The sequence below is a fragment of the Eurytemora carolleeae genome, unplaced genomic scaffold (assembly GCF_000591075.1).
Source record: "Eurytemora carolleeae unplaced genomic scaffold, Eaff_2.0 scaffold274, whole genome shotgun sequence".
Classification (NCBI taxonomy): Eukaryota; Metazoa; Arthropoda; class Copepoda; order Calanoida; family Temoridae; genus Eurytemora; species Eurytemora carolleeae.
In genome coordinates, this window is record NW_019396169.1 from 99,143 (window position 1) to 161,355 (window position 62,213).

Genomic DNA, 62,213 nt, shown 5'->3' on the forward strand with positions numbered 1-62,213 from the left:
GACATATTAGCAATAACAGAAAACCTTGAAGCTTAAAGTTCAGTTATCAAATTTCTTAACTTTAACTAACAAAATTATATGAGATTATACTGGGCCTGAGAGTATAATAAAAATTAGTACAATAGTACTTAAAAGATTTCATCAATGAAAACGGTCAGACTATTTCAAATCGCTTTTACAATTGTAAACAACAAATTTTCGTGTTAAAAGTCATTTAATCAACGGTGTAGTATTCATTCTTCTGTGGACTGTGCGTAGGTGTGACGTCATAGCTCCATACACTAGTTTATACTTAGAGATTTAACTGTAAATATACAAATATAATGTAGAGACAACTTATATCATTCGAGTAAAAATAGAATTGAAAACCATTAGGAGTTAGTTTTAGGAGAACTAGTTGAGTAAGAGAACTAGTGGAGTAGGAGAACTATAAGTTGAGTACTAGAGTACTAGAGAACTAGAGAGCTAGAGAAGTAGGAGAAGTAGGGGAGTAGGAGAACTAGTTGAGTACTAAAGAACTAGAGAACTAGAGAAGTAGGAGAAGTAGGGGAGTAGGAGAACTAGTTGAGTAGGAGAACTAGTGGAGAAGGAGAACTAGTGAAGTAGGAGAACTAGTGAAGTAGGAGAACTAGCGGAGTAGAACTAGTTGAGTAGGAGAACTAGAGGAGTAGGAGAACTAGTGGAGTAGGAGAACTAGGGGAGTAGGAGAACTAGTGGAGTAGGAGAACTAATGGAGTAGAACTAGTTGAGTAAGAGAACTAGTGGAGTAGGAGAACTACAAGAGTGGGAGAACTACAGGAGTAGGAGAACTAGTGGAGTAGTAGAACTAGGAGAACTAGGGAAGTAGGAGAACTAGGGAAGTAGAACTAGAGGAGTAGTAGAACTAGGAGAACTAGTGGAGTAGGAGAACTAGTGGAGTATGAGACTAGAGGAGTAGGAGAACTAGTGGAGTAGGAGAACTAGTGGAGTAGGAGAACTAGTGGAGTAGTAGAACTAGGAGAACTAGGGAAGTAGGAGTAGGAGAACTAGGGAAGTAGGAGAGCTAGAGGAGTAGTAGAACTAGAGGAGTAGGAAAACTAGTGGAGTAGGAGAACTAGAGGAGTAGGAAAACTAGTGGAGTAGGAGAACTAGGGGAGTAAGGATTGACTGAATCAGACCGGATCAGCATGACGGATTGAAAAGATACTCCTGATATACTAATGAGTAGGATTAAATACAAGATAGATGAATACAAAATAAAGATAATATTGAACCTACCGACATGTTTACTGTCACAATATCAGCCTTAACATCATGTTGGCAGACTGTTCCCTCGACCTCCCTCCCTCCGTGGGTTAGATACACCCTCTGACCAGACAACAGAGTTCCAACCGCTGATACTCCGGAGAATCCAGGTCCTATCAGTTCACTTTCTCCGAACTCACTCACTTTTCTACTATTATCAAATCTGACCAAGTATCTGTTTTCACTGACGTAACTATCACCGTAAGTTTTTGCCGATTGTATAATGGCCGGATAGAATCGACCGTCGATTCCAGGAGCAACAACACGAGTTCCCAGGATTGATCGCTTGGCGATCCTTTTTCCCGTTGACATTTTTACAGCTGTTTATGTGTCTTTAGTTTTGTAAAAGTAGTAGATTTCAGTCATGTAAAATGTCTCAGTTTTCGAACAGAATTCCATTTTGTTTCACTAAGTTTAAAGTCTGAATATTTGTAAGTATTATTATAAATTACAGGAGACGTCTAGAGGCTCATTCAACCCTAATTAGAGCTTTAAGTTCAAGACAAATAGAGACGAGCTCCTTCCTATAGTTCGAGTACCAACAAACTGACCGAGACTTGTCAAACTCCGGCCGGTATGTCACGTGACAGCCCGGGCTCCCGGCACCTTATCTGACAGTTCGTACTTTGCCAACTTATCCATAAACTACTTATCTGTAAAAAGACCTTTTTAAACCTAGTTCAGAGGTGTTTACTGTTTGACAGTTCTTTTGGTGAGCTATGTTTTAAAAAAGAAAAATGTTTCTCAAGGCCGACATCAAGACCAGGCAGCCATAGCTGAAAAGCTGCCTTAAAAACAATATTTGATCACGTGAACACATTCTGTCCTCCTATTAGTCCGATATTGACGGTGAATTTTCTGATTGGCCAGATGGCTGTGACGTCAGTCGACCCAGATACCGGATTGAGAGGCAGGACTGCCTGACAGTTGGAGCAGCTATGACAGAGGAACAGCTGCTGGATACGTGAAGCTGTGGCCTGCAGCTGTTTTAACCTTGAAAGAACCAGGTCCGGGTCCAACTATAAACAACTGTAGATGAGGATGGTGTAGCCGGAGCACGATCCAGGCCTATCTCGTAACAGGTGATTTAATCCTGATGTCAAAACCATTTGGCCTTGGAAACCATGCCTAGCTAGGCCTGGCACCGGCAACGCTTTAAAGGGTCTTTAAAATCAGATGTTTTAGCTGCGCTCAGTTGGTTTCCCTTACTAATGTAGACATCTATAAATTTTTCAAATCTATGTTATTTATCATTTAATCTATACTAAGTATCCAAACATCTATACAGAGTATCCAAACATCTATACTAAGTATCCAAACATCTATACTAAGTATCCAAACATCTATCAAATATGTCGATTAAATTCTTAATCTCGAAAAGAACGGTTTATAATCAAGGTTATGAGGTGTCACACTCACGCGCTGTATATAAAAGCTGAGCTGTGAACTTTTATATTTTGGATATCGAGATCAAAGCTTGATCTTTTGTTAATCTAATTTAATCTTGATTCTATATCCCGCATTGTATGGCACCCAGTCAGAAAGGTAACTTTTATAAGGGGAGGATTAACTAAAATAAAGATACGGAAAGGTGTAGTTTTTCTATCAAATTAAAAGTGTCCACAGTGGATATCGAAATCAAGAGATCGGGAGTATGAATACTTAAAACAAAATTTTCCAGCTCAGGTGTCAATTAATATTCTAAACAGGGTTACCCATGTAGAATAAGACATCAGGGACGATTGTACAGAATTTATTCAGTCTTTTCTCTTAAAGTCTTAAATATCCATGTAGTTTAGTAAAATGAAAAGTTGTGCATATACGGGAACAAAATCTACAAAATCTACGAACCAAAATACGGGTAATGATTAATTGATTGTCATAGAGACGTCGTCTTTGTATACACATTTTACATGTTTTAATGCAAAAAACGTAAATTTCTTGCTAACTCAAATATCAAAAGTTTTCATATTTTAGTACATAATCAAACACATAATGAAATTAAAATATAATAAATTTAAATGTTATTGGGCTGCTGTTACTAAAAAAACTTAATATAGTGTCCATAGAGAGGGACCGTCGCTTTCCGCTCAAATTCTGAACGAAAAATCGGCTTTTTTCCGACCACAGTTGTCTTTGAAAAGTAAGACTATTACCAATCAAGAGCGAATAGGCTGTTTAGTTTATCCTGAAATTACCCAAATAAGTGAACGGTCCCTTTAAACAAATTTTCATAACTTTCAAATTCAATTTTAATTAATTAATTAAATCAAATTTAAACAGAAAAATAAATACTTACTGAATTATTTACCAAGTACTAACAAATTCCCCTATCCCGTTTTTGGATATTTTTAAAATATAAATGATTTAAGTTTCTATTGGCAGTGATTCAACATTTATACCTGCAGATCTATTTTCCGATTAAGAATATTTGAATTGATATGAACAATTCATTATGAAACGACACAATCGATATCTTCGAGCGAAGAAAGCCATGAAATTACCATGAAATTAAACTAAGGAAAAATTTCCTCTTTCTTCTCATATTTCTTTAATTATAACTCTTTAATTATCTGCAAGAACCCGTGGTCAAACTTTGTTTTCATATAGGTTTAATTTTCAGTTTTTAAAGAAAACCAGACGAATAATTGTCGTCTTTGTTGTTCCTTTTATGCCATAAAATATAAAATATTGCGAACTGTTGACATAGATTTATTTCTAATAATGGAGTGAAACTAGTAACAAGATACAAAGTCGAAGACGACAATTTTTCCCCTTTTTTCTTTCTGTTTTTTAAATGATATCACGTACTAGTGAATCAAGCATTCCAGATACGTGGGGGAAACTTTTTAAACTCAGATGTTTTAGCTGCGCTCAGTTGGTTTCCCTTCCTCTAGCTCAGTTGGTTTCCCTTCCTCTAGCTCTGATGGTTTCCCTTCCTCTAGCTCTGATGGTTTCCCTTCCTCTAGCTCTGATGGTTTCCCTTCCTCTAGCTCTGATGGTTTAGTTCAAGTATTCAGCGTTAGCCCCCTCTTTTGAACTCATTTTCCAGTTGGCAACTTAATACAATTTATCTAAGGAACTTAGTTATTGCCACAAACTCTGATTTTCTAATCCCTATATCTTTACAACCCGATATGGTTTTGATATTCAAATTCTGTTTTATCAAATCGAAATAGTTGGAGTTAGAATTATCAAAGGTTAACACATTCAGGTTGCAAATTATAGTGGTTAGAAAATTTGAGTTTGTTGCACGAATTTTATTCCTTTTCCATCTATAAATGGAGCGACAATTAATCTTTCAATTTCATGTTTACCCTGTAGTTCTTGAGTTGAGTCGATGATGGGAAGCGCTTTCCAAAAAGAAATTGAGCAATTGCCACAAACTTTGATTTTATAATCTCTATATCTTTGCAACCAAATGTCGTAGACCTTTTTATTTTCACACTATGAATTCTGTTAGATAAAATAATTGAAATATCAAACGTTTACACCATCAGCTTGCAAAGATATAGGGATTATAAAATTACAGCTTGTGGCAAAAACTCAGTTTCTTTAGTCTCTACTCAGCGTTTGTTGATAGATTTTAAAACCATCTTTATCTTTAAACTATAGAAAAGTAAAAATGGTTCAAATCTTCTCTGGCTGGGTGTTGTCACACCTTGTTTCCTAAAATTGAAAAGAACTGGAGGCAATTCATGGAATTCATCAGTCCTTACCAATCATTAAACTTTTATTTATACAAATAGTAATTCAGGGTGCTCGGCGAGCCTTTTTCGAGTTGAAAATTATTTATAAAAATACATACAGGGTGTCCCACAAGACTGTAGAAGAGAAAGACGACTGTTAGACTCCAGTTAAGACTTTAAAAAGTCTATCGAACAAAAAACACATCGTGTGCAAAGACTAAAACTAATTGCTTTTTAACAACATTAAATAAACATAAAATTTCCTAAATGTCATATTCCTATTCCACAGTTGCAAGGGTCCCGCTGTATGCAGCATAGATATTTTAGATATTTCCTAAAAATTTTCCGCATGTTGTAGACCTGGAACAAAGATGGGATGGATCAGGTTTAAGATTAATAGTCGTGGGAACTGAATAGTGAATAGGGATCGTTCCATGAGATGTCACTATACTATACATGATAATAGAAATACACTAATTCACATAAAAACATAAAGACACCTAAAACCTATATCTGGAAGAGGGGGGGGGGTCCGGGGGGATCCCCCCATGTATTTTTTTGCTTAACTCAAAAAGTACTGCTCTCATACTGTTCTATAATTTCTGATTTTTTTCTTTAAAAAATAAACCCTCGATTAAGGCATAAACAAGCTCAATTCCTTTTTTATTCCAAACTAAATCTGTATTTAGACCCGCTTCCGGCTGTTGGAATTTTTCAAAAGGTTTTTGAGAACTATACACAAATAAACTTAGTTTTTGCCACAAACTTTAGTTTTTAACCCTTATCCTTGCAACTTGTTGTCGTAGACCTTTGATATTTCAAACTACAAAATCTGTAAGATAATATGACCTAATTTAAGATATCAAAGGTTTACATCGAAAAGATAAATGGAATAGAAAGTTTGAGCTTGTGACAGAAACTCAGTTTCTTTTAAATGGCATATTTCTATATTTATAAGTGTAATCGATGATTTTAAATTTAGAATAAATCTTCATCTTTGAGCCGATGTATATCCAGGGGTGGATACAGGATTTAAGTGGGGGGGGGGAGGGGGCAAGATTTTTTTGGAACAAAAAAATTCATAATTAGGAGCAAAAAATCGCGGCGCAGGCGAAAATTTTTTTTGACTTAAAAGACTCAAAAAGAGTCAAAATTTATGACTAAAGACTAAAAAACTAGATTTTGAACTTTTCACACATTATAGTTTATTAATACAGATATTTTTCCTGTTTTGCACTAGGGTTTCTTTCCCTTAAGCATGCTATTGAGAAGCTATTCTGAAAATAGGAACAAAAAATTCCAAATTCAGGGGGGGGGCTACGCCCTTCCTTGAATCTGTCAGGGGGGGCTAATTTCCCCCGCCCCCCTGTATCCGCCCCTGTGTATATCACTTCAGAAACCCTACTTTCTCTCCGGCAAAATCTAGCCTGAACTTCTAGCTGTAAAATAATTGTAAATTATTATTCTAACCTTGAACTTTGAAAATACAACTAGATCCATAATCTCTGCTAATTATCCTATATTTTAATTAGAAAAATCTGAGTTTTTAACAGACAGGTTATTTTTGCACAGAATTATTCTGTTATTGCTATATAAGACCGCAAACTCACTCTTCAAACTTAGGAGTCTGGATAATTTTGGGTGTTTACCCGCGAGATTGCATTTTTTTTAATTGTTTAATGATTCTAAACGAAAAGCATAAAAACTTCTGCTGTGAACTAATGTTGCGAAAAAATTTGATCTCTAATCATTGAAAAAAGTAATTTTATTTATTCTTTTGTTTCAGCAAATATTTGATTCTTATCCTAAACGTTTCTCGTGGAGACGACAATCGAAGAAATATAAAGAAATCTACGAATATATTTTAGAAAATAAGAATTTTAAAAAAATTATCAGAGGCCGAATTTTTGAACCGCTTCTCAAATTTGAGACGCGGCTCAAACATGGTTGGTTCCACTTGAAATTGTATTCAGTGTTTCGAGATTTGAGCCGGCGTTCAATTGGATTCGGTTTTTGGCGGTTCAACGACTGGGTTTAAATTCTCTATATTCGGCCTATTTCTTTTAATAAACTGCATTTGCTTTAACAGCAAATTAGCTAATAGCAGAATGATTTTTGTAAAATGATCAAACAGTTTTAAAAATACGCTTCATGGGGTGGAGTCCATTCTGTGAATCCGTCTGGTAACCAGTTAATAAATGTTTTTACCCTCCTACGCAGCAATTATACAACATAAGTACAAGGTAGTAATCTCTGCTTGTTTGTTTGGATATCCGATCATAACTCAGCAACCCTTTCACCGATTTGCCTCAAATTTTGATTGGGGAACTCGGAGAACCACGGAAATGTTATTATCGGGATTTGAGATTCAAAGTTGAGTGGGCTAAAATCATGATTTAAGACCAAATGCGGGTAAACGGCGTTAATGAGTAACGTATGCAACGCTGGGTTCCTAAGCTAGTACACATACATAAGTATCACTGATATTAAATAAATCCTTGGTTGTATAGTACTAAACTTCAAGTTCGACTACCATACCTGGCCAGTCACTCCCTTTAAGAAATAAGTAAGCTCCATGACACACTGTTGACAAAATAATTTTTAGTTTTTAATTGCTTGCTATCGCGTAGCTATAAGGAATACACACCATGGTATCCTACCTTGTCTTTGTTTACAAAATAAGGTACTGCATGTCTGATTTTCTAATTCCTATATCCTTGCACCCCAATGTCGTAGACCTTAGATATTTCAAACTATGATTTCTGTTCGATAAAAAAATCTTGGTTTACAACACAAAGGTTTATGCACAATCAGGTTGCACTGATAAAGGGATCAGAAAATATGAGTTTCCTCCAAAGTACAAACAGTAGAAATATCGATAAACATAATCTTGAAAAATACAAGATTTATTAATATTTATAGTTTACTTCGATAATGGTTAAAATAAATAAACATATTTATAGTTTCATAAAACTTTTTATAGTGATTCAAAATAAATGTCAATTTAGCTAGTCTTTCATTTTTAATATAATGTGAATTCAACCAGAACAACTTCTGAACTGTTAAAAATGTTTTAAAATGTTTAAAAACGAAGTTTTAGCGTGTTTGGACCATTTTTAGACGATGTAAAAATCGAAAAAAAAAGGTCAGGTCAGACAGTATTTTTTAAAGTACAAAAGGAACTAATTTTTGCTAAACCTATATGTTTGCTACCTTATGTCATAGACCTTTGATATTTCAGACTTTAAACCCAACCTTCATAAAATTCAAAGGATTACATGACCAGGTTGCAAAGATAAAAGAAAGTAGATTTTGTGTTAAGTAATTTGTTCCATAGAAGGAAAATGGGTTTCATTATTTTACATAAAACTAGCACCATAGGGCCAAGAATGAATACGTTTGAGATCAAAAGCATGTTTAAATACGCGGCCCTTTCTCAGGGGGTTGGGGCAATACCTCCATATAATTTAAAGGGGGACTGGAGTTAGGGATTATCACAGAATATCACAGAAGCGAGAACGTTTAGTTGAGCTAGGTTCAAGTTTGACATTTCTCCAGGTAGCTATAGAAAGGGTTCTCTCCGAGCTAGATTTAGGTTGGGCGGAGGAGGACGGTATTCTCTCCGGGTCCTTGGATACTGCAGGGACGGGTCTGAAACAGAAAAATGCACTTTTAACATTTAATTGTTAGAATATTACATATACAGGACAATATATATAAGACATATAGATTGAGAGAAACTAAGTTTTTGCCACAAACTCGATTTTTCTAATCCCTAGCTGGCTTAAAAGGTTGGGCCCAAATTTGATGTTTTGGACATTTCTTTCTATAAAATGTCCCATGTCCTCTGTCCAGACATCCTAATAAAGAATTACAGTTTTAAATATAGAATTCCGATTAATTGTTCTGTAAATTTAGCTGACATTAAAACAAACTTAAAGGTTTGAAAATGAATTCATTGGAATTGATTAACAGAAAAGTTCAAATTGACATTCTATAAAACTAAACCTTAAAATTTAAAAATAAAGAACTTGAAATCAGAATTCATGATACTGTTGTCACGGAAATAAGGATTTGCAAATTATTTTTAAGACTTATTGAAAGTATATCACTGTTTGGTGGTTTGGTTTATTACTGTTTGGTGGTTTGGTTTATTACTGTTTAGTGGTTTGGTTTCTTACTGTCTGGTGGTTTGGTTTATTACTGTTTGTTGGTTTGGTTTATTACTGTTTGGTGGTTAGGAATTTATTACTGTTTGGTGGTTTGGTTTATTACTGTTTGGTGGTTGGGTTTATTACTGTTTGGTGGTTTGGTTAATTACTGTTTGGAGGTTGGGTTTATTACTGTTTGGTGGTTTGGTTTATTACTGTTTGGAGGTTTGGTTTATTACTGTTTAGTGGTTTGGTGTATTACTGTTTGGTGGTTTGGTTTATTACTGTTGGGTGTTTTTGGTTTATCACTGTTTTGTGGTTTGGTTTGTTACTGTTTGGTGGTTTGGTTTATTACTGTTTGGTGTTTGGTTTATTACTGTTTAGTGGTTTGGTGTATTACTGTTTGGTGGTTTGGTTTATTACTGTTGGGTGTTTTTGGTTTATCACTGTTTTGTGGTTTGGTTTGTTACTGTTTGGTGGTTTGGTTTATTACTGTTTGGTTGTTGGGAATTTATTACTGTTTGGTCTTTTTGGTTTATCACTGTTTTACTGTTTGGTGGTTTGGTTTGTTACTGTTTGGTGGTTTGGGTTATTACTGTTTGGTGGTTTGGTTTATCACTTTTTTGTGGTTTGGTTAGAAAGTTTGTTGCTAATAATATTATTCAAAATATCTGTTACGATATTACCTGAGTTCTGGTGGAGGGGCGTTTAGATACTTGTTCATGAGCATCCTGTACGATCCTAGAAATAAAAACATTTAAATTTTATAATAATTCAAACTTTCTTGTTTTTTAAATTTTTTTTTCATATCATTACAAAGTGAAATAGAATTTTTTAAGCGGAACATAAATACTGCTTTTGCCCTAATATGAAATTAGTATGTGCTATAATATAAAAATTTAATTTTTAACACCTTTTTCACTTTGTAAAAGTAAAAAGTCGAAAGTTTTTTCTGAATTAGTACGCTGTCATGGATGTTATTAAACAAAGGACAATGCTAGCCCCAGATAAACAGAATTCATAGTCTGAAAAATCTCAGGTCTACAAAGATAAAGAGAAAAGAAAATCAAAGTTTGTGGCGAAAAGATCAATTCCTTTGTTGTACATTTAAAATAACACTGATATTATTTCAGGAGACTGCCTCAACATGAAGTATTTACACATAATAGTAATAATGACATAATAAGTAGCTAAATATCAATTAATACTAAATACTTCCTGGAAAAGGATTAATAAAAAATATTATTTTCATCATTTAGAGTTTCTCTTTCTTTATTATGTCTGTCTGACGAGACGACCTTCAAACATGTAAAGTGTTCCAATAAACATGGGAGTAAAGTGACGACTTCTAGGTCGTCTTTTTTCCGCGCGGCATTATTACGTAAACTTAATTTAGTAGTTTCCCAGTTAAAACAGTTAACATGCAATTGTAAGTTCCAAAGTTTGGAGTTTCATAACAATTTTTTCATTTTCAAAATTGACGGAGAATAAAGAAACTTTTCAATACGTCTCTTTATTCCCATGTTTATTGGGACACCCTGGATCTATGTAAACGGAGTGTTTATCAGGAAACCCTAATTAAATTTAATCCACCTATTAAATAGAAAAAAATAAGGTTTAATCTTCATAACAATTGATGTGAGAAGATTTAAAGGAATATATATACTTTGCTTGTCTGTCTGTATGTTTGTGTCCAATAAGCGTCAAAACAGCTGAACCGATCGGGTCGAATTTTTCTTGGGACCTCACATGACCCCAGGGAAGTTTTATGGATGATCAAAATTTTATCATTTAACCTCCAACAAAATTGGATTTTCATTAAAGGAATAGAGTTTTTACCACAAACATATATTTTCAAATTCTTATATCTTTGCAACCTAATGGTGTAAACCTTTGATATATCAAACCTAGATTTTTAATCTAACATAATTCATAGTTTGAAATATCTAAGGTCTACGACATTGGGCGGCAAAGATATGGGATTAGGAAACCAGAGTTTGGACGCGAAGCGCCTTGAAAGCCTAGTTATTTTAAATGAAACTATATGTAAAGAGTTACATGTCTTATTCTCAACGGAACCCTTAGAACCTTTTCTAAAAAAATGCTAAAGATATTCTTATTTTTTTTCTGAAAACTGATAATTTTAAAAGACGGTCTCTTTATTCTTAAAGCGACTGCGGATTTTTGTAGAGACAAGTAATAAATTACTACGAATATTTGAAGGAAAGAAAGATGAAGATGTTTTCCGGATTATGACACAAATAAAGGTTTAAATGATCCATTATAAAATATTTCTTGAATGAATTCATTGTTTCACTTTATATAAAATTCATATTTTTACAACTTAATTGTTCAGCAAAAAATTAAAACTAAATAAAAAAAAAATATCATGATAACTTAGAACAAAGATATTCATTCAACGTCTGGTGAAATAAAAAATATAAATTTTTTTATCCCGGCATAAAATTTAATCTATTTAATTCATTAATTATTAAGAAAATTAAGATAATGAAGTTCAATACGGGTAAATTAATAATTTAATAATTGAATATTGTCGGCAGATGAGTCAGTAACCAAGTAAAATATTAAATTAATTTATCATTTGATAAATCAACAAATGATTAAAAAGAATTAATTACTCGCCACAAACTTCAATTTTCTAATGATTGTATCTCTGTATAGTCTTAACCTTTAATATTTCAAACTTTGAACATTTGATCTAAAATAATTCATAGTTTAAAATATCATGGCGTGGAAAAATATAAGGATTATAAAATCAGAGTTTGTATATAATAAGTTACTTTTTTTATCGATCTGTAAATGGTGAACTGATATACGATTGAATTAATCAAATTATTTACAAATACGTAAAAGGTAATTGATTAATGATTGAATTCTTTAAAAAAATTACAAATCGGTAAATGGATATATACGATTGAATTTATAAATTTATTTACAAATGGGTAACATTATAAATTGGTAAATTGATTTACAATTGAATCTTAAAATTATTTTCCAACGAGTAAAATAGTAGATTAATAAACTAAATCAAAAATTCGTAGATTTACAGAAATAAAAGAAGAAACGGTAGGTGGGATCTTATTCTTTGGACTTTAATTGACATATTGATGATTAATGATTTGGTAAAAAGAAATTCTTTTTGGGAAAAGGACTGATAGGATATAAAGTAATGAATTGATTTACAGATCAATTGATTGATATATTTGATTGATTTGATTGCTTTATTTGATTACCTATGGCTCGACTGCGTATTCCTAGTCCCATCTCCAGGCTAAATTCTTTCTAGATAAACCATTCATTGAAGAAATAATTCGCAGATTTGATCAAAAAAATTAAAATACAAAAATATTTTTTTTTTCAATTAACCATACTCCAAGAATTTCTAAAAGTGCTACTAAATATCATACAAGTCATTTCTGAAAGACTACATTTCTGAAAGACTACATTTCTGAAAGACTACATTTTTCAAACAAATTTAAGGAACTCTCACTTTTAACCTCCATCCCACTTCCCCCCCCCCACCCCCTCAAAAAAAACACTCCAAAAAACCTTGGAAAGAAAAAAGGACAAAGATGTGCTAAATGTTTTCTGATTCTTATATTTACACATTTTGTTGTTAAAAAGGATGTGATAGATTTACAAATCTCTTCTATAAATATTAATTTAGAAAAAATGATTTTGTAAATCATTTTAAAATATCATTTTTATAGTACAGTCGTCGTCGTATATATCAATACAATGAAGGCGACTTTCGATTTAAATTTTAGATTTATACCAAGCTTTTTAATATCATGGATACACATAAACATGGAAACAAAGAGAAGTTGCCAATTAACAGCTTCTCTTTGTTTACTTGTAATTCAAATAAGCTTGTTAGAGACAAAACCTAAATAGAAAAGTCGTCTTCATTGTATTGATATAAACGCCGACCTCTGTATATACAACTTAAACTAAAAATTATCCAATCCCAGACAGTGGAGGTGTATTTTTATGTTTAAAAAACTGATTTAAATCCAGTAATTAAAGAGATAACAATCTCCACTCCCACAACTAGTTTTCTTAGTTGCCAAATTTTTGTTTTTAAAAAGACTTTAAAAATACTGTTTTCAATGGGATTTTAGATTAAATTCAGAGTTTTTAAGTGTTTATTGTGAGAGGAAAAAGAATTGACAATCCTATATACATAGGTCCAGACAGCTATGAAAAGTTTCAAGACTGGGTCGCCTTTCAAGGCCTTGAATTATACCACACTAACTGACGTATAATTTTCTGTGGCCCAAGACATGTAAATTTTAAAACTATAAGGCACTTGCTTGTAGATTTAGCTTAAAAGAAGTAACTGGCAAAATTCTCTTTTTTTTTTATTGAGAGCTTGCCACTTAGAATCCCTGTGCCAGTGTGCCTAGCTTTTTTTAAAAATTACTTTTCGAATTGTGTAATGTATTCGTTATTTGTTAATTTTAGAAAATAAAAAGTATCTATAAAACTTTGGGGGGCCAGCCAATCAAAACAACCAGAAATGGTTAAGCTGTAGCCCTGGTTAATGATTGTTTAGTAAAAAATTAAAAAATGTAAAATGTATTTATTATATATATTATATATTATATATATTATAATGTTAGCCGAAATATATATCTACCTATCTATCTATCTAGCTCATTTGTACTGATTTTAAAAATTCATACTTAACCGTAAGGCAGCTCTAGACCAATAAAATTTGTTAGAGTGCAAAACCGGTAAACATTCAAGGCTATTTTTAGACTTTCAGTTCAAATTGACTTTTCGGATTTAAGCTTCGCTCATTAGCACTCTTAAAAAAAATAAATTATATGTTATTATTTTGGGTTCAATTGGTTCAATTGCAGCATATATAAAGTTTAAAAGTAATGTTCAGAACAAAGGTAAGTTGGACCATAATTCCAAAACATGCAACGGTGACAGTTGAAACCGGGGTTTAGATTGAATTGTAAGGTTTGCATAGTGTGACCCATAAAACTTTGGAAAAGGAAGACGACCGTTAGACTCAAGTAAAATTTCAAAAAGTACTTAAACACATAAGTTGTGCATTGTGCAGTGTGCACAGACCGATTTTACTTAATTAGCTGATTTTCAATTTACTGGTAAACCTATTTGCTTTACAACAACATCAAATATAACGCATAAGATTGCTTAAATATCGTCTTTATGTCTTATGAGAGTCACTAAATTAAATTTGCTGTTAAGATAGAAAAATAAATACATAATTATTTTTGAGAAGTTTACCTAAAAACAGGAACTAGTAATATACCGCTTAACTTAATATGTTTTGTCTTTAATACATAATAGAACAAAGCGTTTTTTTATTTTGTTTCTCCCATAGATTAAAATGTATATTTCAAATTAGTTTGAAAACTAAACTGGTTCCTTGTCAATTATTGTTTAAATGTCAAATCTTATTATTCAGTTCACTAAGGAAGATCATTACCCCCCCCCCCCCCCTCCTTCGGGCGTTTATTAACTTGTACTTTAAGACTGAAAGAATGAAAAAAGTATAAAACATTAATTCTGAAAGATTAGGACTAAAACCGTACTATGTACGTACATTTTTGAGCCCCTCCCCCATCAATTTTTTTTGTTTCGTCTAAATGCTAAAGAATATTTTTCAGTAAAAAGACATTTTTTATGGTTTTTTTAGGTGAAAGAATTACAGCAAAAAAGTATATAAAAACTTAAATTAAAATCCTATATTTCTACATTCTCCAAGTTTTATCTTCCTAATTAAAAAAGAAAAAATTATATAATCAATGAAAACTAAAATTTTTAAAGTTTCATTAGAAAAATTTATTAATTAATTTCAATTTTTTTTGTTGTTGGCAATTTAAATGTTAATATTTACGCAGTTTTGTGGTGGGGAATTACCCTTGTGTACGAAGTTTCCCCGTGAAAAAGCTTGTATACAGTGTTTAATAACCTTCACTTTTTTATTTTAAATACCCTTATTCAATTGCTTTGGCGAAAATTCAAGAATTCTTTTACAAAAAATGTGTCTTTTTCAAAAGATTTAGATAAGGGTTGAATAAATAGAGATAAGTGTGTTTCTTGAGAACATATTTATACAGTAGTAAACAAGTGTTACTAGCATATAGTTGGATTCAGCTGAACTATGGCCCCGCAAGCAATTAGAAAACCTCCTTTTGTGAACCACCTACTCAACTGGTTTAAACGAGACGAACCGTCAACCGATAATTTTTTATTCCAACTTCATCATCAGTACACAACCTTCATCATCATGTTCGGGTTCCTCTTCATCTTCATCGAGAACTACCTGGACGGAAGAGCAATCACTTGTCAGGGAGGGGATCAGTATACCAAGGCCTACTGCTGGATCCATGGATCATCCTATGTCGGAAAGCATCTACAGGGTGAAGTTACAGGTTGCTTTGTACACCCTGATATTGTAGTATCTGCTAATAATGAGCCTGTAACATCATATTATCTCTGGTTACCCCTCCTACTCACCTTCTGTTTTCTATTCGCCAAATTACCGCGAAATATCTGGCGAAGTGGTTTTGAAGGAGGGAAAATAAAGAATATTCTCCAAGACAACAAGAATCTAAACATTAAAGCTATTCATTCAAACTTTCAAGATGAACGAGGTTTCTTCTTCATGTATCAGATTAAATTCATGATTTGTGAGATCTTAAACCTTGTCATGATTGGGCTCAGTATCTGGACAACTCACATCCTTCTCAGGTCCAAGTTCCAAGGATATGGTCCTGCAGTTCTTAAATATCTATTCTTCGATGTTAACTCTGGCAAAGAACCAGTGCATAATCCTATGTGTGAAGTATTCCCTACAGAAGTTGGATGTAGAATCCGTGTAGGATCTCCAGCTGGGGGTATAGAGGAGCACAACTATCTCTGTATACTCAGTAATAATCTTTTTAATCAAAAATACTTTTTACTCCTTTGGGTTTGGTGGATTTGTCTGGCAATCCTATCCATCCTGGGACTAATATACAGATGTGCAAGAATAGCACTCCCAGATTTCTCCAGGTATGTGTTATCACTGTCCGTGAAATCTGTCAAGTTGGAGAACTTGAAGCTGAGCAGCGGGGACTGTTTTGTGCTGGACCGACTGAACAAGAACATGATCCCACGGCAGATGAATCTTCTACTGGAGGAGATACAAACCAGACAGATTAAGCAAGAAAATGAAGAGAATACTGATATTTCAGTACTTTTAGACAAATAAGCTCGATAAAATAAAATTGTTTAGATGATGCAGATGGAAGAAGTCTAAAGAATGAGACTTTAACAAACATGGAGGTTACTCCAGAGATGATAAAAAAAAAACAATCATAGGCTGCATACTAGAACATTTCTACTGTTTCTTTTTGGCTACTGTTGAACTATTGAGAAAATCGTAGATGTCAGCTGTTACAGTGGAACAGAGTGTAGTAGAATACGAGAAGTCGGGATCAGGGCGCCAAGAACTGCACACTGGGTATACAAACGACTAATATGCATAATGGATCATCCGGTTTTTTTAATCGTAATGTAGGTCATATACTGAAATTATAATCTCAACTATGCTATATAGATATTTTAGTTTATTAATTGTAATGTAATTTCTCTGTTATCTAATTGTGTTATCGTTTCAATATTTTATGTAATATATAATATATCTAGATAATATGTATTTCTGATAAAATTATCAAGACAGAGAGATGAGTGATTTAGATTTATAACCTGCACTAAGAAACAAAGGTCATAATTTAGGGATGCAATTCTCGACCTCAGTCTTATCTATCGATCTTAGTTGGCAGTTGCGAAGGGGTGCAACAGTTCCCCTGAGCAAGTTTAAAAGGGGTATAACCTTATCCTAAATTTAAGTTTAGTTTAGAATGCCATTGAGAGTATTAGAAAAAGCTCTGCAATACTATTAAAAAGATATATTTTAATCAAATAGATTCTAGTACAATAGGTGGCAAAGTAGAATTTGTACACTCTCAGTACAGCTGTTTTCGTCACAAGTGTCAACTTGGTTTTTTTTGTCCGACAAAATTATTGATAGTGATAATTTTAGAACAAAGTGCTTATCTTACAGTAAAATAATTGCAATTTCATGTGTTCTTTATTTTCTGTTTTTACACTTTTTTATTTAATCTTAGAAACCATGTCAACAAAAACGAGAAAATTTCGTTTTCCTTGTTATATTTGACACTTGTGACGTCATGTATAATTGTTCCATTTCTCTGTTGCCACCAATTGTACTTGATAATCTATTTGGTTTTAATAATTAAATAACAAGACGAAGGCCTTTGATCGTTACTGCAGCTTGAACCTGAATGGGCCTCACTGCGATTTAATGGTCTCACGCTCTCCAGCAAAAATCGTTGAGAATTTTGCCAATTACTTTTAAAAAACCAAATCTAACAAGAAGTGCTTTACAGTGCTAAAATGTACATGTAAAGGGCTACAGAAAAGCAAAAGTGAGTTAGAGCAGAAAAATCTAAGCTTAGGGCGTTGTGACACTTCAAAGTCAACCCAGTCTTAAAAATTGATGAGACTGTTTATAAGGAGGCTGAATCTATGTGGCGCCTATAGAGTGATTCAAGAATGAAAAATGTGTTTACAGGAACTGATTACTCGCCACAAGCTCTAGTTTTCTTAAACTTAATCTTTGCAACCTGATGGTTGTGAAGAAGGGTTAGAAATTTAGAGTTTTTTGATTGTGGCAGGTGTTCAGTTCTTCTAGCTCTATTAAATCAAAACCGCCAACTTTTTTGAAAGAAAAAGCAACAAAAAAGGGTACCGAGTAGGGGGAGACCGGCTATGTAGGGTAGATAAACCGAGTATGCAGCGCTTTGGACAAATTCTTTAGGATTCATTTGAGACATAAAAAACTTTTCCACGATGTATTTGTGGAAAAATTCTTTAGGATTCATTTGAGAAATATAAAACTTTTTAAAGATCTGTAAATCCTAAGTTTGAGCGCATAGTCACCATTCAAAATCACGAATTTGGGTGGGTACGTTTTCAGAATCGATTTTTTTAAATTATTAAATAACGACGAAGAAAAAATTATACAGTAAACTAAATAGATGGTTAGGAACCAGGGAGCACGGAATAGAAGGGAGAGACAACTGACGCGGTTCGCCCTACCATATGATTATACATGCTTTGCAGACGAAGTACTCCATTTAGTAGGGCCCCACAGGAAAAATATGTATTGGCGAAACTGGTCAAAGAAAATTGAAAGTTTTGTCTGATCAAGTATGAATTGGATATTAATGTTTATAACTTTGAAAACTTATTATTTTCAATTGTTGTATTTCTACAAAAGAAAATGTGCATTTCTACTGCAGGAAAACGTATCAGATTTAAACACTTATAAACCCAGAAGAACGACAATATCTTCCACATTATTTATAAGATAAAGGTTTCAAGGGTACTGTTGTGAATCAGACATTGCTATCTTTGCATGGAGGGTCACTTGAAATTACTATTCCATTTCCTTTAATGTGAAATGAGTAATGACATCTTCTTCAAACAGTGATAACTTGAGAATACATTTTCTGGTTTTTTTTTGGCGAAAGTCTTGTTTAGTTTGAATTCATAAATTTGATGGTTTAATATCCCTGAGTTATTCCAAGTGAATTTAACTCCTTCAAAACATTTTTCTCCAGGTCAGATTGATTCTCTGCTCCGATCCTGTAAATGTGAAATGAGGCAAATGTGATTATACTTCTTTATTCAATTGGAAACACCGCTAAAACATATATTTCTTTGAAAAACTTGCTATTTTGTGAGCTTTCAACTGTAAGAAAATCAAAATATTTTTCGAGTGACATTTTTAAATCTTAATTTAAACATTCCCAACCCGGGGCATATGAAGTCTCACAAAAAACCTGTTTTTAAGCACTATACTTTATACCTTGGATATAGAATAAAGGCAGTATTCTGTTTTAAAATACAACTACAGTGAAACCCTTCATAACGAATACATTAGAAGAATTTATCAAATGTCGTCTTGACAATTTTTCAATGAATTTTATACTATATTACGTAAATTTCAGTATTTGCGAAAATAAATGAATAGCCATGAATATGCGGGAACAGTTTTAAAGAGTTCCATGTAATCATTTAATTAACAAACTAAATATCTGCAACATTCCATTATCAGAAAGTGAAGAATACGACATTTGATGAATTCTTTCGATGTATTCTTTATTAAGGGTTTCACTGCATATACATTGGATATAGAATACAGGCAGTATTCTGTATCAAAGCACTATACTATATACCTTGGATATAGAATATAGCCAGTATTCTGTATCAAAGCACTACTATATACCTTGGATATAGAATACAGGCAATATCCTGTATCAAAGCACTACTATATACCTTGGATACAGAATACAGGCAGTATCCTGTATCAAAGCACTACTATATACCTTGGATATAGAATACAGGCAGTATCATGTATCAAAGCACTACTATATACCTTGGATATAGAATACAGGCAGTATCCTGTATCAAAGCACTACTATATACCTTGGATATGGAATACAGGCAATATCCTGTATCAAAGCACTACTATATACCTTGGATATAGAATACAGGCAGTATTCTATATCCAAGTACTACTGTATACCTTGGATATAGAATACAGGCAGTATACTGTATCAAAGCACTACTATATACCTTGGATATAGAATACAGGCAATATCCTGTATCAAAGCACTACTATATACCTTGATATAGAATACAGCCAGTATCATGTATCAAAGCACTACTATATACCTTGGATATGGAATAAAGACAGTATCGTCTGATATCCACGGAGTATCCTGAAGCCATGCACTGCTTGCTAGTTCAGGCATTTTGCACCTTGAACTAGGATTTCTCTGCAGTAAACTAAATTTTCAATTTATAAATAATTGTTTACTGAGGCAAAAACTTTTGTCTGGTAAAGCGATTTTACCCCGTCGACTAAAATTGATATTCACAGTGTAACTTTTGAATCGAAGGATTTAAATTTAATTATAGAGATATTAAAGGTATTTCCGTCAAGATCTAATAAAAGTGGGTTGAAGAAAGGGTTAACCAAGTCCAACAACTTAAATTGAACTGTCGGGGAAGTGATTACACTAAGCGCGTTAAGAACAGAGTTAAACTTTAAAAATGACATAAACATAAACAAGAACCAACCGAAAATGTATTTTTTAAATGTTTCTATTAGAGTTAAAACAACTTTTTGCGATAAAATCTTAAATACATGAATTTAAAACGATAATAAAACTCAGTTTTTACTTAATCCAAAGATATTTCACGAATAAAATGGTGTCAAACCTTAATAATCTATTATATAGAATTGTGGAAGATAATTTTTAACAAATGTTTATAATACAAATCAAGTATTTATAATATTTGCTTACGGACCTGTCAATCAAAGATTTACAAGAGTCGGATAGATTCGGTGGATGGAAGTAAGAACCCTCCAATATAGCATGTTTCAATCCTAAAACAAGGATTAGGAAGGTTAAGAGTAAAAACCCTCCAATATAGCATGCTTCAATCCTAAAACAAGGATTATGAAGGTTAATAGTAAGAACCCCCAATATAGCATACTTCAGGTTAGGAGGATGGAAGTAAGAACCCTCCAATATAGCATGTTTCAATCCTAAAACAAGGATTAGGAATGTTAAGAGTAAGAACCCTCCAATATAGCATGTTTCAATCCTAAAACAAGGATTAGGAAGGTTAGGTGGATGGAAGTAAGAACCCTACAATAAAGCGTGTTCAATCCTAAAACAAGGATTAGGAAGGTAAGGAGGATGGAAGTACGAACCCTCCAATAAAGCGTGTTCAATCCTAAAAAAAAGATAGGAAGGTTAGGAGTAAGAACCCCAATATAGCGCACTTCAGGTTAGGAGGATTGGAGTAAGAACCCTGCAATAAAGCGTGTTTCAATAATAAAACAAGGATTAGGATGGTTAAGAAGGTTAGGAGTAAGAACCCTCCAATACAGCGTGTTTCAATACTAAAACAAGGATTAGGATGGTTAGGAAGGTTAGGAGGAAGGAAGTAATAACCGTCTAATAAAGCGTGTTTCAATACTAAAACAAGGATTAAGAAGGTAAGGAAGACTATGAGTAAGAACCCTCAATATATCGTGCGTTAATCCCAAAACAAGGATTTGGAAAGTTAGGAGTAAAAACCCTCCAATATAGCATGTTTCAATCCCAAAACAAGGATTAGGAAGGTTAGGAGTAAGAACCTCCAATATAGCATGTTTCAATCCTAAAACAAGAAGTAGGAAGGTTAAGAGTAAAAAACCCTCCAATATTGCGAGCTTCAGTCCTAAAACAAGGATTAGGAAGGTTAGGTGGATGGAAGTAAGAACCCTCATATAAAGCGTATTTCAATCATAAATCAAGGATTGGGAAGGTTAGGAGGATGAAGAACCCTCCAATAAAGCGTGTTCAATCCTAAAACAAGGATTAGGAAGGTTAGGAGGATGGAAGTAAAAACCCTCCAATAAAGTGTGTTCAATCCTAAAACAATAAAATTTTCCAAAATAAAACCTTTCAGAGTCTCAAGTAACTGAAAAATCTAAAGAAATAGTGTCAAATAATGGCTACAATGCGAGAAAACTTTTATTTCATTTTATGTAATCAGAATGAGCATTTTACTAACATTTAATTTTACTAACCTGATACAGTTGCTGATTTAAAAGGCATATTTCCTGTGACAAGGAAATATAAAAGGATTCCAAGAGCCCACATATCAACATGGGGTCCAATATAGTGATCATCCTAGAACACGGGAGATATATAGTGATCATCCTAGAATACAGGAGATATTTAGAGATCATCCTAGAATACAGGAGATATTTAGAGATCATCCTAGAATACAGGAGATATTTAGAGATCATCCTAGAATACAGGAGATATTTAGAAATCATCCTAGAATACAGGAGATATTTATATATATCCTAGAATACAGCAGATTAAGTGATCATCCTAGAATACAGTTGATAAAGTGATCATACTACAATACAGGAGATATAGTGATCATCCTAGAAAACAGGAGATAAAGTAATCATCCTAGAACTCAGGAGATATAGTGATCATCCTAGAATAGAGATATAGTGATCACTAAATTATCATGTTTATTGGGAAACCCTGTGACAGGAGTGTTTACAATTATCCCCCTCCAAACCCCATTAAAGAATAGAATACAGAGAATATATTGATCAGTAAAGAATACAGAAGATAAAGTGATTTTAGAATATCTGCTGCATGAATCCACAGTTTACCTTTATTATTTGATAGAGAATTTCAATTTTCATTTTCAGAAAGAAAGTCAAGTATATCTCCATCAATTTTGCTCGGACAAAGATTAAAGGGCAACGTTCCATTATACTTAATTTAAATCTTTAATTAAAAGTAACAAAAGTTGCACAAAATTTATAGTTAGTAGCCGCAGTAAGATTTAACCTGAAAAAGCTCTGGAGCTGCATATGGAGGAGAACCGCAGAATGTAGTAAGATGCTGCTCCATATTTCCTAGTTTAGCTGCAAACCCAAAATCACCGACAACAACCTGGAAATATTAAAAAAAAAACAGAATTTTCTTTAAAATTCCGAGGTTATATTCAAAGTTTTTGATCCTTCTCTGAAATATTATTTTGTAGTTTGTATTTTGTAGACAAATTACTTAATTTTGTAGATTTTTTTGTGTCAAGAATATTTTTGCCCTGTCTGCTACAGGTACAATGTACTTGATCTGTAGACAAGTAAACAAGCGGGGCCAAATATTTTACAAAAACATAAATGCTAAAGGTTAACTCTTCTCTTGTCAAACTGTAGCCGTCCTTCATTAGTCAAGTAAGCTTTAATCCTTCCCTTGTCAAACTGTAACCATTCTTTATTAGTCAAGTAAGCTTTAATCATTGATCATTTATGCTGTAACCATCCTTCATTAGTCAAGTAAGCTTTAATCATTGATCATTTATGCTGTAACCATCCTTCATTAGTCAAGTAAGCTTTAATCCTTGATCAGTCAAGCTGTAACCATCCTTCATTAGTCAAGTAAGCTTTAATCCTTCCCTTGTCAAACTGTAACCATCCTTCATTAGTCAAGTAAGCTTTAATCCTTCCCTTGTCAAACTGTAATCATCCTTCATTAGTCAAGTAAGCTGTAATCCTTCCCTTGTCAAATTGTAACCATCCTTCATTAGTAAAGTAAGCTTTAATCCTTCCCTTGTCAAACTGTAATCATCCTTCATTAGTCAAGTAAGCTTTAATCCTTCATTAGTCAAGTTAGCTTTACTTCTTCTCTTGTCAACATTCATGGATCGTTGCAACATTGTTGTATCTGTAAACTTGCTGTTTTTCTGCCAAATATTTTAGAAAAAATTTCAATATAAAGTTTCCCCAATGGGAATTTGCAGGTAGGGTTGTAATTTCAAGACTAAAACCAGCTCCACGGAAGTGTTTATATCTACGTTAAATCAGAATTTTCATTATTTACCTTGGCTGGAGTAAGAAAGAAAACGTTTTCTGCTTTAACATCTCTATGAATCATCCCGTGGTCGTGCTGGAAAATATATTGACAGTTTAGAGCAGTATTCAATGTTACCCGACTGTACGGAATTTATTCTTACATTCATGGATTATTGCAACATGGTAGCACTGTTAAGTCCGTTTCATTTCAAGAACCGGGCTGACATCTAACCAGCTAGGGCGAGCTGTACAGTACATGAACAGATTATTCCAGACAAAACGGGACAGTGAAGCAAATTGACCAGCTAAGGCGAGCTGTACAGTACATGTACAGATTATTCCAGACAAAACGGGACAGTGAAGCAAATTGACCAGCTAAGGCGAGCTGTACAGTACACATACAGATTATTCCAGACAAAACGGGACAGTGCAGCAAATTAACCAGCTAAGGCGAGCTGTACAGTACATGAACAGATTATTCCAGGCAAAACGGGACAGTGCAGCAAATTAACCAGTCCCTTCTTGAGTGTGTAAATTGTTGCTTTTCTGTCAAATCATTTGGCATATCTTTTAAAGACTATGTTTAAGGCAGAAAAGAATTGAGTTTTTGTCACAAACTAAAATCTTCTGATATCAATATCTTTGCAATCTGATGATGTAAACTCTGAAATGTAACATTTAAAGAGTTTTAGGTTGTCATTAAAGTCATATCTTGTGTAGGTAACCCTAATGTAAAAATATTAAAGTCGTATCTTGTGTAGGTAACCCTAATGTAAAAATATTAAAGTCATATCTTGTGTAGGTAACCCTAATGTAAAAATATTAAAGTCGTATCTTGTGTAACCCTAATGTAAAAATATTAAAGTCGTATCTTGTGTAGGTAACCCTAATGTAAAAATATTGCCAAAAAGAGAATAAAAGCATTAATGAATAGCTTTTTGCCTGTGGAAAGTCGGTAAATTTTTCCTATAAATATTACGGGGTCCAATCACAAATTTCCGCAATTATAACGTAAAATATGGTTTAGAGCTTGATAACTTATCTACCCAAATATAAAATTATCTTATTGCATGCCACAACGAAAGATTGTATTGGCATGACAAAAATTATTGAAATGGAAACATATATCATTTTATAAAATTATAAATAATTTTTAACAAAGTTTTTAACAAAATTTGGTCAAATTTGCCGAAAATTAAATATAAAGCTTTTTTGCATGGAAACCCTAATACAAACCTAGAATTTGTAATTTCGGATAATTATATAGATTATGACACGTTTCTTCTAAATAATATACAGGGTGTCCCACATCATATTAAATCGTCAATTGCTATGAATTACGATTTTTGGGACTAATTATAAAGTTTAGAAAAAATGAATCATTTTGAAAAATTGAATAGGGCTAGTATAAGAATTTTCTTGCGGAAAATGCTAGGTTTTTTGAGTATTTTGGGGTCATTTGGCGTTAAAACGTGTAGATAATCTTATAAGATATGGGACGCTCTGTATTTCAGGCTAGAATTTAAGGTTCACTAAATGCATTGAGAGAGGTTGCGTGATCCTAATAGACTAATTTTAAATAAATGTTCTTTTGTATCTTTACATAAGAACTTGACATTACGTGTTACGACATATTTTTTAAGGGACATTTTATAGGCACGTAATACTGATACAAATTACACAAGGTTTTTATAAATGACTTTGAATTTTCTATAGACTTAAAATGTACAAAAAAATCATTTAATTTTTTGAAATATTGATAAAAACGAATCAGTTAGTTGAAACGTTCTGAAAATCATCTCAATCTAAATCTATTGCATCTAGTCCAAAATATGAATATTTTTCCGAAAATTAATAAAACCTCACCATGTAGCAAATTCCGGAGGAGACTTGGGAAAATATTGGTTTAGCCTTCTCTTCAGAATATTTACCTAAAAACACATTTTTTAAATCAGCAAAACATTTTTTTTTTCAATTTCATAAACAATCCGAAATTAGGGTGTGAAGAGAGTATGACATGAACTCCCTCCCCCCTCGTTTAACGAAATCATTAATTTTTTTAACTAAGAAATTCTGAGAAATATTCTGTGCTTATCAAGTTTATTATTTATTTCTATGTTTTTCTTTTACATAATATCATCATTACAGCCTTTCTGTCTGCTGCATTCTGATCATGGAGAAATTATACTCTAGAGAGTATATATAGAGTATACTTCCTCTATGATCTAACATTCCAACATACACTCCTGAGTATACTTCCTTCATGATCCAACATACACTCCTGAGTATACTTCCTTCATGATCCAACATACACTCCTGAGTATACTTTCTTCATAATCCAACATACACTCCAGAGTATACTTCCTTCATGATCCAACATACACTCCTGAGTATACTTCCTTCATGATCCAACATAAACTCCTGAGTTTACTTCCTTCATGATCCAACATACACTCCCGAGTTTACTTCCTTCATGATCCAATATACACTCCCGAGTTTACTTCCTTCATGATCCAACATACACTCCCGAGTTTACTTCCTCCATGATCCAACATACACTCCAGAGTATACTTCCTTCATGATCCAACATACACTCCAGAGTATACTTCCTTCATGATCCAACATACACTCCAGAGTATACTTCCTCCATGATCCACAATAAACTTCAGAATATACTTCCTCCATAATCCAACTCCCTCCACGATATACTTCCTTCTTAATCCAGAATACACTCTAGAATATAGTTCCTCCATGATCCAACTATCTGATCCATTATATACTTCCTCCTTGATCCAACATATACAAGAACATACTTCCAGCATGATACAACTTTTTCCCTGATATAGTTCCTCCATGATCCAACATACACCTAAGGAACATACTTCCACCACGATCCAACTCTTTCCCTGATATAGTTCCTCCATGACCAAAAATGAATTTATTTCTTATATATTTTTTTTCCCTAGTACTGCAGTAATGTATGAGCTTTTTACAATACAGTTAGATATTGGTGTCTAGATAATTTCTCATGTTACACCTTATTTTAGACAGTTATTATTCTTTATCATAGAGGAAAGAAAATCTTCCTCCCCCCCACCATTACTTATACTATAAACCACTTTCAAGATTTAAGATCCAAACTAAAAATGTTGTTTAATGTTTATATAGATGGTTTCTAATAAACATAAAAATTAATTGACAACTTTTAGATCTTCTTTAATCTATACCTACACTCATAGGCTTCTAAAGGGGATCTGGTTTTTAATTTAAAAGTTTGTCAAGATTTCAATTTCAAAAAATGTCTAAATGTCGAATATCTCATTCACTCATTATTATATCTTGGAAACCCAGCTTGCCTAAAAACTGAACTCTCTCTCTGCAAAAGTCAACCCCCTGGTGTCAAAACTTTAAAACCAAGCTAAAAACATTCCATTATAAAGGGTTCTTGACAAAAACTTTTTCATTTTTTTCCTCATGTTATAATCCTTACATTGTTGCAGACCTTTATATTTCAATCTTTGAATTCTACAATATAGTTCAAAAAGTCTAAGTTTAAAATATCAAAAGATTGCGACATTTGTTGTTAATCTTACCATAATGGGTTAGCCTGGTAAATAGTTCTCCTCCAGGAGCTAGTTGCATACACAGGTAGATCTTATCCTTCTTCTCCAGTACTTCAAACAACCTAGAGTAAACATTATACTACAGGTATAGATCTTATCCTTCTTCCCCAGTACTTCAAACAACCTGGAGTACACATTAAACTAAAGGTAGATCTTATCCATCTTCTCCAGTACTTAAAACAACTTGGAGTACACATTAAACTGAAGGTAGATCTTATCCTTCTTCCATACTTCAAACTACCTGGAGTACACATTAAACTAAAGGTAGATCTTATCCTTCTTCAGTACTTCAAACAACCTGGAGTACACATTAAACTACAGGTAGATCTTATCCTTCTTTCCGAGTACTTAAAACAACTTGGAGTACACATTAAACTGAAGGTAGATCTTATCATTCTTCCATACTTCAAACTACCTGGAGAACACATTAAACTAAAGGTAGATCTTATCCTTCTTCAGTACTTCAAACAACCTGGAGTAGACATTAAACTAAAGGTAGATCTTATCCTTCTTCAGTACTTCAAACTACCTGGAGTAAACCTTAAACTAAAGGTAGATCTTATCCTTCTTCTTCAGTACTTCAAACTACCTAGAGTACACATTAAACTACAGGTAGATTTTATCCTTCTTCTCCAGTACTTCAAACAAACTTAAAGTATTTCCAAAATGCAGTCTGCAATTCTTGGGCAGGAAAATTTTCACATTTGTTTAGAACTTTATAAACAGGAACAATTTATTATTTGAAGAGGGTATGCCACATTTTAAAAGCCCAATTGAAGTAACTCTAATTTCCCACACTTTTCGGTATTCTTTAATAAAATCGAGGAAGATTTGCAAGACGTATATTGATTTTCATATTTTTAGGGAAACCCTGTATTTGGATTAAATTTTCTTTTATCATAACAAAAAATAATTGATTTTGTATCTAAAATAAAACATATTTTTGGGTCATTAAATTAATTACTGCAGGTTAACCTTGGAAAATCAATTCTGATAAGTAATTATATTTTCTTCAATATTTGTTATTTTTTACTGGATAAATATAAATACAGGGTTGGCACAGTTAACAAATAAATCATTTCAAGCAATTATATTTATGGCTTTAAATGTTAAAGGGAATTAACAAGCAATGTCAAGCGACCCTAAATCTATAAAGTGGCAAGACCAATTTATGCAGAATAGACAATGAAGGATATTGTCAGAATTCAACACTTTTAAAGCTAAAAATAGCTTCCTCATTCTGAATCGCAGATTCTGCTAAAAGATGAAGTCTCTTGAAATTAATAAGAAAAATGAAGGATCTCTTGAAATTATGTCTAAAGTCCCTTTAAACAGAAAAATGAAGGATCTCTTGAAATTATGTCTAAAGTCCCTTTACACAGAAAAATGAAGGATCTCTTGAAACTATGTCTACAGTCCCTTTAACCAGAAAAATGAAGGATCTCTTGAAAGTATGTCTAAAGTCCCTTTAAACAGAAAAATGAGGGATCGCTTGAAACTATGTCTACAGTCCCTTTAAATAGAAAAATTGAAGGATCTCTTGAAACTATGTCTAAAGTCCCTTTAAACAGAAAAATGAAGGATCTCTTGAAATTATGTCTAAAGTCCCTTTAAACAGAAAAATGAAGGATGTCTTGATATTATGTTTAAAGTCCCGTTAAACAGAAAAATGAAGGATCTCTTGAAATTATGTCTAAAGTCCCTTTAAACGGAAAGAAAGTATTAACACCAAGAAGTGAATCCTAAAAAAATGAATATTCAAAAAAATATTATAAACTAATTAAAATTCTACATCTGTGTAAAAGTAATAAAAGTCGTAATTATTGTGTTTATTGTCATAAATTTAACTAAACAATGTTTAATTTAGCATTTATGGTTGTTTAAGTATGATGTAACTAACTTAAACCTTCTGTTGCTATATCTACACTTTTTAAAGATACTCTTTTGAAAAGGAATTACTTTCTAGGCTAATTAGCAGTAAAGTATTAAAGCTTATTGAAATTGAAGGATTCAAGCCTATTTGACTAATCAAGGATTAAAGCTTACTTGACTAATGAAGGATGGTTACAACATGACTAATCAAGGATTAAAGCTTACTTGACTAATGAAGGATGGTTACAGCTTGACTAATCAAGGATTAAAGCTTACTTGACTAATGATGGATGGTTAAAGCTTGACTAATAAAGGATGAAAGCTTACTTGAATAATGAAGGATGGTTACAGCTTGACTTAAAAAGGATTAAAGCTTACTTAACTAATGAAGGATGATTACAGCTTGACTAATCAAGGATTAAAGCTTACTTGACTAATGAAGGATGGTTACATCTTGACTGATCAAGGATTAAAGCTTACTTGACTAATGAAGGATGGTTACAGCTTGACTGATCAAGGATTAAAGCTTACTTGACTAATGATGGATGGTTACAGCTTGACATGACGGATATTTCTCTGAGCAGCATCTTTGTTGTTTTCTGATCAAGGTTGGACCGATCAATAACCTTGATAGCCACTCGTTCTAGTAAATATTACAATTATTTTATAATTCAAATATATTTTATAATTCAAATATATTTTATCATTCAAATATATTTTATAATACACTGAAACACTTACTTTTTGCAACCTGATGCATGGTGTAACTCTTTTATGCTTCCAACATTTATAAGCATCATAGGTTGAAATGTCAATAGTCTACCACATCAGGTTTAGTTCATTTAATAAATATTTTTTCAGATTTTTGAAGATTTGTGTAATGAGAAATGAAAATGAGTATAAATAATATAAATATAATTTACAATTATAAATAGAAGTTGGGAATATATCATTTCTATTAATTTTTAGTTTAGAGGAATCCAAATTAAACCACAAACAACGAATTTTTATAAAAATAAAATTCATGCATAACAAAAATTTGAATGATTAAGCCTCCTTGAGTCTTTATAAAACTATTAGCTCAAGTGCCACACAGCGTGAAATTAAAAAATAAAGTTTAGAATATAAAAAAATGATTTTTGAAGATAATATTCGAGTTGTGAAAAAAATATTTGAATTCGACTTTGTCAATTTCCGCCAATTTGGTCCAGCCGGTTGGCCAACTATAGCTAACACACATATATATTTTATATATATACAAAATTCATATATAATATATACAAAATTTCTTTGACGGGTTGTCCTTTAATAATAATATTTACATGAGCAAAGATTGGAGGATAAACCATCATACATAAAACAATATATCGATAAACTCTATGCGGAATATATGACATCAGATTATTCCAGTCATTGCTCCCTTGCATGTACATGTTCAATAGAAAAAAAACAGATTTATTTTTTATGTTTTTTCTCGGTATTTAGTTCATATGTTACTGGGCAAAGTTTAAAATTTACAAACCTTTAGTTTTATGTTTAGCAAGGTGAACCCTGGAATTTACCTTGAGTAAGTTCATGTTTAGCAAGTCGAACCCTGGAATTTACCTTTAGTAAGTTCACGTTTAGCTAGGTGAACCCTGGAATTTACCTTTAGTAATTTTATGTTTAGCTAGATAAACCCTGGAATTTACCTTTAGTAATTTCATGTTTAGCTGGCGAACCCTGGAATTTACCTTGAGTAAGTTCATGTTTAGCTAGGCGAATCCTGGAATTTACCTTTAGTAATTTCATGTTTAGCTAGGTGAACCCTGGAATTTACCTTCAGTAATTTCATGTTTAGCTAGATGAACCCTGGAATTTACCTTTAGTAATTTCATGTTTAGCTAAGCGAACCCTGGAATTTACCTTTAGTAATTTCATGTTTAGCTAGAGTGAACCCTGGAATTTACCTTCAGTAATTTCATGTTTAGCTAGATGAACCCTGGAATTTACCTTTAGTAATTTCATGTTTAGCTACGCGACCCCTGGAATTTACCTTGAGTCAGTTCATGTTTCGCAAGGTGAACCCTGGAATTTACCTTGAGTAAGTTCATGTTTAGCTAGATGAACCCTGGAATTTACCTTGAGTAAGTTCATGTTTAGCAAGGTGAACCCTGGAATTTACCTTGAGTAAGTTCATGTTTAGCTAGGCGAACCCTGGAATTTACCTTGAGTAAGTTCATGTTTAGCTAAGCGAACCCTGGAATTTACCTTGAGTAAGTTCATGTTTAGCTAGGCGAACCCTGGAAAAGTTTCCAATCCCGAGTTCTCCTTTAAATCTATAGAACCCTATTCTGCGCCCAGTCAATGTTTCTCTTAAAAAAAAATTTGATAATTAAATTTTTTTGAGGGCACCATTTTTAAATGGAAATTGTATGTATGTATGTATGGTAGTTCAGCTGAGTATGTAGTATTGTGGAAAAATTCTTTAGGATTCATTTGAGATATATAAAACAATTCTACAATGTATAAACTAAGTTTGAGCGCAAAATCGACGTTCAAAATCGTCTTTTTGGGTGGATACATTTGACGGTCGTTTTTTCTTCTTCTCGTAAAACAAACTTTTGAAAAATGTGGGTAAATTGAACAGTGTTGGTCCTTTTTTTCCAACCTGTTTCTATTTATGCCATCAGATTATTGTAATTTTTTTTAGATTTTTTGTCGTCGTTGTTTAAAAATTTTAAAAAATCACAAAATTAGTGATTATACATCGTAGAAACGTGTCTTAAATGAATTTTTCCACAGTACTGCATACTCAGCTCAACTACCATACATAGCCGGTCACTTCATTTAAACAGTAAAGATCATGACTATCCTTTATTTATTTTTGAATTCGGATTTATTCCTACGAGTATAATAAAGAAAAAACTTAAAACATTAAAATCTCAGGAAACAATAAAATTTCAAAAGTTCTTAATAATTAAAACGTATTTATAAAACATATTAAGCATTTTTTTTACATGGAAGAAAAATATTAAAAAAAATATTAAAATATATTTGATTCTTCTCCTATTTCGTGAAGATTCCTTTTAGCTGAAAAATTGTATTTTCTACCTGAACCAATCCTCGTCGTTATCGATCTTGTTGATTAGTTTATTGTACGCAGTTTCAGTAGGTTCACTAGGTTCACCAGGATTTTCATGGTTCTCCTTGTCTACAGGTTTAGCAATATCTTTGGCAGTGTTTACCCTGTAACCGGGTTTAATGAATTTGAGCCGCTGCTTAGATTTAAGACGCGGCTCAAATATGCTCGGTTTCAATTAAAATTGTATTAAATTTTTCAAGATTTAAGCCGGCGCTCAATTTAAACCGGTTTTTGGCGGATTTGAGACGCGGCTCAAATTCCTTAAATTCGGACACAGGTATCTTGAATCGGGGATTCATGAGTTGTCCCTTAGTTTAGAATGGGAATTAGGGAGCTCTATAAGATAGTTGAATCGGTGGTAAGTAGTTCAGCGACCTAGCTTAAATTCATTAAATTCGGTCCCTGATCAGCGAGGTTTTAACCTTTATCTCAGGGCTCAGGGACATAGAAACAGGGGCACTCAAACTACAAAATATTTATTTTTTAACCAGAAACTAATCCTGTTTTATAATATACAATTGTTGATTTTGTAATTACTGAAAACCCAGAATCTGTTTACAAACTATTTTGTTGTAATAATAATCTATATTAAAATTTGGCTTGTCTATCTGTCTGTCTGTGTCCAATAAACGTCAAAAGGTTAATAGGGAAATATTTTGGGTCCGTCCTAGAGAACGATTTCTCTAGAAAATTACCAATATATTTTTGAACAGCAACATTTAAACGCTTCAAGTGTTGGTAGAAGAGTTGCGCCCTCGAAAAGTCTATTTTGTAAAACCTACATAAATTAATGGTTTAGACAAAATACCTCTTTTAAAAAAAAACAATCTCTTTTCTCTCTTGTTTTTTAAATACTGATGTAAGAAAAATCCCGATTTTTAAAATCTTTCTAATCAGGTTGGAGTAACTTTTAAGAACATTTTTTTAATAGAAGTCGGAAATTTTGCGTGAATATTGCTAATCTTGGATGCTAGATCTCAATATTCTATGTGTGCACGTTTAAATCTGAGAATCAACGCTTGATCCTTATCCCTGCATTCAAGTTACCCCTACTTAATATAACAACCACGACATATAAAATCTATATAATAAAACAAGACATTCATATATGTTCCCTCTGGACGACCAAACGGCTGGACCGAATGGGCTGATATTTTTTTGTGGACACCCCGTCATAGGATAAAAAATCGAATTAAATTTTTTTTTCAAATATTTTTTCTTCTTGTTTTTCCACGGGCAACGCCGGGCCCTTGAGCTAGTTATTTTATAAAATCGTAGATCTGCATAGGATAGAGATGAATGATTGATCCATATATGATTCACAACACAAAGTTCTAACTTCTAAAGTAAAAAGAAACAGAAAAGCTAAACTTGTTGTATATTTCTAAATATTATATTCTCTATATATCTCCAGGATATCTATGATATATGCAGTGTGTAGACATATTCATCACAATCCAAAAATAATACACATAATACTCAAATGATGGAGTGTTTTTCTTTACTCAGACTTATATTCAGCTGGGATATGTAGAGTTAGATACATTTATAAATCTTATCATTATTATTAGCAGACAACTCATCATTCCATGAAGTCTTTATGTCCACAAAGGATGAGACTTCAGAGACGACTATACGGAATTTATACTATGTGTTTCCTCACATATATGATTCTCTGCAACTGTAACCTTGTTTGTTCTTTATAAAATCATTTAGAAGGCCATACAAAGACCATTTTCAAGGCAAAAGACTTGAACCAAGCTTGGAATCGTCATGTATAAACAGTTTCAGGTCGTTCTTAAAGTCTCATCAATTGTGGGTAACCCTGTTTAGACGGACAATCCATACACTTACTGAGATAACTTAACAAGAAAATGATTATTTGTTTAGATATCTGGTCCAAAAGGTCGTTTTCTGCCGAGAATTGTACTTTCTTTAAATGTTAAAGATCTAAAAATGTAGAATATATACTTGGAATGGATCTATAGACAAACTCATACCTTGATCTGAGAATGTAGAATATACCTGGAATGGATATCTAGATCAAATAATCCTTGATCTGAGAATGTAGAATATACCTGGAATGGATATCTAGATCAAATAATAATCTAATCCTTGATCTAAGAATGTAGAATATACCTGGAATGGATATCTAGATCAAATAATGATCTACTCCTTGATCTAAAAATGTAGAATATACCTGGAATGAATATCTATATCAACTAATGATCTAATCCTTGATATAAGAATGTAGAATATACCTGGAATGGATCTCTATATCAACTAATGATTTACTCCTTGATCTAAGAATGTAGAATATACCTGGAATGGATATCTAGATCAAATAATGATCTACTCCTTGATCCAAGAATGTAGAATATACCTGGAATGGATCTCTATATTAACTAATGATCTACTCCTTGATCTAAAAATGTAGATTATACCTGGAATGGATATCTAGATCAAATAATGATCTACTCCTTGATCTAAGAATTTAGAATATACCTGGAATGGATCTCTATATCAAATAATGATCTACTCCTTGATCTAAGAATTTAGAACATACCTGGAATGGATATCTAGATCAAATAATGATCTACTCCTTGATCTAAGAATGTAGAATATACCTGGAATGGATATCTAGATCGACTAATGATCTACTCCTTGATCTAAGAATTTAGAATATACCTGGAATGGATATCTAAATCAAATAATGATCTACTCCTTGATCTAAGAATGTAGAATATACCTGGAATGAATGTCTAGATCAAATAATGATCTACTCCTTGATCTAAGAATGTAGAATATACCTGGAATGGATATCTAGATCAAATAATGATCTACTCCTTGATCTAAGAATATAGAATATACCTGGAATGGATCTCTATATCAAATAATGATCTACTCCTTGATCTAAGAATTTAGAATATACCTGGAATGGATGTCTAGATCGACTAATTATTTACTCCTTGATCTAAGAATGTAGAATATACCTGGAATGAATGTCTAGATCGACTAATGATGGTGTGTTGATCATCAGGAAACATTGCTATATGTTTACCATTCTTAAACCCCGACAACCTTGAAAAGTTCAACACATAATTTAATAATAGTTCCAAATAAAGTGAAAAATCTAACTTTCGAATTTTTGTATCTTTGTAAACTGTTGTAAATCTTTGATATTTAAAATCATGAATTTTGCTAGCTCAAATAATCAAACTTTTACATCTATATCTATATCGAATATATAAATCTTGACCCCCTTTCATATTTCGTGAACAATTCCTTTGATATGAAAACAAGCAGAAAATAATTCTCCTGTTTAATGATATTGAAAGTAAATTTATTATTTTCTATAACTTTGATTATATTGAGTATCGAAGCGGATGGTAGAAGAATGAGAGGATATATATGTATTTATATATATATTCTCGGTATTTTAACAAATAATAAAATAGATGATATCCCCTACCAGTTATCAGATTAGGAAAATCATTTTAGATAGAATAGAATGTTTCATATCGTCTTATTTTTGTCATTAAAGGATATTTGTAACTGATTTTTTGAGGATTAGTGCTTGATTCCTTGATTAAAGTTATCCCTAAACGGTATGACCACCACGGCATTAAATTAATCCGTAATTTAAGTTATAGAGATCAATGATTGGTACACAAAACTTCTGATTTAAAACATTTTTGTCATATATTGATAATTTATTTACAAAGGGGCTGAACACTTGGTTCAAACTCTTATTTTTTGTTTGCTTTATCTCAGCAACCTGATCGTATAAACCTTTGATATTTCAAAATAAGCTTATCTTATGTAGAATAATTCATATCTTGAAATATCTAAGTTCTACAACATCGGGTTGCAAAGATATTGGTTTTATAAATTTAGAGTTGAGGAGAGAAATCAGCTTCTTTGATTTACACGACAAACCATAATATGAAAATAGGAGGAATAAACTTTTTCCGAGATTCCAGATTTCAAATGTCATAAATCATCATTAAAAAGGAACAACTCTTTTCAATTTGTATTATTCTCTTGTGGTACCAAGTGTCTTTTCTCAAGTAAGTGAACATTCTCTTAAAGGGACTGTTAAAGGAAAAATAAAAGGGGGTATAGGATGAAAACTGAGAATCTCAGGCGTTGAACGATACATATAAGACTTCTATCTGATGTTCCTGTCTCGAGAAATTGTTATAAAACTGTCAAATTTATACGAAAATATATGAATTTTCACATGTTCGATTCACAGCTTAAATCCTGAGACCACCCATGATCCAAGGATTTGAGAGTTATCCTTATTTAATGGCATTAAAATTGAGTAGCGGGTGCGGGAAACTAAAGTTCAAAGTGTACAGGGAAGTTTCCATCCTCAATTTTCAACTGTACAAACCAGGCCAAATATGTAATCGATCATCAGAGTTCAAACAAAGAATGAATGGTAACACTGTGAATCGGAATTGCCGCACCACAAATAGAGGATTATTATAAATAAAGCCTACAGTTACACTCTACAGTCCCTTGAAACATGGAATATTTGTCTCCAGCATATGAACGTTCTCAATACTATAAAAAAAACTTATTTTTACCTTCAACCTAATTACAGTAGTATTGGAAGTGTAGTTTAATAAATGTAAACTCAGTACACCTCTTAACTAATAACCCTTAAACTCTATGATTTTTAATTCAAACCTGGATACATGATTTTATAAAACTCGTTCTTGTTTTAGTTTTGCTGAATATATACAACCCTGGCGTCTAATTGTTAATAAACCTGAATATAGAAGGAAAAGTAAATACTGGAATAGGACAAAATGTTGAGGAATTAACACACAATAAATACAATTTTGGCCTTTCACTTGAACCAGACATCAATTGTGCCTGAAATATGCTTAGGAAAGTCAAGTAGGTTAGGCAGGAAATGTGTGCAAATAAGGTATACAATGTGAGTAGGTTATAAGGGAAAGGGGGCAGGAAATATGTACAAATAAGGTAAAAATGTGAGTAGGTGGGAAGGGGAGGGGGACAGGAAATACGTGCAAATAAGGTAGAAAATGTGAGTAGGTGGGATGGGAAGGGGGGCAGGAAATGTGTGCAAATAAGGTAGAAAATGTGAGTAGGTGGGAAGGGAAGGGGGGCAGGAAATGTGTATCTGTTAGGTAAAAAGTAAGAAAATATTTTTAAGTAATCCATGAAATAGATGGAACAATAACGTAGAGTTCAAGAAGGGAGTAATTAGTCTCTTTAAAGAAAAATTAGATCTGTAACATATTTGCAAAAAAAACATATTTTTCTAGCTCAGTTGAATTTTATCCTTATATCTGATTTATAACCCCCTAGTGTCCGAACCCCTACCACCCCTCACATAATTCAGTCTATTTCCATTTATATATTATTGTTGACACTATCACAGACAAAGCCGGTATTCCCTAATCATATCAATGATTCAGTTAGCAAAGAAAAGGAGCTATAGATCAGAAATAGAAGGAGGAGGAGGACCGTGGGGGGGGGGGGTCATGTTCTCTCCCCCTCAATATTTTATTTTGGCATACAGCAGACCTTTATAGAATACAATATTCCTTTTCCTTCACTGTCAGATGAAATCCTAGAGTTTTGATCAACATTTCTATATCACGGTGGACTAAGCCAGTGGGGTCGGTCAAATAGGCCTAGGATTAGGCCGGGTACTGTAAAAAGTCTTAACGCGCCATGGGAGTTGTCATAGTTAGCCCTCGCACGGGACTATGCCAAGAAAATTGACCCCTTTCGTATTTTAGTCTGGTTAGGGCGACGTACTGTACCATAGGATCGAGTCAGTACACGCTGTTATCTGGCAGGCCGGTACAAACTGGGCAGGTCCTGTTCGAATTCAAATTTACTACGGGGACAGAGTGATATTACAGACCTTTCAAACACAATTGAACTTTGTTATAAATAAACTAATTTTACTAAGTGTGCCTATCAACGAGTATGTTTGTCATGTGCATGGCCCACTTCGGGGGGGGGGGATTCTTTTTGGAAAAGCTAAAATTTTACAAGAAGGAAATGATTTATTTGGTATACCGTCCCGTTTTGCCTTATAAAGTCTGTAAATGTACTGAGTAAATGGACAGCTTGCTCTAGCTTCTTAAAAGTCTGCCAGGTATTTGAAATGAACCGGAGTTTACAATAATCAGATCTACTCGTAGATCTGCTGGGCTGATGTGAGAACCGTTCATTTTACAGATTTTTATACGCATAACGGTAAAATTTTTTTTAATGGGAAACTGAAAACTATAGGGTTCAAAAGATACTCTTAAAAGCGGTAAATAATTGTAGGAAAAATTTTAAACTAAATTAGATGCAGGCTTTTAAAAATTGCTTTCAGTCGTAATTCATCGTACAAAAACTTTTTAAAAATATTTCTTTATCATAGATAATAGAAGCTTATTTTAGATTTTCCAGTTCTGCTTTTCACACATTTTTACCTAGATCTCTCTTAAATATAGGGGGAAACTTGAGCTTGCACGACAGGCTCATGCTGACGGTCAAAATTAATATGAAACTCTCTCTAGGTGGTGGATCAGAATTCTACACACCAGCCCTTTATATCCACACTACGACTGTCCAGCATTTTAGAAGAAGAAGATGAAACCTCAAGTACAAATTCATGTTTGCTCAAACAAAAAATGGCAATTTTAATTCCTGTTCAAAGAGTTCAAATGTTCTCTTAAGTTCATCTTCTCATTTCTTCCCACAAAAGTTTTCCGCCGATTAAATAAAAGGAATTAAATCAACTATGCTTAATCTTTTAATCAAAATTGAAACAAAATTATATAAAAAACCTTGAAATATGTTTAATTCCCAAACGATGATAAGGGGACCCTGTATGTTTGCAACATATAGAACGCTAAGCTTAAACTGTTAATAAGAAATAAATATTTAAATATCAAACTTTTCCGATTAGCAATTATCCATCAATTGATGTGCAAAAGAAAATATTTCTCTTCCACAGTGAGGAGTTGAGAACGTATTTACTATAAGAAATTCACGATTTCCAAATTCAACTGAGTAGTACATGTCCTCAAATATTGATAAATCATAAAGTTTTTAAAACAAAATTTACATTTCTTAAAAGTGTTGATATTTACGGATAAAAATCAAAAATAGTGTTATTCCAGTTGCTGACCTATATATCCCTAGTGTATATTCCAGTTGCTGACCTATATATCCCTAGTGTAACAACGAAGTACATTCTGGCTGTATCGGAATATTTTCAATTATATTTTTATCTCTATTTCAAAATCCGCCAAAAATGACGCTAAAGACCTAATTAAATATTGCAAATACACCAACAAAAAATTATAATATAGCAATTACGAAAAAACTACATTTAATGGTTAAAAAGGAGTTCTAAATGTTCAGACTCAATGGACTTTTAACCAGGACCTCTAGTTTACCATGAAGGGGGAGATATCTTTACGAAACCTTCAGGTTAGAGGATTAAAAAATGATTAAAATGATTGAAATTATTAGTTTTATTTAAATAATATTATTAAGGATCTAGACTGTTATTAAAAGTTGTATAATTTTTAAGGAGTGGGTTTAGAATTTTGTAAAGAAATCAATGTTAGAATCAATTGTTTCTTAATCATAATTATACTGAATTTCTTATTCTTTATGAATTTGTTCGCAGATTTTTTCAAATCTTAAAATGTAGTCTTTTCAATGAAAATTCAAGGAAATCTACAGAAAACTTTTCCAAACATTGCAGAAACCGATAACTTAATAAGATTACTTATTTTTGATGATAAGAGTTAACTTTTATTTTCTCAACATGTTCCTAAACAACTAATTAGTAATTTATTGTAGAATTTATGTTACATTTATCGTCATCATAAGTATTTCATTTTGAAATGATATTAGTGGAAAATATTTAAAAAAAACTAGGGTTTTTACAAAAAACGTGATTGTAATTTTCACAAAAAGTATTGAATCTTTTTGCCCTCAGTGAAATGTTTAAGCCATACGAACATGGCTTAGTTGTTATTCTTATTCTGATAGTTGAGGAATTATGTGAATAATTATATTCTGATAGTTGAGGAATTATGTGAATTATTATAATCTGATAGTAATTATGTGTATTTTCAAGAGAATTGAGTCTTTGACACAAGCTTAATTCTTTTAATCCTTAAATAATACAATAATCTTTGCATGTCTTGCGCTTGATATATCAACAGCTTTCTTGTTGGAAATATCAAAGGTTTACACCATCAGGCTGAAAACATATAGGGATTAGAAAATCAGAGTTTGTAACAAAAACTCTGTTTCTTTGTGTAGAGAATTTATTTCATGACTTTAAAGTACAATTAATCAACATTCTTGAGATTTATAAATTTCACCACACAATGACACAACATGAAATAAACATGAAACAGCTTTATAAAAACTCAACAATATTTGTTTTAAACAAAACGTTTGGTCTAGATTTTAGCAGAAAATACAGTGTGTATAAAAACGGAGGAATTAAATGGTTTACTTCTTTTGTCATAAATGAAAAAAGAACTATTCATTTTAGAACGTATTTGATAAATTGAAATAAAAATTAAGAACAAATTTCCGATTTCTTAAAAAACATTTGAAATTTTAAAAAGTTTTGTATAAACCAGATTGACCTAGATGCATAATTGAATGCTGCGTAGACCAAAGACGATCGAAATATAGGAATTAATTTCCTTGATTATTCCCCAGATGTTGCATGCAAGATAAATTATTCATATTTTTTTTTATTTTTATCAGAATTTTACCTTTTTAATCAAACTGAGTGAATTGGTTGTTTACAGTAACCATCAAGTTCATTTTATCCCTAATATTGAATTTTAAAATATTCTAAATACAATAAAATACTTAAATACAATAAAAATACTTAAATACACTAAAAATATTCTAAATACAACAAGAATCTTTTAAGAAACATTTTTTCTTTTGGACTGTTGTAATATTCTTTTTGAACAATTCTGGGTGATTTTCCAGATGATATATTTTTTAGAATACTCCTTTGAACTCTAATTTTGTAATCCTTATATCTTTGCAACCTGAAGTGGTTGATATTTCAAGCTATAAATTCGATTTTAGATCAATTAGTCTAAAATATCAAAGGTTTACGCCATCAAGTTGCAAGAATATAGAGATAAGATATTTGGTGGTATGGCTGTGGCGATTAATAAGACATTTATAATGCCGTCACTTTAATATCAGTAAAGCGAAATTTTTTTTTTTTAAATAAAAAAAAAATATATATATGAAAAATGAAATATTAATCGACCCATCCTACTTAGTAACAAGTTGTTTACAATTAAAAAAATGAATACAAACCAAGTTTTAATATTTCAAAAATTTTATATTTTGGAATAAAAAAGGAAAATAATCTGATTGGAATTCTTGTTCATAAAAAAATGTTATTTAATCATAATCGAGAATTTGTTAAGGGCAATATTTGTAAAAAAAACTCTTAAAATTTCCTAAAAAAAAATAAAAACTTGTATCACAGTGAACAATGAACAATGTCAAACAAAAATTTGCATACTAAATAATAATTAAAATCATTTGTATTTGCGGGGAAACCCGAAAATATGTTCCTGTAGAGATCTTAGAGAAAAAGACCGAAAATTATTACTGACGGGAAAACAAGGGGGTTTCTATAGATTAATTGAGACCCAATTCTTTATTAGAACTGATTATCAAAACCTTGAACCTTAACCCTGAGTATATTCAAACCTCAACCTCCTGCTTTCCACACTACCCGGAGCAACTAATCCCTGTTACTTAGAAATCACCACCAACACTTCAAAAGGGGTGTCTGGGTCGTGATGACTGGGAGGGGGGACAGGGGGGTTATGGTCTGATAAGAAAACCCTATTTAGAATTGTTGGATATGATTGAAGAGACTGGAGATGTAATTCAAAATGAATCTTTATTCAAACCCTTCAAATCTTTATCTTAGCAAAAATGATAAAGTTAAAACTAATTATTTTAAAAGTGTCGGTGACGTGTGGAATTATGCAATTGAAAAAAATGGTTAATCGGACATTGTCATCTTAGCATAAAGGTGCATTTGAAATTACGTTCACTAAACTAAACTAAACCCAGAGAGGGGGCGGAAACGTCATGGTGGTGTGTCTGTACCAAAAGAGTGTGTGTGTGATAAGTAACCAAATAGTGTACTGTCGGTTTATACAGTACAGAAAAATCTCGGTATTTGTACAGTCTAGGAGAGTACATTTGTTTATTGTTAATTGTTATAAGCCAAATTTTCATGCAAAAAATATAATTTTATTAAAGTTTACAATAAACTACTCGTTATTTAGGCTTAATTATAATTGACGACATTGTTCTGCACCTTCCTTGGTTGTAGTCATGTGCCAAACCAGCGCCATTTACATTCCCTTTATTTTTGTTCCCTGACTAAACCTCGCTTTAGAAAGAATACAACATCAAACAAAAGAAATATATTTAAACAGCTGAACATAGTGTATGTATAGTTGAGAATAAATAGTAATCATTCATTAACAAAACCATTCATTTTTTACAACTGATTATATAGCTTTCGCTGTCTGGAAAGTCTGAGAATGAATAAAAATACTTTTGAAAATATTCTCACACACTTTTAGATTTAAATTGGCTATGATTTTTTTTTACTTTTCCATGTTTATCCTGAATTGAATAATCAGATAATTGTGTTTTTCTCTTTCAAACCCAGAGGCTTTAAATGAGTTATTAATAAACCAATAATACATTTTATATTCAAACTTATAATAATTAGATACTATTAAGTTCTTTTTAAATTGGAAGAGCTACTTTTCAGCGGATATTGAATTTTCTGTGCAATAGAAATTAAACAATTACATTTGTAGCCGAATAGCCAAGGTTAGCTTAAGTTTAGACAAATCCTGGCCGAGCGCTGCGCTTAGGACAAGAGAAGGGACCACCCTATGTCTTACACTAAATAATTTTGAGATTGCACAGATGACCCAAACATTAAAGGGATTGTAAACATAATTTCAAGTGATCCTTTATTTTTATAGCTTTTTAAAGGAATCATATTTGAAAACAATTAAAATAGATCGTTCTTGAGCATACAAAGGTTGGCACGGGCAGCCGTAGTTCATTTGAATTTCCGAGCCGGGTCAACCTTTCCAGTCCCAGTTTGTACTGTATCGCCCGGACATTGGGTAAATAAAACAGACACTCACTAGGACTAGCCGGTGCAACAAGGTTGACACGATCAGAATTTAGGTTGAATTTACTTTTACTAAAGGGTCAGATGTGCGTGTTGGTAACTTTTGATTCGATCATGCCACTCTATAGACAGAAAGTCACTTGAAATTACTTGTACAGTTCCTTTAAAGTACTTTTAGGTTGTTGTAAAATAAAGAAGCTAAAAATATATAAATTAGTCTGAAAACATAATTTGCTTCTTACTGAAAAAAGTTCGTAAACTTGTATGAATTGTTCCTTTGTCCTTGAAAGTGAATAGACTGAACAGAAAAATGGCGGTGTTGAAATTATTTCTGCTTCTCTGCGTATAATTGTTTTTTTTTGTTTATCATTTTCTGAGCAAATATGCATTATATTCCTCCATAATACTAGACTTGGAACTTATTTTCCAGATATCCTAATATACTAGGATATCTGGTAAATAAGTCTAATATGGAAATAGATGAGAATTGAGTTATACAATAATAACAAGACAAAGGTTGCTAAAATTACACAAAACATTTGTTTAAATGTGATTATTAAAATTTGTTCAGTTAAATTTCATCCATTTTTAGTGGGCTTAAATTAGAGAGATTTGTTTTTTTTCCCATGGGACATGATCGGGTTATAACGATCACATTTTTGAATTTTTCTATAGCAAAAGTCTGTTTTTTTTATCTAACAGGGGTTTTTATCTGGTAGCACATTTATCCGTCCACGCTTCATTTATTCTGAGAAGAGGGTTGACTAGAATCCAGCTGCCTTAGGACTGCTTAGACCTGAGAATAGTAGAGTACAGGAATTGTTCTAATATACTGGAATGAGGCCCGATTGCCTTTTAGACGGGAAACATCTCACTCATGGCTCCAAATCATATGTAAGCCCGGATTGGATACCCCCAGGTACCTATTGCTGGCAACCAAAGACTCTCCCTGCTTGTTTGGACTCTTCCTGCTTGCCATAGATGCTCCCTGCTTGTCATAGAGTCTCCCTGCTAGTCATAGACTCTATCTGCTAGTCATAGACTCTCCCTGCTAGTCATATACTCTCCCTGCTAGTCATAGACTCTCCCTGCTTTCCATAGACTCTCCCTGCTTGCCATAGACTCTACCTGCTTGTCATAGACTCTCCCTGCTTGCCATAGACTCTACCTGCTTGTCATAGAGTTTCCTTGCTTGAACTCTAAAATAAAAACTTTAAGTTTGTTCCTTTCTTTCTTTTACCTTTTTGAAACCAGTTCTGCCTTGAATAAAGTTCGTTTTTTTAATATTTGAAGAGGAAAAAATATGGCTGCAGAGTATAATAAATGTAAATAAAAAGTAAGCTATGCACGTCTCACCCTGTTGATAAAAACATATGCTGATTCATTGTATTTTTATTTTTACATGTATTTATCTAAGTTTAGAAGATATATTTAAACTGCCATATCTACAGTTGGAACTGGATCTGTCTGTGTGGACGCATCCTTGTATCCAGGTCTAGCATCAACCCCTACTCCTATACTTTTCCAATCAGCTCCATCCACCGCCTAGATACAGATACAGATACAGATACAGATACAGATACAGATACAGATACAGATACAGATACAGATACAGATAAAGATAAAGATACAGATACAGATACAGATACAGATACAGATACAGATACAGATACAGATACAGATACAGATACAGATACAGATTTACAGATATACATATAAACAGATATACAGATATACAGATGTACAGATATACAGATATACAGATATACAGATATACAGATACAGATAAAGATACAGATGCGGATACATATATATATATATATATATACAGATACAGATACAAATGATAAATATATTCCTACCTCTGCTATGGTTTCTTCTATTTTTGATCTCCTGGCCGGTCTGCTCTGTTGACCAGCATATTGTTGCTGGTCCTCAGTATCTAATGTTTTTCGTCTTCGTCGTACCGGAGCCGGACCCGGAGCCTCTTCCGTCTTCTCCGAGGTTTGGGGAGGTTGAGGAGAGGGGGATTTTCTAGGAGGCGTCACCGGAATTTGTCCCGGAGATTCCGGAAGAGGAGCAATATATTCAGGAGGGGAAGGTTCCGGAAAAGTAAGTTCTTGAGCTTTCTCCGGGATTCTCGGTGGGGTTGTAATCTTTAGGGTCGGTAGAGTAGGAGAGGGAGAACTGTCCATTGGAGAAACTGACTCCGATTTTTCCACTGATAACTTTCTATCCCTGAGAAATAAATAACAAATCACAATCAAATGGTCTTAAATGCTTCTTAATTAAATGCTTTATTTTCTTTAGATCTTTATGAATGCAACCACGGACTTTTTAACCTTTATTATGAGGGTGCGAGGCTGGAGGGGGGAGGTGATCTTTTAAAGAAAATGTTAATAGATATGTTTAAACGTTAAAAATGTTCACCTCAATAGCTTTTCTCGTTTCCATCTTGGCAGTTTTTTAAGCTCCGGATCCATCAGAGTCGGAGAATCTGTCGGACTAAGATCCAGAGAAGTTTTTTTCTCTCCCGCTATACTCGCCGGAGACTCCGGAGTATCAACAGATTTAGATTGTTTAGCCTTGTCTAGTTTCCATTTAGGTATTTTTATACCATTCTCATTTCCATTTTCTATAATCTCTATTCCGTTAATTGATTTTTTGCGATCATTTCCGATCAGAATTGGACTTTCTGTTGTTTTGGATAAGGAAGGACTAGGCGTTTTCTCCGGGTCTGTTTTCATACTGGAGATCTTGGATTCAACTGCGTTTTGCAGATTTAACATTCTTTCCTTCTCTTCTTGAAATCTTTTAATTCGTTCTTCTTCCTTCTTCTTCTGTTGCTCTATTCTTTCCTGGATTGTTAAAGATTTGTTTGCTGCATCAACTCTTCTATTTTTCAAGGTTATCTGAGAAAACTTTTCTTCTTTCTTCTCTTCCTTCTTTTCTATCTTCTTCTCTTCTTTCTTCTCTTCCCCTTTATCCTCCTTTTTAGATTCTGAAATAGATTTGCCCAAAAGAGAAGATTCGTGATTAGTTTTATCTGAACCATGAGTTTTATCCTCTGTGTCTGGCTGTGCTGTGATTTCTGGTTGTTTGAGCTTCATTAGATTTTGCTCTTCCTTCACTTTTCGTATCATTTCCTCAGCCTCTCGTTGTATTCTTTCCATCCTTTCCCGTTCTACGCTTATCTTTCGCTTTCTCTCCTCTTCTGCTTTCTTTTCTTCCTCTTCATTCAGAGAATTTAAAACTGGGGTTTCCGGTTCCTTAAAGTTCATTCCTGACAATCTTTTATTCCGTTCTTCTTCAAGTCTCTTCTTTTCGTCCTGTGCCCATTTTATCTCTTCGTTTATGGCGTTTTCAAGTTCTTTAATCTCTCTCTCCTCCTGCTCTTTCAGCGCCTTGGCATCTAACTTTGGCGGAGGTTTGATTAATGAGAGGAAATTCATACTGTCCTTTTTAATTTCCTCCTTCTTAGCTTTCACTTTAACTGGTTCTTGTTTCTCTGGTTTAGAAATAGGTTCTGAAAGTTTAGTTTGAGGGTTTTCTTCTTTAAGTTTAGGATTAGCTAACTGCTCTGCTTCCCGCTTCTGCTGGAGAGCCCAGAGTATTTCTTCGTTCATTCGCTCCGCTAACTCTGTATCCTCCGAACCTTCAATCTTCAGAGGTTTCTCCGTTATGCCATTCATCTCGTGCTTCTTTAGTAAACTCTCAAAGAAGTCACTGGAACTAAAATCTTCAACCTTTCTTTCCTCTGGAGTTTCTTGTTTTCTATTCTGTTTCCACATTGCTCGGATTTCTGCTACTGAAGGTTCGTTTTCTTCAGATTTTGTCTCAATTTCAGGGATCTCTGGTTTTCCAGCTTCTCCATTTGTTTTTGGTTTCTCCGTCTTGAAATCTTTAGCAGGTTCATCATATTCATATTCAATATCATCAAAGCATGGCTTCTCTGGTTTAGAAACCTTTTCCGGAGCTCTTTCTAATTTTAAACCCTCCATGATAACATCCTTTTCCTTTCCATTCTTCTGCGCTTCTTTATAGATATCATTCATTCTTTGCTGGAAGGTGGAGAGTTCAGTTTTTATGACAGGTTTCTGAATTGGGATCTCCGGAGGAGGAGCAGGTTTCTTTTTAGGTCTAAATACAACACTGTAAAGGTTTGTGAACTCCTGGATAATCTCCTCTGGGACAGGAGTTCTAATCTTCCTGTTGCACTCCAGCTGCTCCCGGATACACTTGATCCCGGTATCTCGTCCTGTCGTGATGCTTGTTCCATGCAGATCTCTCTCCTTCTTCAGCAATAGTTCCACAATACTCTCCTGTCTCTCAACCTGCCTTCGGGATCCTCTTTCTCCTATGGAATCATGCTTCAGCTTAAAGTTGGCAAGTTGTCTCTCCGCTGTTGATTTTGCTATAAGAGCAAGGACTAGTGAACTGCTTCCATTTTTATCCGTAGGATGGATATCCATGACAATATCATCTAGTTTAGAATTCTTTAGTAGGTGGAGGACGAGGTTCCACTTCTCCAGGGAGCAAAGGAGTAGGAGAACATTCATACCTTGTTTATCCTTCTGGTCTATACATACGCTTAGATCTAGAGAATCAATAAACTTGATTGAAACTGATTCTTCCAAGTGCTTAACCACGAGCATGAAGAGGTTCAACCCAGCCTGGTTCTGTACTGAGAGAAGTATACTAGCATCCATAGCTTGATTAACCTGCTGGAGCCAGGAGATGATTATATCAGGTTTACCAGCTAGTGCAGCGGTCATCGGAGCAGTGTTCCCGTCCTCGTCACGTATTACTGGATCTTTATCCGGTCTGGAGAAGAGAAGGTTCCAAAACACTGTGTTTCCCCGTTCTGCCGCTAGGTGAAGTATTGTTTTCCCATTCCGATCTCGTACACTCAGATCCAATAAATCCTTAAAATATTCAGAAGCTTCAGAATTACTTTTATCAACATTAGACAGGATAAATAAGCTTCCTTCCTCGATATTCACAATACAAGAGTTACAAGCTCAAGTTGCAAAGATATAGGGATTAGGAAATCTTAGTTTATGTGAGACATCTGCAAACCAGTTTCAACAAAAAAAATAATTTATGTTGCTTTTACAACTTTGCGACCTCATAAGCACTCTGTTTTCATTTTACACCCAAGAGTCCCACTCTTATTTATTTACTCTTATATATATTTTACACCCTAGAGTCCCATTCTTATTTATATACTCTTATATATATTTTACACCCAAGAGTCCCGCTCTTATTTATATACTCTTATATATATTTTACACCCAAGAGTCCGATTCTTATTTATATACTCTTATATATATTTCACACCCTAGAGTCCCACTCTTATTTATATACTCTTATATATATTTTACACCCAAGAGTCCCGCTCTTATTTATATACTCTTATATATATTTCACATCCAAGAGTCCCACTCTTATTTATTTACTCTTATATATATTTCACATCCAAGAGTCCCACTCTTATTTATATACTCTTATATATATTTCACACCCAAGAGTCCCGCTCTTATTTATATACTCTTATCTATATTTCACACCCTAGAGTCCGATTCTTATTTATATACTCTTATATATATATTTCACACCCTGGAGTCCCACTCTTATTTATATACTCTTATATATATTTTATGCTTTAGTATACTATGTATGACAGTCTAAAACATATTATTGATTGATAACAATATGGTTTCTGAAAAAATTCTAAAATATAAATACCTTAGCTATTGGATGATTGAAAATCGCTTTTGCAATATCATTGTTTCCCAGTTTTAGGCAATACATGATAGGGTTGAGGTCATTGACGTCGAAAGCATTAAGAAGCTGGGTTGACCGGAGGTCCCTGGCCAGCAGGTTTAGGGTCAACAGCACATTATGCTTGTCATTATTTATCACTAAACAAGGAAAATATTAAACATTTTTTTGGACTTTTCTTGTCAATTTAAGATTGATATATTAAACATTTTATTTTAGATTTTTACTTATTTAGAAAACTCAAGTAAAAAATCTAAAATTATCAGGATGATATGTATTTGCGCAAATAAAATCTAAATTTACACAAAAATTTTAGAAAGGGGTTGTTTATTTTAAAAAAATACACACAACACCCCGTATTGACGAATTAAGAGCGGTCCCTTTAAATATGTTAAATAAGTTAACCTAAGTAGTGGAGAACATTTTTCCCATATTGGTTCTGTACAGAGAGATCGAATAGAGATCTTTCATTTGCTGCTTTACTTGACAGTAATCGTCTGAAAATAAAGATAGCTAGGTTATATTCCTTTGTGGTGAGGTTCTTTGGACTTTGATTTATAACCCTTTTTATTCTAAAGGGCATCTGATCATAATTTTACCTACGTGGACTCTTATGGAAAATAAATATTTTAGACAAGATTTACAGATTTTAGATCAAATTCCCATCCTTTGGGTAAACTTTAGATCTAAAAAATTATTTTTAATCAATTTATACATTTTACAGATCTAATTTCTATAGATCAAAATACTTTTAGATCAAATTACAAACCTGACAGTATCCCTACTGTTCCTAAGTGCACACTGAACTAAGGGAGTGTTCCCCTTTTTATCAACAGCGTTCACAATTCCTGATGTTAGATCCTTCCTGGACAAATATCAAATCTTTAACAATCTCAGATGGTTTATTTTAATTTTTGTGAATATATTATTTCTCCCCTCCTTAACTCTCTGTATTTTCATAAAAAATATTCATGTTATTTGAACACAATTTTATTTAATTTTATAGCCTTTAAAAGGGAATTATTAAGATGAAAGCAAATTTGAGTTAGAAATAAGCAAACAGTAAAACTTTACAGTTACAATTTGATAAGCTCCCCCCCCCCCCTCATTTAAAAAAATCAATTATTTCAGTATTTAATTTTATCGTGATATTTAACTGCTATAAAAAGTTTTAAAGTCATTTCTCAGTAAAGAATAGACCTCAAAGTTCAAAGTTCAAAGTTTGAGGATTGTGTTTAATTTATAACTGAAAATAAATTGATACTTTACCGATTTTTACCATAATTTTTGAGCTAGTAAGTATGTATGTTTCAAAATACCAGTTGGGGCACAGGCCTGTTTAGCCGGTCAGGGCAGTACGGGTAGGGGGCTTAAACCATGTGACTTTTAAAGATGGAGGTGAGCCAGTAAATGGGAGGGGTGCGGAGAGTCCCTTATTTTATGTTTTTGATATTATCTTTCCTTTTGAGCAAACATTTAGGATGCGTGAGAGGAGAAAACTGGAAAAGGAGATGAGGAATAGTTAAACAACTGTCCTTGATGATATCAGACTGAAGATAGATCGACTTCTTGGCGATCCTGTGCTGGAAATACGCCTCAATGATTGCTGTCTGTCCGTTGATGATCGCCAGAGAGAGTGGAGTTAGACCTTCAGTTGTAGAGAGGGAGAGGAGATTACGTCCCTGAAACAAAAATAAAATAAATTTTCAAATTCAAATTTAAAGAGTTATATGGCCGATTCACAAAGGTACCCTTTGAACCTTTGCTCTGAGTAACAATGTAGCAGATATCGTCGTTTTCTGTCTTAAAAAGAAATCAATTCTTTCCATTTCCTTTTTTGCCTCTGCTGTTTAAATTCAAAAGTACATATTTTAAAGACCACAATCGAGTTTTATTTCTAATAGAAAAAAAGTCTTTATAAATTTTGCACAGGTTCTGCACACTTTATTTTCTTCATTTATTTTTTCATTATGGAACAGCAATTAATTTTTTAATAATTGATTCTTTAGAATTCTTTTTTTTATGGTCTGTTAATAAATAGGGAATTATTTTTCATTTAAGGTTTTGCATTAATGTTTCAGAACCTTGTGTGCAAAATAACAAATTGATCCTAATTTCGGAGGAAAATAATAATTATAAAGATTTTAGAATTTTCTTTAAATCAATTTTTATTGCAAACTCTGGGAGCAATGTAAACAAACTTTGCGGAGCACAGGCTGAGGTTTGTTTAAGTTCCTCCAAGAATCTGGAGTACACTTTGTTTATCAAGAAATACATAAAGGTTCCTGGTGTTTCTTTCTTGGTTTTTAAATTGCAGTTTCTAAAACTTTTCATTTTAACACCTCACAAAAATAATGACCAAAATGGTATTTTGAGTTTTGAAGAAAGAATTCCTTTTTAATAAGATCAATTATCACAAGTATTAAACAGTTTAATTTTGGTCGGTTGTTCTTATTTTCACGGGAGTCACGTGACAAACTTGTATCCTTGAGTTCCTTTCAACTATTCTATTTTAAGATTACTGTGATTGTTTCTCTTTAATGGATTCAATATAAACATTTTTTACCTTGACGTCATTACAGAATGCATTGAACAGGTTCAGGTTCCCAGTCCAGCTTGCTATATGGAGGAGGGTTACTCCGTCCTAGAATAAAATGGAGTAGGGTTACTCCGTCCTTCAATATAATGGAGCAGGGTTTCTCCGTCCTAGAATATAATGGAGCAGGGTTACTCCGCCCTACAATATAATGGAGCAGGGTTTCTCCGCCCTAGAATATAATGGAGCAGGGTTACTCCGTCCTTCAATATAATGGAGCAGGGTTTCTCCGTCCTACAATATAATGGAGCAGGGTTTCTCCGTCCTTGAATATAATGGAGCAGGGTTACTCCGTCCTACAATATAAAGGAGCAGGGTTTCTCCGTCCTAGAATATAATGGAGCAGGGTTACTCCGTCCTAAAATATAAAGGAGCAGGGTTTCTCCGTCCTAGAATATAATGGAGCAGGGTTACTCCGTCCTACAATATAATGGAGCAGGGTTTCTCCATCCTAGAATATAATAAAGCAAGGTTACCCCTTCCGAGAATATAATGGAGCAGGGTTACTTCATTCTAGAATATAATAGAACAGGGTTACCCCGTCCTAGAATGTAATGTAGCAGGGTATCCTAGAATATAATGGAGCAGGGTTACTCCGTCCTAGAATATAACAAAGAATGGTTGCTCCATCCTATTACTGCAATATTTCTAATTGTCAGATTCTGGGAAAAGAAAATGATTAAAAGAAACAAAAAACTTGAGAGCTGAACAGAAGAAATACTTTAGCATAATCCTTTAAATCCACCTTAGCTCTCCATTCTATGTGCTCGTCCCATAGGATAATACAGTCGTCCTTAAGACTAGAGATGAGAAGGTCGGACCACTGGGAAGGAAATTCAGGACGATATCTTCGACGTGGACTGAAAAAAGACAATAAATTGTTTTCTTTTTATAAAGCTTTATAATTTAATATGACGACAAATGAGAAGTGAAGTCTTGTCGTGGATTTGGTAATTATCAGCTTAACTAATTCATGAAAAGTGTCCTGGGACCGAATTTAATAAATTTGAGCTACGTCGCTGAATTATCTACTGCCAGTAAGAAATTTGAACCACCGATTCAAAGTTAAAGATTCAGGAAGGATTTGAATAGCTGATTTAAATTTGAACCGGCGGAAGGCAGATCAGCGACACTGTATACCCATTTAAATCGATAACATTTTTTATCCGTTCCAACAATTGCATATTACAAAATCCTCAACTACGAAGTAATAATGACGACATTTATTTAGTTTTCACTCTGTGCAAACCTTGAAATTATATCCGCAGTCGAAAAATGTCTATATTCTTTAGCAACATCCTCTGCAGTTCTTCCATCCTCATCCTCTAAATCAGGGTCTGCTCCAGACTAGAGATAGATTAGATAAAAGAAACTACAGGGTGTCCCAAGAAATATGACAGTAGCAAGATCTAAGAATTTATTTGTGATATTCAGTCGTCAACCTACTTTACACGTAAGATTCTTGAAAGAATAACCACACAATTCTCCAAGACCTGGGATTTCCAAAATGCGGCCTGCCTTTTTTGTACTGTCAATATTACCGGAGATATTAAGAATTGTGTTCAGATTTAAATTTTATTAAGTAAGACTAAAATTGTCGAAATCTTAAGGAAATTCTTCATATTTCCGGTAATATTGAAAGCACAAAAAGGCTGACAATATTTTGGATATACCAAGACTAGGTGTATTTTATGATTATTGATTTTAGAATTCTACTTCTAAAATAGGTTCACGGATAAATATTGCAAATTATTTTAAAGATCAAAGACGACCTTCAACTTGCAGGGGCGGATCCAGCTCTTTGAAAAGGGTGGGTCAANAGGAGGGGGTACAGGGAGGTGGAGTCCCATGCAATTTTTTTTTAAGGAATTCGCATTGAGAGTGAATATTTTAGATGCGCAAAATAGGAAATTACTGTTAAAATATGTAAAAATAATGCCACCTTAGTTGGAATTGTATTTTCAAATTTTTCACTATATATATCTCAGGGAAGACAAATGTATAAAAGGATACCAAGGATAGGTCGAGGATTTCTCATTCTAAAATCAAAAATGGCTCCCTCAAATTAGGGTTTTAAATAAAACATGTAAAAAAAACACTAGTTTAAGTAAAAATCAAATTTTTAAAATCATTTTGATAAGGGTAGCAATAAAATATGCTTAAAAAACAGGGTTCAAAACAATAAAAATTGAAAATTCAACAAGCTATGGTCCAATTTTTTTTCTATATCTAAATTTTTTTAGTAATCAAAAAGTGTTTTTTTTTTATTTTTTAGTATTTTTATATTCTGTAATTTGATTTGAATTTGAATTCGGGAAAACAACCCAGTTTCTATTTCGCGAAAAAATGCAAAATTTTTCGCTAAATAAGAAATGTGAAAATTTCCCGAAAAAATGCTCTCAGAGCAGAGAATTCCACAAGTTTTTTGAGCAACTAACTGTTTGAGGTTACAAATTATGTTTAGCTAAAATTGTTTTCGCAAAATTCAGCATTTTCTTGAATTTTTTCGTTTAATTCATTTTCGCGAAAAAATGCGAAATTTCGTTCGCTGGAAACCCTAACTTCAACTCATTTCAGGGAGCCATTTCATGGAGCCATTTCTGATTTTTGTAAAAATTGCATTTTTGAAACATTCCAAGCAGAATATATTTTTGCTTCTGTAAAATGATTTCTAAAAAGTGTCACAAAATTTCACACCCTTACTATCATTTTGGTGTTGCTGTAATGTTACTAAAAACTATTATGCAATTCTGAAATCATAATAAACTTAAGTTTTAAAATAGGAAATAATCATATTCAATTACTTAACAGCTTTGGTTAAAACTTCAAATCCATCGGATTGATGAAAAGTGAAAGTATCAATCAAATTAAGAAATTTTTTGGTCAAAGCACCTAAAACTGAAACTTAAACTTTTAAGTTAGTCTTATAGATAAGGGGGGGTCAAAAGATGCTCTTGACCCATCCTTTTTTCAAAACGGGGGGGGCTTTGACCCCCTTGCCCCCCCCCCCCCTCAGTATCCGCGCCTGACTTCAAGTCGTATTTGTCGTATTTCTACTGTCATGGTTCGTGGGAATACCCTGTGGAGAAATCCAGACTATACATAAGACAGAATTATTTATTACTAATATTACTATTATCATTATTATCAACTATACCTGCAGTAAGATATTTGCAACCTGTGTACGCCCTAGCATTGCACAGATGAATAGTGGAGACCACTGATCAGCCTTTCTTTGTACATTTGGGTTTGCTCCTGAACAATTTTAGAGCTTTTAAAACTTTAAAAGCTTTAAATCAACCAAAGTTAAAAACTCTCCTAAATTTATTATTACTACTCTACTAGCAATCAATTTATATAGCTTGTTATTAACATGTTTTACGAGCCAGGAATCTGATTTCAAATACAAAATGCTTGTCTTTACCTGCTCTTAGAAGGATAGGAACTATATCCTCTGCTAGTTGATGGCTGACCGCGTAGAAGAGTGGAGTTTGTCCGGCCTGATCAATATCTGTGTGCGGAGCTCCAAGCTCTAGTAGGACCCTGATAACCTCACGAACTGCAAACTTCTCCCAGCTCCTCTCTACCATCTTTGTTGCACAGGCCTGTAACAGTTAAAAACATGTAGATACTACAGTGGAACCAGAAAACCGTGGAATAGGAAGACGACATTATAAACATGAAACAAGTGTATTTGATGTTGTTACGAGCGGTTTACCAGTAGCTTATTAACTCGCTTATTAGTTAAAATTGACCTGTTTACAAATTTACAATTTCTGTGTTTCATGGTCATTGGACTATATAAAGTCATAACTTGAGTCTAAAAATCGTATTCCTATTTCAGAGTTTTCTGGATGTCACTGTACTTAAAGTAAAAAGATGAGAACTTCAGATCCAATAAAGTACTTCGGATAAAGATGAGTACTCTAGGTACCATAAACTACCTGGAGTATGAAGATGAGTACTCTAGGTACCATAAACTACCTGGAGTACGAAGATGAGTACTCTAGGTACCATAAACTACCTGGAGTATGAAGATGAGTACTCTAGGTACCATAAACTACCTAGAGTATGAAGATGAGTACTCTAGGTACCATAAACTACCTGGAGTATGAAGATGAGTACTCTAGGTACCATAAACTACCTAGAGTATGAAGATGAGTACTCTAGGTACCATAAACTACCTGGAGTATGAAGATGAGTACTCTAGGTACCATAAACTACCTAGAGTATGAAGATGAGTACTCTAGGTACCATAAACTACCTGGAGTATGAAGATAAGTACTCTAGGTACCATAAACTACCTGGAGTATGAAGATGAGTACTCTAGGTACCATAAACTACCTGGAGTATGAAGATGAGTACTCTAGGTACCATAAACTACCTGGAGTATGAAGATGAGTACTCTAGGTACCATAAACTACCTGGAGTATGAAGATGAGTACTCTAGGTACCATAAACTACCTGGAGTATGAAGATGAGTACTCTAGGTACCATAAACTACCTGGAGTATGAAGATGAGTACTCTAGGTACCATAAACTACCTGGAGTATGAAGATGAGTACTCTAGGTACCATAAACTACCTGGAGTATGAAGATGAGTACTCTAGTTACCATAAACTACCTGGAGTATGAAGATGAGTACTCTAGTTACCATAAACTACCTGGAGTACGAAGATGAGTACTCCAGGTACCAAGAAGTACCTGAAGTATGAAGATGAGTACTCTAGGTACCATAAACTACCTGGAGTATGAAGATGAGTACTCCAGGTACCAAGAAGTACCTGGAGTATGAAGATGAGTACTCCAGGTACCCTGAACTACCTGATGAAGTATACTGATATCCGTCCCGTTAAGTTTCCTGCCAAAATGAAACCTAGCATCTGATGCTGGAGTTAGAAGTTTCTCCAGTTCCTCCAGGTTCAGCTGCTCCACGGCAGCGTGAACAGGAAACCTCTTGGACAGAACAAACTTGGGATGAATCCCGTCCATTCTCTCTTTGGATACAAATATACATAGATGTCACTTTCTAGATAGTAGATTTTAATATACATTAAAGCATAACTTTATTGTTATTTTTGTCTTGAAATTTGAAACTTTATGATTTTACTTTTTATGCATTTTGTATTTCATAAATCGTATAATATTTGTCAGAAAACGACCTTCTGAGGAGTCTAAGCCACCAAAACAGTATTTAAAATTTAATTTTCATTTCTGTTACGGTTTCCACCTCAATAGCTAACATCCATAAATATATATTTTGAAGCTTGACTCTATATATATATATATATGATATTCTTCGGTTAAACAGTTAGAGCCGGTATAATTTTAATCCCGACCCATTTTTAACCCATCTATAATTGGTCAAAGCTCAGAGATTCAAACAAATTTTAGAATTTGACCATCAGGAAATCTTGATTATAATAATAATAATAATAATAATAATAATAATGATAATAATGTATTTTGACATTTCAAATTTATATTATTTTTTTTTACATTTTGTGTTTACATTTAGCCCTGATACATACAAAATGATATATGGATAAATAGAAAAGGATTAAATCAAACAAATTATCACTTTCATCTAGGTCAAAATTATGCGGAATTAGTAAACATAAAATTATGAGCCTCTTGTGTTAAAGATAACCTATATAAGTCATATGATTCGCCAAATCTTGAAATCTCACGCTATAAAGTTACAATAACAGATTTCACTTTAATACAAACAATTGACTAAAAAAAATCAGGAAGTGTAAAACTTGCTAGGGTTGAACCGATTGTTGAACTACTCACTTATAAGAATATATAATAAGAGAAAGTGTTCAAAAATTACGTTTTGACTCAATTATTTTTTTTGAAATTGTCCAGCCATTTAGTTTAATTTGTAAACCTTTCTGTTGATAAAATTTCATTTTGGACTAAAGAAAAATCTACGTAATATATGAAAATAAAGGAAAGCTGATACAATGCCTCTTCCCCCCGGCACACATCAAGCCGGTCATTATAGGTCACCAGACATGTCTCAGGGGTTTATGTACACTCTTTGTTCTGACAGGACTAATAGGTTACCGCACACTCTTTGTTCTAACCGTACTACTCGAAATGTAAGAAATTTGACGAGGACTTTACGAATAACAAATTAAAGAAAGAAATTTATCAATTTCTGTGTTAAACTGTGTAAAAATTCAATAGTTTTTGGTCAACAAAACAACACTATTCAAACTCACTGAAGTGTATTTTTAAACTGTTTCACAAACAAATTCGCCGACAATAAAGTATAAAAGAGAAAAGTTTATTGGGTCAAGTTTATAGTAATATAGAAAGACGACATTAAAGCAAATATTTAGTGTATTTGATGTTGTTACAAAGAAAATTTTTTCACAATTAACTTATTAAATTGTTAAACCGTTTTTTGAATTAAATAGGTCTGTTTGCACTGTACAATTGTTGTGTCTCATCTTTTTGGACTATCTAAAGACAAACAATGAGTCTAAAAGTCGTCTTTTTATTTCAGAGTTTTTAGAATCTCACTGTAGATCAAATTGTGATCGAAATTTAGAGCTTGCCAGGACCAAACTGTTAAATCGGCGTTAAGCTGCAATGGGAAATGGAGTTTCTAACATATTTAGACAAAGAAAATTCAGAGACGACTGTACAAAATCTATACTCTATGTTTCCTTATATTTATCTTTCCTCTACCTGTAAACTTGATTATTTCTTTGTCATAATCAATTAATGAACAAAAAAAGATTATATTGAATCTATATTAATTTAACCTTGGAATTTAAAGAGTGTCAGGTCGTCTTTAAAATTTCATCTTTTGTGGGTAACCCTGTAATTAGTTGAACCGTTAAAGGGAGTGTTCACGAAAAATATAAGGGGGTATAGGCTTACGGCGAAAAATGATAGCTTTTGATCGCTACTAATCTTACTTCTATCTGTTGCGTCTATAAGGAGAAAATAATAGTCATCGATTATTTTTCGACGCATTCGTGTATAGTCAATATTTCTTAATATTTTTGATTTGTTTTTTAAAATAATATTTCGCTGGCGCTGGATTTTCGAACATTACTGAAAAATAGGAAACTGTCGTCTTCATTATCAAAAATCCTCAAAACAGGAATAAATGTTTTCAAAAGTAACTCTCAGATCATAAAAAAATAAAAAATATTATGAAATATTAACTTTATACGAATGCCTTGAAAGAGTTTTATGTTTCGAGTTTGGAATTATTACATTATAAATTATATACATTATAAAACACAGTAAATGAGGACAAAAACTATAAAAATATAGTCTACATATACCAAAATTTGTTACCTGTGTTCCTTGTTTATCCATTTCATTACATATTGTTATAATGTTTATTTATGTATACATTGAATATAATAACACATGTATATGTATGTACAGTAAGACCCATAAAACTGTGAAATAGGAAGACAACAATTCAATCTTATGGGTTTATGTTGTTATGAGGAAAATTCTTAACTGAAAATTCAGCAAATAACTGAAATAGGTTTGTGTATTGTGTACACTGTCCAATTGCTGTGTTAATTTGGAATATCTAAAACTATTTATAACTTGAGCCTACTAGTTATCCTTCATATTTTAATTCCACAGTTTTATGAGTCCAATGGAATACATAAAAAAGACTAAATATATGTATTTGTTTCTAAGAATAAAAAATGAGTTACCTTAAGACGACATTTCTACTTTGCTTAAATTTAACTAGAAGAGAAATTTTGTTACGAGACTGAGAAATGATCAAAATCTGGAATCAGGGCTGGGCAAGTACAGGAACTTATTATATGGGGGTTGGGGTTGATTGGGGCTAAACTACTCGATCCCTGGAGAAGTGATTATGATTCCCATGGGTGGGGGATTCAGACGCTGGAACCTCAAAAAAGTTTAGGTTTCCCTGAAAAAAATCCCATATAAGGGATTACTATAATTAGAGTAAAGTGCGCTTTATAATAATTTGATTAATGTGTGAATTATGATAAAAGATCCATGTTACTTAATCATTTACACAGATCCAAATTGGACTACAAACGAGTTATTATGTATGTTAGCAATGTTGCGATAAAAAATGTTGTTTGATTTCTCTTTGAAAGGAACTGAGTCTTAGCCACAGACTTTTGATTTGCTGATGCCTATATCTTTGTAACACAATGTCGTAAACCTCAGATACTTCGAACTATTAAAAATGTTAGATCAAATGTCAACGGTTTACATTATTAGGTTGCATAGATATAGATTGATATAGAGATGAGAAAATTTAAGTTTGTGACAAAAACTCAATTTCTTTCCCGAGTTTCTAGTTTAAAAGCAAAGATTTTTATTTCACTAGCTAATGACTCAAGGCTCAGAAAAACATTTAATAATCCTTTTATCTTCAGTAAATCAAAGCCCATATCTGATAATCTGGATTAGTTAAAAAAAATTGGGTTAATACATTTATGTTGCTTCTATTGACAAACAAAATGAAGTATGGAAATCGAATTTTATGTTTATTTTTATGCTATTTGTCTCCAAGGACCCTATTTAAGGGTATTATAGGAGAATTCAGATTATGCTATAATAACAATCACACTTTTTTCGTAAGGTAACTTAGGCTCCTCTGGGATATCATCGTTTTCAGATTGCTGAATATAATCTATTAAAACCTACTATTTTTATTCAAAATTTGGTATATACCGTTTTCTGAGTTTGACCCAGTTTCATATCAATTTCTCGAGACAGGAACATCAGATAGAACTCTCACGGGTCTCAATCAACTCCTGAGATTCTCAGGTTTCATGCCTATACCCCCTTTTATTTTTCCTTTACAGTTCTTTAAAGGTTTAAAGAAACCTGAGCCCGCGATTTAAAAACTTCGGCTCGAGCCGTAATTCCTTAAACCCGACTTTAAGATTTAATCTTTGACCCAACTCATGAGGACAGCTTGAGTCACGTGATTGACAGCTGCAAGATCTTCGACTCGACTTAAGGAGTTAGGCCCAATGAAAATAAAACCGACCTCATTTGGTTTTAGTGGAGAATAAGACTCAATGTTGAATCTTGTTCTCATAAAAACCTGGAATGCGCCAATTCCAACAATGAAAATTCGCCAAATAGAATATCAAACCGGTTTTTTGAACTCAACTCGGTGGAAAATAAGAGCTTGATTCCGAAAGCTCAAGTCGTAAATAAGGTCCAACGACAGCTTAGACCTGAGCCGTATTTATCCGATTTTAAAAAATTCAATCCATGCCATGAAAATTGAAATAATACTGCTTATTTTATTTCTTGTTTAGTTCTTATTTTGAAATAATTTTTTTTTGCATTTGATACTTTGATAGAAACCTATTTTTAGGGATAAAATGAAAATTCCCTGGGGAAAATCGGATACAGTTTAAATTTTTGCGTTATTATCTTAGTTTTAACTTTTTAGCTTGATTTGGACTGTCATATCTTTCTATCCTTGTATTTTATTAACAAACTTATTTCAATAAATGTTCGCAAAATAAACTTGTCTTGAATTCTATCTTTAACATTTTTCAAGGTTTATAGTTATACTTTAATTGTTGATTAAAGATATTTTACCATGAGCACAGATTATTACAGTTACTTGCACATAATTAAGCACATGGCACTTTTTCATTAAAACTCTAATAAATCGCAAAATTTAGTTTATAAAAAAAGATATTTTCCAATATGTGTTCTTTATTACTTGCTGTCAATGAATTGTTTGAAAAAATTTATGCTGTTAACGGGGTTTATTTAAAATGAAAAATTAATAAGCTGATATTTATTATAAAAGTAGCACTTTACTCTATTTATTGAATATTCATCCATTCTTTAATTTTTGTTTGTGTTCTTTGAGTAACCACACAACGATTTAGTATTTTAGTTCGGAGAAAATTGTCTAACCTACCATTAGACCATTTGAATATTCTTTCATAAAAGAAAGGTTTTAACAAATTATGGTGTCTTCTTTGATTCATATCTACGAAAATATTGTTACTGGCAAACGATATGAATTTATCTTAACAGAAGTTTACAAATACTAACTAGATAAATTTAAATTTTACAGTAATCTAAAAAATTCAAATTTATTCATTTTAATATTGTAAAATTACATTGACAGATATGTTATAATAAGAAATATAGTTAATACATTGTGAAGAGGTTAGAATGGATATGAATCAAGGTGTAAATCGTTCATAAATTAAAAAATTAAACAATCTAAAACATAAATTTTTAATTTATCTTTAACTAATTGGAGAACATTTTTACAAATTAGATATTTTTTCTAAAGGGGATGGTGGAGTTGGCACATTTGATGTAGGGGGGGGGGGGGCCC

At 32.9% G+C, this 62,213-nt stretch overlaps 4 protein-coding genes across 5 annotated transcripts in view; 1 reads left to right on the forward strand and 3 right to left on the reverse strand.

Moving 5' to 3' along the window:
• Positions 1–1,841, reverse strand: part of LOC111697045 (zinc finger protein 704) — a 33,952-nt gene extending 32,111 nt beyond the window's left edge. The window contains exon 1 of the mRNA XM_023466910.1: positions 1,258–1,841. Within this exon, the coding sequence (XP_023322678.1) occupies positions 1,258–1,596 (339 nt within the window). The 5' untranslated portion in view covers positions 1,597–1,841. The remainder of the gene's footprint in view (positions 1–1,257) is intronic.
• Positions 1,842–7,964: 6,123 nt separating this feature from the next.
• LOC111697061 (serine/threonine-protein kinase NIM1) lies at positions 7,965–42,046 on the reverse strand. Of its 2 annotated transcripts, XM_023466936.1 has the most exons (18): positions 42,021–42,046; positions 41,051–41,109; positions 35,252–35,339; positions 32,661–32,723; positions 32,228–32,362; positions 31,385–31,488; positions 29,666–29,777; positions 27,233–27,324; positions 25,506–25,570; positions 23,668–23,733; positions 22,633–22,737; positions 21,846–21,948; positions 20,573–20,651; positions 19,934–20,047; positions 18,769–18,841; positions 12,379–12,427; positions 9,811–9,865; positions 7,965–8,624 (listed from the first exon to the last, which is right to left on the reverse strand). In XM_023466936.1, exons 3-18 carry the CDS (start codon positions 35,293–35,295, stop codon positions 8,468–8,470), a joined length of 1,416 nt encoding a protein of 471 aa, XP_023322704.1. In that variant the 5' UTR covers positions 35,296–35,339; positions 41,051–41,109; positions 42,021–42,046; the 3' UTR covers positions 7,965–8,467. The 2 variants fall into 2 exon arrangements, with proteins under 2 accessions (XP_023322704.1, XP_023322705.1); XM_023466937.1 differs by lacking the exon at positions 32,661–32,723.
• Positions 15,225–16,826, forward strand: LOC111697062 (innexin inx2). Its single transcript, XM_023466938.1, has one exon. It carries the CDS (start codon positions 15,288–15,290, stop codon positions 16,377–16,379), a length of 1,092 nt encoding a protein of 363 aa, XP_023322706.1. The 5' UTR covers positions 15,225–15,287; the 3' UTR covers positions 16,380–16,826.
• Positions 42,047–44,858: 2,812 nt separating the features above from the next.
• LOC111697053 (uncharacterized) lies at positions 44,859–56,881 on the reverse strand. Its single transcript, XM_023466926.1, has 13 exons — positions 56,687–56,881; positions 55,287–55,467; positions 55,020–55,117; positions 53,112–53,209; positions 52,608–52,722; positions 51,833–51,910; positions 50,728–50,948; positions 50,036–50,131; positions 49,672–49,763; positions 49,231–49,406; positions 45,913–48,407; positions 45,345–45,720; positions 44,859–45,027 (listed from the first exon to the last, which is right to left on the reverse strand). Exons 1-13 carry the CDS (start codon positions 56,852–56,854, stop codon positions 44,914–44,916), a joined length of 4,308 nt encoding a protein of 1,435 aa, XP_023322694.1. The 5' UTR covers positions 56,855–56,881; the 3' UTR covers positions 44,859–44,913.
• Between the last annotated feature and the right edge of the window lie 5,332 nt (positions 56,882–62,213).

What these genes read in the sequence shown, in the direction of transcription:
- LOC111697062 (XM_023466938.1), top strand. Translation starts at nt 15,288, where the DNA reads ATGGCCCCGCAAGCAATTAGAAAACCTCCTTTTGTGAACCACCTACTC.
- LOC111697061 (XM_023466936.1), bottom strand. Translation starts at nt 35,295, where the DNA reads ATGATCAACACACCATCATTAGTCGATCTAGACATTCATTCCAG. An exon ending in GTTAAAACCTCGCTGATCAG is followed by an intron (nt 32,363 to 32,660) that starts GGACCGAATTTA and finishes ACCCGGTTACAG; the next exon opens with GGTAAACACTGCCAAAGATA. An exon ending in CCTCCGGAATTTGCTACATG is followed by an intron (nt 23,734 to 25,505) that starts GTGAGGTTTTAT and finishes TATATTTTCCAG; the next exon opens with CACGACCACGGGATGATTCA.
- LOC111697053 (XM_023466926.1), bottom strand. Translation starts at nt 56,854, where the DNA reads ATGGACGGGATTCATCCCAAGTTTGTTCTGTCCAAGAGGTTTCCTGTT. An exon ending in CATTCTGTAATGACGTCAAG is followed by an intron (nt 50,949 to 51,832) that starts GTAAAAAATGTT and finishes TTTTTGTTTCAG; the next exon opens with GGACGTAATCTCCTCTCCCT. An exon ending in TCAATCATCCAATAGCTAAG is followed by an intron (nt 48,408 to 49,230) that starts GTATTTATATTT and finishes GAATATTTTAAG; the next exon opens with GATTTATTGGATCTGAGTGT.